Raw genomic sequence first — 70,664 nt, 5'->3', positions numbered from 1 at the left:
AGATAACAGCTCACTTCTACCCACATTGGGCCAAAGCATGTCACACCATACTCATAGCTTCAAAGAGGGTAGGGAGGTACCATTCTTTCATGTGCCCAGAAAACAAATATTTGTGAACAATGCTAATGATACCACATGACCCAGGAAGTCTGTGCCTGGTGAGGCAGAATATTGAACAAGCCCCTTTTATCTGGGAGGCAGGAGAGCAGTGAGCACAAGAGCATGGGTTCAGATAGAGTCTAGACTCCTGTATTAGTCAGCCAAAGAGGTGTTGATGCAAAGTACCAGAAATCTGTTGGCTTTTATAAAGAGTATTTATTTGGGGTAAAAGCTTACAGTTACAAGGCCCTAAAGAGTACAATTCAAGGCTGCTTTCTCACCAAAGTCTGCTGCCATGTGTTGAAGGAAGATGGCGGGTGATCCCTACCTGGTCTCTTGGGCCTTCTCAGCTACTCAGCTACTCTGTTCTCTTTGACTGCAAACTGTCAGACAAATGGCTCATCTCTCCTCCCAGGGCTTTAGCTGTTTAAGCCTTCTCCTTTCTGTCACATGGCAGGACCAAAATGACCATAGAGCTTCCATGTCTATGGAGCTCTCTTCCTTTCCGTGTCTTCTTCTGTGTGTCTTCTTGAGTGAGTGTCCATTTATAGTAGCCCACCAAGGGGGCAGGGACTTAACCTGAATTATGTCTTACTCAAGAGGTAGAATCAAAGCCCTAATCTTAAAATAATTTAATCAAAGACATCTCAGATGAATATAATACAATCAAAGGGTATCACACCCAGATGACTAGATTAGTTTACAAACATAATTTCTCCTTTGGATATTCATGAATAATCTCAAACAAGTCCCAAACCTGCCTTCCAACTAGCTGTGTAGCTTTGGGTCGATTCCTTAACCTCATTAGGCCTCAGCCTATTAATCAATGAAACATGCCTGATAATAGTACCTGCCTTAGAAGATAAATGAGTAAATGCATTTAAGAGCATACTACCTCATGCAATATTAAGTGTAATAAATTTAGCTATTATCACCTGGGCTTTTTCTTGAGGTCCCTGCTCTGGAGTTTAGCTGTGTCTTTCTTGTACTCCAGCAGCCCCTTCCTGACTCCCGAGTCTGTTAGTTGCCAGACAAAGAACGGTCAGAATCTGGAAAATGGACTCTGGGCTTTGGGCAAGGGGAGGAAGAGGATTGAGAGAGGTCAGTGTGAGCTGTGTGTCCACGAGTTCAGAGGTTGTAAGGAGGACAGGGTGAAGAACACTCAAGACAGAGATGCTCGGACTCTGAGCTGTGGCAGTGCCTCTGCTCCTTCTGTCTCTCCTACAGAAGTTTCTGTACAAGACAGTGGATGGACTTCCCCGATGGATTGGACTGACCAAAGAAGGGAGTGAAGGAGGCTGGTACTGGGTGGATGACACGCCATTCAACAAGGTCCAAAGTGCAAGGTAAGACCCCGCAGCCCTTCTTCCCAGTCTGACCTCCCCAGGCTGGGCCAGGGCACGGAGGGTGGGGTGATATTTTCCCATGAGTCCAGGGTTTGTGATTCTTCCCTGATGCAGAGTGGCAGAAGCATTGGAACCGAGATCTAGTTCACCTTTGCTACTGACTGGCTGTGAGCCCTGGGCCAAACCTGTGGCCTCTCTGTGCTGTACAGGGTTTGGCAGCCACCTCAGGGACCCTGTCCTATGTCTAGGTCTTTATGGTGTGGGTTTGTATGGGGATGTGGGAATGGTGGGCTGGTTTGGTCCTAATTTGGGGAATGATTGAAGGTTTAGAGATTGGAGGCTTGCTGATCCCCTTCCACTTAGGCTTTGGGTGCAGAAACTTGCTATGCTTTCACCTTGGGCTTTAGCTGGGCTTGAAACAACTCATTTCTTCATTGGAAATAATCATTTTCCCACTTTGTAACTATGTATTTTTGTCTTTCCACTTGAGAGGTTCTGGATTCCAGGTGAGCCCAACAACGTTGCGAGCAATGAACACTGCGTCAGTATAAGGCTAGTCTCCCTTCAGTCCTGGAATGACGACTCGTGTGACAACAAGTTTCTTTTCATCTGTAAGCGGCCCTACATCCCATCAGAACCGTGATGGCACTTCCCCCCAGCTCACCCTTTGGGCTTCAATGCTCCAAGGAAATGCCTCTTTCTCCTTTAAGCTCCAGGATGACTTTGCAACTTAATTTTTCTTGCTTCAGAGTTGTCCATCTGCCTTGGGTGGAGATTCTCTGACTCCGTAGGGACAGCTGGAATGGAAAGGAGAATGTGGGTTAAAATGGAAGGGAATGGTGGAGAGGCTTTTAAAGTTCAAACTGGCTTGGCAAGGCGGGTGATCCCAATCCATAATTTGGGCAGCCTCCTGGGGTTTCCCACTCCTTCAGAGAGGCTCACTGTCATCACATGAGAGTTGCTTTGGACAACCAACCAATTCTCCTGATACTGCTACCCAGGGTTTTTCCTGAACTCCCAGTTTCCTGCTTAACAGGCCTGGAGGCTGGCTAGTTTTCAATGGGAATAGCTCTGCAGGACCCTGTCCAAACCATGTCCCTATCACTCTCTACACCCTTGTCTTCTGATGTCTGGAGCCCTTCTCCCCTGAGATGGGCTGAAATGGTTCAGCCTGGGGCTGACGTGGCACCCAGCCCTCCTCGCCTCTCCCACCCACTCTGTCCTCTGCCCAACACCTACCCAGCCCTCTCCCTTCCCAGGCTGGGCGGTCCTTGCTCTTCTTCTTTCTTCTGCATTTCCTCTTTTCCATTGTCCCGTGCAGGGAACTGGCCTTCAGTACTTTAAAAACTGTGTTCAAAACTTTAGAATAAAAATTTGCCTGGGCAAAGGCCCCCTTCTGTGTATATATATTTATTTCTGGTTGTACAGGTGAATGTGTGCAAAAACAATCTACTTTGCTAGATGTGAAGCTCTGGGGGGCACCTTCAGGGAACTCCTGGAACTTTAATAAATAAGAAGGAGCAAGGACATCCCAGCCCTGGAATTGCTGCAAAGTTTGTATTGAAATCAGATGGAGAAAGGTCTGCAGTGTCAGGCTCTCCTTGGTGATCCTTGGTGATCTTTGTTCTTGGATCTTTATCCTTTTCCCTAGCTTTACACCCCCCCTTTTTTTTTTAGGAGGTACCAGGGAATGAACCTGGGACCTTGTACCTCAAACCACTGAGCCACACCTGCTCCCCCACTTTGGCTGAGGACAAGGGATTGGCAGTCAGGGATCACATCCCAATAGGGGTATTTGTTTGCAGGCCAGTCCCAGAGACGGTTGAAGTCTGACGCAGGGCGAGTGTGTCAGGACAGGGACCATGGACCTGGCAGACCAGGGCTGCTGAGGACACGAAAGACTTTTTTTTTTTTTTAAGATTTATTTATTTCTCTCCTCTCCCCCACCCCACCCCGGTTGTCTGTTCTCTGTGTCTATTTGCTGCATCTTGTTTCTTTGTCTGCTTCTGTTGTCATGGCACGGGAATCTGTGTCTCTTTTTGTTGTATCATCTTGTGCCAGCTCTCCGTATGTGCGGCTCCATTCCTGGGCAGGCTGTGCTTTCCTTCGCGCTGGGCTGCTCTCCTTACGGGGTGCACTCCTTGCGCGTGGGGCTCCCCTGCGTGGGGGACACCCCTGCGTGGCACGGCTCTCCTTGTGCGCATCAGCATTGCTCATGGGCCAGCTCCACACGGGTCAAGGAGGCCTGGGGTTTGAACCACGGACCTCCCATGTGGTAGGCGGATACCCTAACCACTGGGCCAAGTCCACTGCCCTCGAAAGAATTCTTGAAGATGTATTTTGTTGTTCCTTCTCCTTACAGATTTGAGGTTGCAAACTATGGCAGAATTTTATGTCTTCCCAGTGTCATCTATCTGGTCATCGCACAACCTGATGTAGAAATTCAATACACACTTTTTATGGCCTCCAGACCTGCCTCTCGGGGCACTATCTAATCCTATTTCGAAACACCACGCCCTTCTCCATTTTGTTTCCATACTTGGCAGGCTAGTCACGGCACCTGCCCTGTTCCTGCCATGTTGCGGAGCTCGGGACCTCATCTCACACTTGGCCTTTCTTTCTAGTCTCTGCCACGTGCCGCTACCCCCCAGCTTCCTGTCCTCTGAGCTTACCAGGAGGGCCAACCCTCTGGCTGGTCAGCACATCTGCTTGGTCCTGATGTGAAAAGATGAATGGGGACAATCACATTATTTCTCTGGGAAGGAACTTGAACCCAGAAGTACCGAGGGAATGAGGCAGTTATCAGAGGGAAGTCAAGCAGGAGGACCCGGAGGCAGAGAGAGGTAGGCAGGCCATCCTGGGGCACCTGTGGAAACTAGGAGTCAGCAGAAGCTGTGATGCAGAGAACAGGAGGATGCGGGACTTGGTCTGGCAGAGGAAGGAGAATGGTGCAGAGGAGCTAAGATGTGGGAGGGGAGGCTGACAGACAAAGGCCCGTGGCTGCTATAGCACTTGATTCCACAGGTCAGAGTACCAAGGTGGCGATTCTGCCGGCTGCTGAGCGTGTCTATTCCAGTTATGCATTTCAGAATTAGGCAAATGACCAGAGTAGGAGGAGCCACTGAGCTAAAACTCCATTGATCACCTGCCCTCCACAAGCCTCTACTCTGACTGGTGGACCTCAGTGATGTTTCCAGTCTCCTGGAATTATTGTTCAGAGCCAATGTCCAGTAATCCCTCCAAATGTCTGATTCCTTCTTCCCAATGCACAGTCATCCTGGTAAAAGGCCATAGGTCCCTTTTGGGGAAGGCTGAGAGGACGATAAAGAGTATGAAGCTTTGGCAGCATGGCAAGGTCCTTCCGCTTGAGGACCTGGCCTTCCCATCATTCAAGAGGCTCTTGGTCTGTAGATTGTATCAAGTCTGGGCATTGATCAAGGGATCGTGACTTTCTGTTTTGTGATTCAAATTAGACTTTTGTTCACTTGACCTAGAACTCTTCTGCTTGTACAGATCAAGTAAGAATTTAGTAGACTGCTCATCTATTTCACTTCCAGGTACCCCTTGATCAGCTAACCAATGTCTTGGGGCTCTGGAGTTAGACTCTTCTGATTACTGCTTTGAGCCTGCTGTCCATTCCAGCAGCATGCCCACCTTGTCTTTGGTGTTTAAGCGTCCCATTTGGCTCTTGCCAACCTAGGATCCAGGATCCAATTATCCCCATTGTTTTGAAGGATCCAAGTTCAGTGGCATCAGTTCCCACAGTAATGGAAACAAAGATTTCATTCAAAATATAACAGCAACAACAAAATACCTGCGAATAACTTTACTAATAATTGTGAAGAATACACATAAAAAAAAAAAGACTTTCTTGAAGACCTTCTACAATTCTGGATGGAAAGACCCACTAATATAAAGCTGTCAGGTCATTTCAATTATCGTTTAAATGTAATTCCCATAAGAATATCTATAAGATAGTCTAGAGACACTTGACAGGTGACAATAGCAGAGAATATTTAATTTTTTAAATTTTTAAAATTTGAGATACCGGGGTCAGGGATTGAACTTGGGACCTCATATGTGGGAAGCTGGGCTTCAACCACTGAACCACACTGGCTCCCAGCAGAGAATATTTTTCATATATATATATTTTTATACTTATTTATCCCCCCACCTTGTTGTTTGTGATTGTTGTCGGCTCTCTGTGTCCATTTGCTGTGTGTCCTTTCTGTGTCTGCTTCTTTTCTTCTCGTCTTTCTCTTTAAGAGGGAGCAGGAACCAATCCTGGGACCTTCTGGTGTAGGAGAGAGGCTCTCAACTGCTTGAGCCTCCTCAGCAACCTGGTCTGCTGCATCTCTCACTGTCTCCCCTCTGAGTCTCCCTTTGTTGTATCATCTTGCTGCGCCAGCTTTCTGCCATGTGTGTCTTCAGCAGAGAATATTTTTAAAGAAAAAAATGGAGAATTTATACTTTCTAATATCAAAATACATGATAAATCTAAGTAGTTAAAATAGGTAACTCTTATAAAACTACATAGTCAAGTCAAGGACTTGGATCAAAAACATCCAGAGGGGAGCCGATGTAGCTCAGTGGTTGAGCTACTGCTTCCCATGTATCAGGTCCTGGGTTCTCCAAAAAAATCCAGAAAGAGACCCAAATAGGAGTAGGAGATGATAAAGGTGGCATTTCAAATCAGTAGGAAAAAGATGGCATATACACAAATTGGTACTTAATAGATTATTTGGAAAAATGTGAACTTATATTTCCTTTCTCACACTACATACAAAACTAAATTCTAGATGGATTAAATAGTTTCATGTAAAAAAAAAACTTAATGGGAAAAATATAGATGGCTAGAAACTTTATTTTGGGCTGGGGACTCCCTTTCTGGCTAGAGTAACTGGGGCAGAAACCATAAAGTAAGTTATTAGATGGCACTACATAAAGAATTTTTGATTTTTGTAACTTCAAAAATCAACACAATTTGTATGACTTATAAAAGCTTAGTAGCCTTACTTTATAAATAGTCCTATCACACACACACACCTGCAGTAGAAATATTGGCTCAGGATATGAATAGGCAATTTACGCAAGGAGAAATACATGTGGCTAACAAACATGAAAAAAAGTTGGATTTATCAGTAATCAAAGAAATGCAAATTAAGACAGCAAGTCATCCTCTTTCACCTATCAAATTGACAAATATGAAAGAAAAAAGAAGTCATCCCCTGTGTTGAACAGGGAAATGGCACTTGTGGACATTTCTGGAAGGAATTTTTCAAAGATCCAGTAGTGATATGTGCTATCAACAGCTTTGGAAATCTGCATACTTCACTTCTAGAAGGTTTTTCCCTAAAGAAACAAGGAGGGACTCAGAGATCGATACAGATATGTGAATCGCACTGGGATTTATCATAGTGGCCACCCTAAATGTCCAACCATGGGGGATAAGTTTGATAACTTCTGAGCCCTTTGCCTGGCTGCCTGCCTCTGAGATTGTGTCAGCTCTTAGCTGCCCACGGCCCCTGCCTGCAGGCTACAGATCTTTCCTGCGTGTCAGAAACCCCTGGACATAACGTGGGGAGAAGTGGGAGGTGGGGAAGAGGGACAGATCGGAATCCCTTATATATTTTTATGTAACATTTTATGTAATCGAAATATCTTCTAAATATAAATAAAAATTATATTGAACAAAACAAAAGAATTACTGGAGGTGGGAAGCCGGTGTGGCTCAGTGGTTGAGCTCCGGCTTCCCACACATGAGGTCCCGGTCCCAGTACCAAACAAAAACAAACACAAAAAAACCCTACTGGAGCTGGAGCCAGCCACTCGCTGGAACACAATTAACCAATTCTGAGTCGTTAGGGCCTAATACGGATACCTGAAGCCTTCCAGGTGTCTGCAGCTTGGGGCCTCTGGTAGGTGAATTTGCAGATTTCTCGGAGCACTATGTACCTTCAGTAAAGGCAGGAAAAACAAATGTCTGAGAGATTCCACCTTTTGAGTGGCTCTGATTTTAATGTAAAAAAATGTGATTTGATTTTCTCTGACCAGAGAAGAGAGAAACCTCTCGGCAACGACACAGCCATCCCTAGCCTGCTTCTCCCTGACGGCAGATGGGAGAAACGGGAGCAGGGACCCTGGTGGGGGGTGGGGCAGGGATGGGTGACGGCAGGAGTTCTGCCCATCAGGCCTGTGGTGGGGGACAGTCTGAGCATGGCCTGGCACCTTTCCCTGGGACCCACAATATACCCTGTGCTCCGGACCAGATATGCGGCCCGGTGCTTAGGTCGGCGGTGGGCCGAGTCCATCCTGTCCTGGGAGAGACGGGAGATGAAACTGGGCCCCTGGCAGAGAGCGGCCCATGGGCACGTTCCTTCCCTCTTGGCCCCTGTTTGTATGTAAACATTCCCTGGAGATTGCTGGGCTAAAGAATGTACCCTTTTAAAAAATACATTGAAAACAATTTTTTTAAAAAAAGATACTGTAGATTACAAAAAGGCTACAGAAAAACCTAGGGGATTTTGTCATAACTTACAAAAGGGTGTGCCTTAAAAAAATTTTTTTTTGAGTGTGCCTTTTAGGGCACCTGATTCACCCCTGCTGCGGGACCTGTCCCGGCAGGGAGGGAGCAGGTTTTTCACCGTGGCACCCCGGGGGGTGTGAGCGGCCCCATGCCCTGCCTCGGCGGTAGAGGGAGACCCACTGGTCACGGGCACCCACGCCCGCTGTTAAAGCTGACCTTGCTCTTTATGGAAGTAAAATGCAAACTAAGTTCCTGCGGAAGCCGTGTCTCCGTTGGTGACCCTGACACGTGTGGAGGGGTTGTCACCTCTTTGCTGACCTCACACACGCGGACGTTGTTATGAACTGGGTGGACCACCACCGCTTCCCCTCCTGGTGGGACCCCTCCCCTGGGGCTGGCAGCAGGTGTCCGCCGCCTGACCACGCCTCTGAAGACCACCAGGTCTGGAGAAGCACGCCCCTCCCCGACCCAGCCCCTGCCCTTCCTGTGGGGGGTGGGATGGGGGGGCTCCCAAAGTTCCACTTTTGAGTGTCCCTCAGCGTCTGAGGTCTGAGGAGGAAACAGCGCCTGGGCGGGCCTGGCCTGGCCCACTTTCTGCATGCGGGGACATGGAAACTGGAAAAAGAAACCAGAAAAGCCCTTTCTTTTCTGCCACCAACCAGCAGCCCTCCTCCCACGTGGAGAAGAAGGGATTGGCGGAAGCCGCTGGGGTCTCAGGCAGAGCTGTGGACTTCCCTCTTCGTCCTCTCCTTTCAGGTCTTGCAACAGGCAAGAGTTAAAGGGTCAAAGGCTGGTGGCTCTGTGCTGGCCACATAGCACCCCTTCCTCGCGTAGCTTAACACAGCCACACACAACCACACACATACACAGGCAACCCCCTGCAAAAACATGCACACACACAAATACACACCGACCCACACACATACAAATACACACCCACACAAACACATGCACACACACAGAGCCACGCCAGCACACATGAATGTTCTTATGAACTGGGTAGCCAACTGCTCCTCCTCCCACTCGCAGATCAGGTGCCCCCTCCGCCCCCCACTCCCTGAATTGAGGAGGCACTCTGAGTCCGGCTTCTCTGCCTGGAGTGGGTCTGCAGGCTCTGGCAGGCCTACTCAGTGCTCAGAGGCCTACTGGACGCTGACCCTAGGAAAAATTTGCAGGAACAGGACTTCCAAGGGTGAGAGTGGGAAAAAGCCACACAGGATGGGGGGGGTGACGAGCCCACCGCAAGGTTGTAAGCTTTTCACTCTGCTCTAGGGCCTTTGGGGCAGAGGCTCCCAGCCGGGGGCTGTGCTGTCTGGGGCAGAGCTGGGTGGGGAGGGCTGAGGGGCAGGATAAGGGGCAGGTGCTAAAGAGGAAGAGGCCCAGGCAGACGGGCGCCTTGGAGCCCCTGAGAGGAGGGGCCTTGTCCTGGCTGGTCCTGCCAAGTCAGCAGAGGGAGGGATTCCGTTCTGTGGGTGCTCAGGACCTACGTCAGGACCGTATAAATCTGGGACTAGCTCAGCTTTGCCAGCCATTGCTGCTGGCCCCCGGGACAGCCCTCTGAGGGGCAGGCGGCAAGGAGAAGCCTTGGAGGATGGAGGAAACAGAGATGAGTAGTGACAGGGCTTATTTCGGCACAGACAGCCAGTGCATCTCCCTGCATCCCCGAGGTGAGTCCCAGTGAGGGACTGGGTGCTCGTCCCCCAGCCCACTGCCATTTCTCTGAGCCCCTCCCTGGCAGGCCAGAGCTCGGCTTGTTGCTCTTCTGGCCTGAAGAATAAACAGGGTCAGGCCGAGGACCCTGGAGCACACACCCCAGCCCCCAGACCCTTTCCTTTGGGGATGACACCCTGGTAAGAGGAAGGGGGTGAACTGTAAACTTGATGGGCCTGGTTTTATTTTATTTTTTAAGATTTATTTTATTTATTATTTCTCATCACCCGCCTGCCCACCCACCCCAGTTGTCTGTTCTCTGTGTCCGTTTGCCGCGTATTCTTTTGTCCGCTTCTGTTGTTGTCAGCGGCACGCGAATCTGTGTCTCTTTTTGTTCTGTCATCTTGCTGTATCAGCTCTCCATGTGTGTGGCGCCATTCTTGGGCAGGCTGCGCTTTCTTTCGCGCTGGGTAGCTCTCCTTACGGAGTGCACTCCTTGCGCATGGGGCTCCCCTACGCGGGGGACCCCCCTGCGTGGCAGGGCACTCCTTGCGTGCATCTGCACTGCACGTGGGCCAGCTCCACATGGGTCAAGGAGGCCCTGGGGGTTTGAACCGTGGACTTCCCATGTGGTAGGTGGATGCCCTAACCACTGGGCCAAGCCCGCTTCCCCGACCTGGTTTAAAATTGCAGCTGCTCACCTCAGGGTCCTGGGACTCGCTCACTCTCCACCCTTAGCAGGTTTCTCTGAACACACTTTATTCTGAAGCTAGAGCTGCAGGCCCGGCCCATCTCACAACCCAGGGGGCATTGTGACCTCCAGCAGGGAGGCTCTAGGACTGACACTGTGAGGCAGAGGCTCTTTCTCAGGATCCAGGGACCCCGTGCCGGGGTGTGGGGTGGTGGCAGCCCCACAGGTGTGAGCTTGCTGTGGGCAGGACCCGTGAAGCAGCTTTGCTCCTGTTTGTTCGTTTGCTCCATCCTTCCTTCTGACAGGCTTGCAGAACTCCTCTTCTGTGGGTCCCCCCGCCCCCGCCATCCTCCTCCATTTCTGGGTGCTGTGCTCCCAGCTGGACTACCTGGCTGTGTGATGCCACAATGCCCCAGGTGCCCCTCTCGTCTCAGGTGCTCCTTTTTCTTCTCCAGAATCCCTGTGTGATAAGCACGGCCGTTGTTCTCACCCACAGAACAGACAGGGAGACTGAGGGGGCAGGAGCATGGAGCACACGCTCGTCCTGGACACTGGCTTCTCCCCCAGGGACGGGCCCCGCGGCAGTGGTTTCTGTGGCCCCAAGATGAGGAGGCGAGTTGAGGCCACGCTGGTGTTGGCGGTGGTGGCCGTGCTCTCCCCCCTCGTGGCTCTCCTTGTTGTGGGTGAGCCCCTCGCGCATCTGAACCCCAATGGCTCTTCCTCCTCGTCCTGCATAAAGCCCTCTAGGGACCCCGAATGCACCCAGAGGGTCACTCCACCTCCAGCCCCAGGTCTGGGCCAGATGCTCCCTGGGACCAGACAGAGGCCACCATCCAAGGGGGGAGGCTCCTCTCCAGAACCAAAGCCCATGAGGGAAGACCCTGAGAGGGGCTTGGAGCCAACTCCCCCCTTCTGGAATCCAACCACTAGGGTGTGTGTGCACCCTGTCCCCAGGCCCCAGGTGAGAGGTGGTGGTGACCCAGGAGTGGGGTCTTTCAGTTCAACAACCTCGGGCAGATTCCTCATTCCAGGAGTTTCAGTCCCACCTGGGAGACACCACCTGGCCACCACCTGTGGAACCAGACAGTGAGTAGCCACAGTGGAGGGAGGGAGGGCGGGAAGGGAGCCGGTGTCGGGAGGCCCAGGACCCAGGACAAGCCTCTCCCCTGCCATCCCCAGGCCCCTCAGTGGGTCTGACCTCTTTAGAGGAGGGCGTAATTTTTTTTTTTCAATGTAGCTATATTAAGTGTAATGTGAGTCACAAAGTGCACATAAAGTGCACAATCTAATATGTTTTGATACGTGTACACCCATGAAACCATCACCACAGTCAAGATGCTGAACACATTCACCACCTGCCCTACCTGCACCATAGTTTGTAACCCTTTCTAATTCCTCTGCTCCGTTTTCCCTCCTCCCCAGGCAACTACTGCTCTACTTTCTGTCTCTGTGGATTAGTTTGTATTTTCTCATTATAGACATATGAGGGATCGACTGGACATACTCTTTTTTTCTCCTCTGGCTTCTTCCACTCAGCATAACTACCCTGAGTTTCACCCATGCTGTGGCATGCACAGTAGTTCATTCCTTTTTATTGCTGAGCAGTGTTCCATTTAATGGCTACGCCACGAGTTACCCAATTAGCTGTTGATGGGATTTGGGTTGTTTCCAGTTTTTGATTTCAAAGAAAGCCGCTGTGGACATTCATCTATACGTCCTTTTATGGAATTAGCTTTATTTTATCCTGGGTAAACACCTAGGAGTAGAATGGCTGGGTCATAGGGTATGTGCATGTTTAACTTTTTAAGAAACTGCCAAGTTGCAAAGTGGTTGTAGGATTTATAGTGCCACCCACGGAGATGAGAGTTCCTTCTCCTTCACATCCTTTTCAACACCTGGGATGATGAGTCTTTTTCATTTCAGCCAGGCTAATAAGTAGGTATGTAGTGATATCTCACAGTGGTTTTAGTTTGCATTTCTCTAATTACTAATGATTTTGAGCATTTTATTTCATGTAGTCAAATGAATCTTTTTTTGATGAAATATCTGTTAGGCCCTTGTCTAATTAAAAAATGGATTTGTCGTCTTGTTGAATATTGAATGTTCTTTATGTATTCTAGATACAAGTTCTTTATCAAATGTGTAATTTGCAAATATCTTCTCTCAGTCTGCTTACTTTACCCAAGGTCATAAAGACATTCTCCTATTTTCTTCCAGAAATTTTAAAGTTTAGGTCAATGATTCATTTTGAGTTAGTGTTTGTGTAAAGGTGTGAGGTGTGGATTGAAGTTCTTTTTTATTTGTTTGGATATTACTATTCAATTGTTCCAGGGCCATCTGTTGAAAGGATTACGCTTTCTCCACTGAATTGCCTTTGCTTCTTTGTTGAAGATCAACCTGGACTTCCTTTCTGTTCTTCTCACACCGCCAAAGGCCAGGTGGTCTCACACATCCCCTAGCCAGGGCTTGAGGAATAGGGCAGGGGTCCTGAGGGTGGATGGAACCAGGTGGTGACCATGGATGTGTGAAATTGAGTCCTTGCTCATGAGGAGAGCCAAGGGTGATGGCAAGACCAGGGGCCGTGGCAGGTGGGCTTGCTGGGAAAGACCCTGCAGAGGAAAGGGCTGCAGTTTCCTTGAACGGCCCTGGTGGCCAAGATCTCTCACTCAGGGCTCTCATATCCCCAAGTTGCTCTGAAGGGACTCTTGTCCTCTGTTTTCTGTAGGGGTGCCCAGCCCTTTCAGAGGCAATTTCAGCTCAGAGGCCCCGGGTGACCTGAAGGTGTGGCACACCTGCATCATAGCACTGTGGATTGAACAGGGGCCTTCTGCCAGGAGCACCTATTTTGTTCCTATGGTTTTTTCCCCCCTGGAATTCGTAATCAGAAAATATATGTCTGTGGTCTACATGGTTTTATGGAGTAACAATGACGAATCAAGAGGCTTAATGGTTGGTGTACAAATATAGCTCAGGACAAAACATGGGCCTTATTCACATCTTCTTTTTCTCAATGACTCTTCTGAGGATGAAATTTCTGTGGAATTAAACTTCCACAGGTCTAAATATTATAATGAGTTATTTTTAAGTTCAGTTACAATGGCAAAAGAATCCAAGTCTCACCTGCATGACTCTTGGTGTGTGTGTGGGGGTAGCTAGTTTACAGTAAGCAAGAATTTCAATCGTTCTGACCCGATAGTTCATGTGTGATGGCTAATTAGGTCTTTGGCTATTGTTTGGTCCAAGGTCAGGGGGCCACAGGCCACGGGGGGTGCTCTCAGGGCCATGGTGTAGGCATCTCCCCACGGAAATCTTCAGAACATGCTGGTTGATCTCTATGCTTCCCCATGAAATGGCCCTCTTTGGCCGACTTCTCCATTTCTTCCCCTGCAGATTCCGACCGTTTTGTCGGGGTGGCAGAGGTACACAGGAAGCTCTCCAGCTGTTTAAAGAGCATTCTAGCACCTGGGCTGTGGAGATGCAGATGCTGAAGTACAATGTGGACAATGTCAGTTCTCAGATCCAGATGCTCAGCGGCCACCTGGAAAACACAAGTGCTGACATCCGGATGGTCAAAGGAGTTCTAGAGGATGCTGGCACCTAGAATATCCAGACCCAGATGTTAAGGAATTCCTTGGAGGGGGCTGATGCTGAGATCCAGGGCCTAAGGAGAGCTCTGGAAAAGGCAAACATGTTGAATTCCCAGACCCATGATTTCTTACAAAGCAGTTCAGAAAACACCAGCACTGTACTCCACATGTTAAGTCGAGGCCTAGAAAATGCCAACACTGAAATTCAGACACTAAAGGCAGGTTTAGAAATGGCAAATGCCCAGGCCCACTTGGCAAACATGAGTTTACAGAATGCCAGTGTTCAGATTCACCTTTTGAAAGGCAAACTGGGGAGTGTCAATGTTTTAAGGACCCAGCACCAGGTTTTAAGCAACAGTTTGGAAGGGCACAATGCCGAGATCCAGAGGCTCTGGGGAGCTCTGCGAAATGCAAGTGCTTTCAATTCCCAGATCCAGACCTTTATAAAAGGCAGTGTACACAACAGCACTTTTGAGATCCAGTTATTAAGAGGTCAGTTGGACAGGGCTGATGAAGTGATTCAGTTGTTAAAAAGAGATTTGGAAACTGCCATTGCCCAGACCCAAATGGCAAAGGGCGGGATGGAGCAGACAAAAGCTGAGCTCCCAGGAGTAAGAGCAGAGTTGGAAAATGCCAGGGGAGAGCTAGAGACCCTCAAACAAGGAATGAAGGGTGCTGCCTTAAATACCCAGACCCAGATGTTAGAAAACAGACTGAAGGAAGCACAGGTCAAGATCCAGAGGCTACAAGTTAATGTGAGTAATACCAACTCACTGAGCGTGAAAATCCAGGAGCAGCAGAGCAGCCTGGAGACCCTCCGCGCAGCCTGTGCTTCACAGGAGCAGCTACAAAGGACCCAAAGTAAGCGGTAGGGAGGGTCCACCCTGGGGAGGTCAGAATTGTTGGGATGTTTCTGCCCCTTTAGCCTCAAGCATGTGTCCCCTCTGGGAAAGAGCAGGGGTGATGGAGAGAGGACAAATCCAATAAACGTGGCTCTTCTGTGCCCAGGCGGTAGCGCAGAGGACATGAGAAGCTATGTCCCTCTCTCAGTTGGCTTATAATCTCTCCACCAAATTTCTCCTTTGACAAAGCAGATCTTTGTGATGAAGGTGTGTGGTAATGGCATAGTGTGCTTGTGGGGCCAGACAACCTGTTTGTGACTTCCAGCTATCACAAACGGTGTGAACCTGAGCAAGTTGCTTACCTTCTCTGAGCTTCACCTGCACAATGGGGGCAATAGGATTTGCTTCACAGGGAGGATCAAGTGAATCAACATAGGTAACGCACCTAACCTTGTAGCCAGCATTCGAGCTTGTGTCTGAGAAACTTTCATGAACATCTACCATGTGTCAGGGAGTTAAAGATGAATAAGACATGATGCCTGCTTTTGAGAAGGTTACAAGATGCAAGATGGAGACAGACCTGTGAACAAAGTCAAATAGATTGGTGAAAGAGGTGTTAAGTTAGAAGCAAGTACTGGGAACTGAAGGGGGGAGTCAAATAGAAAGGGGAGAAGGGACCTTTTGTGGAAGGGGGGGAGGAAATCTACTTATCTGTCATCTATCTAATCATCTATGTAATCTATCTATGCAAGTTTAAAAAGCAAAATCTTAACTGCATGAACTCACTCAGACATTTTATATTCTATTCTTTAAAAAAGAGCACAGCTTTTCAAAGCTGATAAACCAAATTTATGACCCACTAATGGGTCAGTGATTGCAGTTTGAAAAACGCTGGGCAAGAGGGGTGGGCAGGGTTGGAGAGACACAAGCTAGATTGGAAGGCTTTGAGTGAGCTTGGCTTTCATCCTCCAGAAAATGAGGAGCCACTGAAGAGATTTAAGGAGAACCCTGAGTTTCTGACTTGGGTGGCCGAATGGAGGGGTCCCCAACTGAGGGAATAAAGGAGGAAGAAGAGCAGGAAGATTTGGACATGCTGGCTGTGGTGCTTTGGGGGACATCCAAGTGGACATCGCCTGCAGGCTGTCTGGAGTTGAGGAGAGAGGCCAGGGCTGCAGACATAGGCTCGGGTGCCCCGGGTATGTGGGTTCTGGTTGCAGCAGTGGGTGTGGGGGGTTTGCATGAGACAAAACGCAGAAGAGGGCTGAGGGTGGGGCCAGGAATCAACCTTCAGGAAGCAAGAAGGGAAAGTAAGGCGTGTGTCTCAACCAACTGAGGATAGGAGGAGAATTGGGAGATGTGCATGTGGGAAAGCCAAAAGAGGAGAGAATTTCAAGACAGGAGCGGTCAGTTCTGGCACATGCCAGAGAGGCCATGTAAAATAAGAACTGAAAAGTGTTCACTGAGGGTGGGCAATTGATAAGTCATTGGAATGAAGTTTCAGTGGAGAGTTCTGTGGCAGCCAGATTACTGTTGGTCATGAATCAATCAGGTGTATGAGTCTGTCAAGGAAAGTAGTTGAGAGGGAAGGAGAGATGGGGGAGGAGTAAAAAACAATGCACATCATCTATTTCCCTATTACAACATCTATTAATTATAGACAATGTGGCAAATATTGAAAAATTGCAAGATGAGAATACAAACATCTGTATTGCCATGAAAATTTGCCTGCTCTCCATCTGAAACCCTTGCTAATATTTAGGTGAACTTGAAAGAGTGTTTGTAGATTTGGATAGGCTTCACCTGAGGTTTTCAGAAAGGAAACAGCAAAGAGGTGGATGTTGAAGATAGGGGAGGAGAGAGGGAGGAGAGTGAAATGCATGATGAGTGACTGGCCTTGAAGAGGGTTGGGATGGTACTTGAATCTCTGAGGCTGGGAAGGGAGCAGGTGTGGAAGTTGGTGTCCACCCTACTGTGCAGATGTGGGAACACGAGACTGCGAGAGCTGCTGTTAACCACATCTGTTTCTGGATTGCATAGGAGGTCACTTGCTAAGGAGGAGGATGCCTGTAGGGAGCTGGGGGAGAGAAGGGATGGTTGGGAGAAGCTGCTGGAGAGATGGGGGCTGACAAATGAGGACTTGGCAGGCAGTGCCGAGCCCCTGCTCTTTCCCCTGTTTCCAGTTGAGTCTAAGGAATCACTGGCCATGCAGACCAGTGCCTGGAAGTCTTTCCTCCTTCCTGCCTCTCCTCGAGCCCCACTGCTGCCCTCCTGCTTTGTATGGACTGAGAGGTGCTCCATCCTGGCTGTGCATTGGAGTCATCCAAGTGCATGCCTGGGGCTCATGTACAAAATCTTATGGATTTTGGTCTGGGATTTAGCCTGAGCACCAGGAAGTTTTAAAACATAGGCAGTCAGGGTGCAGTATCATTACTTTAACTTTTCCTTAAAGGGCCAAATAGTAAAATTGAGACCTGTGGGCCACAGTCTCTGTAATGGCTCCTCAGTGCTGTCCTCTTGCACTGCTGAAGCAGCCAAAGAGAACGTGTAAATGAATCGGCGTGGCTGCTCCAGTGACACTATTTATAAAAAGAGGCTGGTGTTGGGCTGTAATTTAGCCTCCCCTGGTTTGGACGACTGGTTCTGAGGCTTCAGAGAGCATAAGAATCTCACGCAGCCTTGTTAAAATTCAGACCGTTCAGATACAATTTCTGAAAAAGCAGGGCTGCACTGGGCCTGAGAAGGGGCATTTCTGCCAAGTTCCCAGGAGGTACGATGCTGCTTGTCCAGGGAACACACTTTAGGAACGCCTGGTCCACGCTGCCTGTCTCTTCCTGAGATCTTTGCAGTTGGGTTCTGATGGATATTTCTGGCCCAAGCAGGGTGGTCTTTTTTTCCTGTTCTGCCTTCACATTGCACCATGTTGAAATATTTACAGTGCAAATCTGAGCCATCCGTAAAACCCTTCAGGGGCCTCCCATTGCTCAGAGGGGAAAATAGAAATTCCTTGTTATGGGCATAAGATGTAGTGCTGGAAGCCTCTCCAGGCTCCTCTCCCACCCCTTGCATGGGGGCCACACCCCAGGTTTTGCACATGTCAGCTCAAGCCATGCCGTTTCCTGCTTGCCTGCCTTTGCGCATGTCATTTCCCCATGTCTGGAAGGCTTTTCTTGGACCTGATCCCCTGGCAAAGTCTTCTTCAGTTTTTTTTTAAAGTGATTTTCTGATTAAAATTTAAAAAAAAAATGTTAGAGCAGTTGTAGTTTTACAGAAAAATCCTGCAGACGGTAGAGAGCTTTGCCCATAATTAATGTTTTCCCTTAGTGGGTACATTTGTTAAAATCGATGAACCAATATTATTATAATCATATGATTAACTAGAGTCCATAGTTTAGAGTAGGCTTCACACTTTGTATTGTACAGTTCTAGGTTTTCTTAAAAATTTTTTTTATTGTGGTAACACATATATAACATAAAATCTCCCATTTTAACTGTTTCAGTATATACATTCACAACATTGTGCTACCATCATCATCTTTTCTGGCTAGAAGTTTTCCTTGGCTCCAAACAGAAACTCTCTACCAATTAAGTATTAATTCCCCATTCCCCACCCCCTCAGTTTTTTTGTAAAGACTCATCTCAAGGAACATCTCATCCCAGATTCCCTTGCTAAGACCCCCCCCCCAGCCCAGGTGACAGAGATGACACCCTCTTTCATGCCTCTATTCTAATCTGCACGTGGCATTTAATGAGTGCATCTTCCATCCCCTTCTTACATCTGTCTCATTTCACAAGACTGTAAATTCCTCGAGGGCATGAATCGTGTCTTACTGGTCTTTTTATAACAGTCCCCGGCTCATAGAAGCTAAGGAATGTCGAACAATGAATGTATGAATGTTGAAGATATGAATGAAGAAATGAGTGTTGTGGCAGCATTTCAATAGCTGCGGTAGAGATGATACTAAAGAGCAGGATGTGGAGACAGGGAGGGAGGAAAGAGCTGAGACTTGGGGCTCCTGGTGACAGGATGAGCTCTTAGTGTGTGACACCTGTGAGGGCAGGTGAGCAGGTGATGAGGAAGTCCTGGGACAGTCCTGGGTGGGGGCAGCCAGAGTGGATGGAGATCAAGTCAAGGAAGTAAAGGAGTCTCTGGATGGATGAACAAATTCCTAGACAGATGGTGGGAATTGAGATGGAGAGGACTGTACGGTGGCAGTAATTAGATGGGAAATAATGTGACATGGTGAGAAAGCACGTGTCTCAGCAGAGAGTCTTTCTTGGTAGTAGAGCTGAGTGTCCCAGGAGTATTGAGCCAGGCACCTTGAGCTGCTATTCCCTGGCGAACTGGGTAATGGGACAGGGGCGTGATCCCACCAGCACTTGCCCTTGGGGAACCGAGCCTCAGTGGCCAGCTGCTGGCAGGTTCAGGAAGGCCAGCTCTGGGACATCCACCATCAGCCCCCGGTTCCCTCTCCTCCCACCTCTGTTCCAGCTCAGCTTCTCCAGCTGCTCCTGCAAGGCTGGAAGTTCTTCAGTGGGAACTTTTATTACTTTTCTGATGTCAAGAAAACTTGGAACCAGGCTGAGCAGTTCTGTGTGTCCCAAGGAGCTCACCTGGCATCGGTGACCTCTGAGGAAGAGCAGGTCAGAGCTGGGGGCTTGGGGTGGTTCTGACAGGGTTGGTGAGTGACAAGGGCCTTTGGTGCTTTGACCTTCTTCTTCTAGGGGAGGGCACAGCCCATAACCTTCATGTCTCCTGTCAGGCAGGGAACAATATTGAATTCCTCTGAGCATCTTGCGCTGGAGGCGGAAACCTGGACAGCAAACCCCACTGTCCTCAATGAGTGGGAAGATTCCTGGAGGTGGACAGATGCCAGCAGCAGGGCAGACAGAGGCGGGTGGCGGGGTGGCACCCTGAGAGCGAGAGGGGGCATGCTTTTCCCTCAGCTCCTCAGGTCCCTTTGGGCTTCCTCTCCAGTCATCAGGCTTGATTTTTTTAATCCCTCCCTCCCTTGAGGCTTGCTTGCTGTCTGCTCTGTTTCTATTCGCTGTGCATTCTTCTGTGTCTCTGTGTTCATTTTTGAATTTATCCCACCCCATCCTTAAGGCTTGCTTGTTGTCTGCTCTCTGTGTCCATTTGCTGCGTGCTTTTCTGTGTTTTTACTTGCCTCCCTTTTTGCTGTGTCACCTCGCTGAGTCGGCTCTCCGTAGTGCTTGCAGGCCAGTGGCTCTCGCTGATGTGTGGGTGAGCCTGCTTTCACAAGGAGGCCCTGGGACATGAACCCAGGGCCTCCCATATGGTAGATGGAAGCTCAACTTATTGAGCCACAGCCGCTTCCCCAGTCTTGACTTTTCTGCCGAGTCTGGCGTTCCAGCACTTTCTGCTGTCATCTGTTCATGCCTCCCTGGGAATTTCTGCACTGAGAGCAGAGTGGGCTGGTGCGCAGCATCCAAGTGGCATCAGCGCCCTCCCCCCCACATCCTCTGGTCCACAGGGTGCAGATCAGTCTCGATTTTAATGTCAGTCAATCCCATGGCCGTGGAGGGCGTGTGAGCAGGAGACCTAGGCTTCCTGGGAAGGACAGGTACTCACATTTGATTTGAGGAGCACCAAGGCCATCGAGGCCCAGGGTGGCCATCTGGTGGGGGTTGGCCTCAGGCCGTGTCAAGGTTATTAACAAAAGACCTCACTAGCTCTGGTCATTTCAGTTGACATGACCGCCCAGCCCACAGGGCTCTCCTGTGACTGTTCTGTGGGTGTGAAAAAGGCCATGCTGCTTTGTAAAGTGTCCTGAGAAGCTCTGGCCAGATGTTGTCCCAGGACAGCACACCTTGTATCCAGGGCTGGGACTAGGTCGGGACAGTCACGAGATGGGAAGCTGGGACTCCCCGAAGGTCCCTGGTTGCTCCTTAGACCCTGGACACACCAGGGAAGGAGCAGGGAGAGGGGTCCAGCTCTGCAGGGACGTGGGTCTCATGGCCCTGCAACTGGGAGGGGACGGCCTGGACGCCTCTCCATACATCTTGGAGAAGCTGCTCCTCACATCCAGAGTCAGACAACCAACTGCCTCCTCTCTACAGATGTTTCTGACCAAGTTCACGAGTGCCTCTCACCACTGGATTGGCCTCACTGACAGGGGCAGCGAGGGCTCCTGGCGCTGGGTGGACGGGACGCCTTTCAATGCTGCCTGGAGCATAAGGTGAGTCCATCCGCTGGACACACACCTCAGGCCTGGCTGGAGTTGCATGTGTGTCCTTGCCCAGTATGTGTTAGTGCTGTGTGTGTCACAGAGGCATGGAGCCTTGTCTGGGCCCCTCCAGAGGACATCAGGACAGGACAGGGCCTGGGGCTGCAGAGGGTCCTCCTGTTCTCTCCTTTAACCGCCCCCCTTCCTACACCTGCTCAGGCCTTGTTGCAAGGGGCCTTATCTGAAAGGGATCTGAGTGCGAGTTCTGGGGTGGAAGTTGAAAGGCCCTTCCCTCTCCTCTCCCCAACTTGCCGCCTCACAGACACCCTCCCCATCCTTGGATCATCAGTGACTCAGGATGTCCTCAGCAGACCCAGGCCCGCAGGCATCGCAGCTCTATCCATTTTCTGGGGCTGCAAGGGGACTGGGGAGCCGCGTCACTTTAGCTCCATGTGCCACAGCAGGGACAAGGGCCATTGCCTGTGTCTAGCTGAATAACGTCCCTCTGTTTCCAGGTTTTGGAGCAAGTTTCAGCCGGACAACTGGCAGCACTGGAACGGGCACATGGAGGACTGTGTCCATACTCAGCAGACGTGGAATGACATGTACTGTGATGCCACCTACCAGAGGGTCTGCAAGAAATCCGTGGGCCACGACGTGGCCTGAGGGCAGAGCAGAGCCGAGGGGTCCCTCCCGGCGGCCAGCGCTGGGCCTCCTCTGTGCTGCCTGCGAGCCTCTGGCCTCTGCTTGCTCTCTGGGGCTTCTACTTGGCCTCCTGGGTGTCCTGCCTTGAACTGTTGTTTAACCCTTTGGAGGCAGGATAGATAGGGACCTAAGGAGGAAGGGGCAGAAAAACCTAACAAGCCTGGCAAGAGAAACTGAGGCACTGGCCTGCTGGCTAGCATGAATGTGCTGAGCACACGGGCAAATTAGGAAGGGGCAGCTAACAAGCACACACCCTGCAGCTTACAGCACACAGCACACACCCAGCGGCTCTGTGATCAGGAGGCAGCCTCATTACATGGCGGAAAGAGGGACAGGGCGAGGGGGGCAGCACCCCCACCCCCACCCACTTTCAGGTTACCTCTTGCTTCATTGACAGTGACCAGAGGCCGATCACCGGCGGTCAGCACAGCCTGCAGAGCTCGTGGACAGCAGCCAGAAGCCACTGACCAGCATCCCCTAACTCAGCTCCTAACCCGCTAAGGGAATCAGATCACCCAGTAGAGTTCCCCTGCTGTGTCTCAAGTATGCCAATCAGGGCACACACTGGAGTTCTAAACCCCTGTATATCAGGGGGGCCCCAGGGCAGAACTTTGCATTTTCCCCCTTGCCTGCATCCCTGCAGGTGCACTTTCCTTCTCTTGCTTCAGCCCCAATAAATTCTTTGCTTGCCTGATTAATTTGTGGCTTGTCCTTGAATTCTTTCTTGAGAAGAAGCTGAGAACCTAGATAATGGCTCTGATCATACTTCAAGACGTTGACCCCACGTAAGCAGGGGGACCAATGGTGTGCCCTGGTGTGCTCCTCAGTGTCCACCTCCACAACCAGCACAGGCTGTCACACAGCAGGTCCTCAGTAAACACTTGATGAGTGAATGAAAGCCCTTTGGTGTTTCTCTCTTATAGCCACCCCCCCAGACACACTCTCCTGCCCTCAGTGTGTGTCTGTCCTGCAATAAGCACACTTTTATTTTTCATTTCAGGGTTTGCAGCTAGTTAGTGCATTGAAAAACAGTAGAGGTTTTTCAATAGGGACTTTGTAGGGGTTCCAAATCCCCAGGAAGTCCTAGGCATCCCTCTGGTTCCCTGAATTTCCTTTGTGTGCAAAGGGGGCTGGGGCTGGATTTTACTAGCTCTTTTGCCAACTCCAAAGACCTTTTTTTGTATTCTTTGGACTTGCCTCATCTCTATCAGAGCCTTATATTTGGCTTCAGCCTCTTCCCCCTTCTAGGGACTCTGCTGTGTGCCAGCTCAGCAAGACATACTACATAGCCTGTGCATAAATTCAAACTTATTTATATTCAAATGTGTCTAGAAAGCCAGTTGAGAAGTGTGAACCCTGTAGGCTTTGGATACTCAGGGAGGATGCCAGCCAAATGTGTCAAGCTCACCTGGAATGTGGGGGATATTTGTTAACTCAAGCTGACCTGGAGGAAATAATCCAATACTCAGATAAGACACTTAAAGAAACTAAGAAAGAGTCCTGTTGCATACAAGCACCGTTTAACTCCCACTCTTATAGCCTTGGCATAAAAGGGACCCAAAAATTCTGTTCGGGGCTCTGTTTTTATCAGGACAAGAGTCTGCCAAGTCTGGCCAGTCAAAACAAAGCATCTTCCTTCTCAGAATTCTCATGTCCTGGCCATGGATACCGCCTACACCCACCTGCTCTCTGCTGCTACAATACAATGAGGATTTCTAGAACATTCTTTGCTGGGTCTGAGGTCTACCATTCTGTGCATGCACAGGGAACCCTATGCAGATTTCTGGAGCTCTGCCTCTGCAAAGTTCCTCCTCTGTATTCTCTGGCCCCAACTTCCACTGCTCTCGGTCTCCTGAAGCTTCCATCCCACTTGGCCCTTGCCTCAGCTCAGTGAGACTGTCATGCCCCATTTGGAAACCCCCTTCTCACAGGACCTCATCTGGAAGGAGCCTCCAGGAAGAAACCCAGGGTGCTGTAGGGCTTCCTGGTCACAGTTTTACTTTCCCTGTTCAATGTGGGCTGTGGGTGGGAGGCTGTTCATCTCTTTGTAGATAGCCTAAGCTATGTGTGTCCTGACCTGTGGGTGTGGGACAGTGAGAAGCTGCAGCCTTGCCCTTGGTAACCATGGCAACGACTCCAGTTGGGGAGGTAATTTACCAATGCAAACTCTATATACATACCAGTCAGTCCAGGGAGACTCTGATGGTGGTGATGCTGAAGCTTAAGGGCACTTGGACTTGGCCTCGAATGGGAAATATAACATAGCCTCTGCATAAATTCAAAATTATATAATTCTGTATCCAGTGTGCCTAGTCTCTAGAAATCCAGTTAAGTGATATAGACCCTATAGGCTGTGAATGTTCAGAAAGGATGTAAGACTAAATGTGTTTTCACATCCAGAGGGAATGTAGGATAGATGCTAATTCAAGCTCATCTGAAATGTGGGAGATATGTTAATTCAAAATCTATCTGGTACTCAGGCAAACACTTAACTAACAAAGAAGGTCGTTTTCTTTCATAAAAGCATGATTTGACTCCCACCCTGTATAAAAGGAACTTGAAAATCTTGTTCAGGGCTCTGATTTGAAACAGAAATTTCCAGAGTCCGGTTGGTGGTCAACAAATCATTTTTCCTTCTCAGAATCACTCCTGAGTCCTGGCCTTTCTCTACGCAAATAATTGAAATTCTCTTGACTTCAACAACAGGGGAAGAAGGGAAGCCAGAGAATGAGGAAGCTGGGGGTGGGGGTGATGTCCCAGGAATACATGCAGGCAGAGCAGGGGAGACTGATCAGCTGGATCAAAGTCAAGGTTTTTGGGGGATTTGGAGGGTAGAAAGGAGGAAGAAGAAAGCTTTTGAAGAGTTTTTTTTGGTGTAAAAGAAGAACAGGATACAAAGATGAGAGAAGGCCTGAGTGTAAGGAATCTTTCATGTCTGCCACTGGTCTGGATAAAGTTTTGGAGAACTTGGGAATTAAAAGTCAGTTGATTTTTATTGTCCAATTGGTATTTTTGTAGAAGTCGAGAGTGTCAAGTATTTGCATATAGAAAGACCAGGGCTCAGGAATAATTTTTGAAGGAAAAATGACTTATTTACAACTGCCCCGGCTTGGAGCTTCTCATTCCAAAATACTAGCCGGGAAAAGATTTTTGAGTTCCTTTTATACAGAGGAAGGGCCAAATTGTTCTTTGTTTCAGTGCTCAAAAGGCTTGAATTAGCATATATCTTTCACATCCTAGGTAAGCTTTTAGCATTGACTTTACATAAATAGATAAGCTTTTAGCACTTTTGGCCTGCATTTCCCCTGAATATTTAAAGTTTATAGAGTTAGCATTGCTAAACTGTTTCTCTGGGACTGGAGTTGTTGTCATAGTTACCAAGGGCAGGGCTGCAGTTCTTACTGTCCCAAATGCTCAGCTCAGAAAACATACCGCTCAGGTGATCTACGAAAATATGAACAGCCCCCACCCAGAGCCTACATCAGTATTGCAGCCACACAGAGGTCGAGTAGAAAATGAGTTTTTTAGGTCTGATGTCTCCTTTCGGGTACAGAGTTTTACATTTATGAAGGAGACAGCCCAGAGGTGTGGTTTTGGGGAGCTGAACTTGAATTCCCCATTTTAGGTGGCCTGGGTGAGACTAGGGATCTCTAAAATGGGGGAGATTCTGAGTGAGACAGGCATCCCCGAGAATCAGTCAGATATCTACAAGGAAATGGGAAATGGCTCTTGCAGTCAGACATCCCTGGAGCCAAGGGGTTTCTTCCCACAAGGACGCAGGCATACCGCCTGGCATGGCCCTTGGGGAATGGTGAGGATCCTGACTCACGCTAGGTTTTCCCAGTGGGTTGTTCTGGACAGGGAGAAAGGAGAGAGAGAGAGACAGCAGGATCATCTGGTGGAGAAATCCGTAACTCACCCAGCCGAGATCCGATGTCCGGTGTTCGATGGGCATTCAGCCGTGGAGGAGGGGAGACCCCTCACCAGTCAATCAGTTTCAACAGGACCCCAGTCCCGGGCTTTCGGCACCATATGCTGGAGAAAAATGGTGTTCACTGGGACACGGAGACTGACTGAGCATAAGCAAAGAATTTATTGAGACGCTCTCCCAACAGAGGGGGTCTGAAGAACAGACTTCAGTCCCCCCACCAGCATGGTGGGGTCTGAAGAGAGACCTCAGCCCCCTCGTGGAAGGTGCAGATGTGAATTTATACAGAACATCAGTAGGCAGGGAAATGTTAGTTCAGGGGGAGGGGGTTAGGGTCCGAGTACAGCCTTGGGTCAATGAAGGGCTGTAAGAGTGTGTCCTTGTGTATGGCTTGGCGTGGTGGGCTAGGAAGTAGGGTTTTCTTGGAATGCAGGAGAGTTTGGTGGCCTGGAAGGGAGGAAGGTCCTTTTCTGCTCCATTCTCACAGTGATATGGCTCATTCTTGGGGGGAGAGACGCTGTCTTCCACACGTAGGCAGCTTGCTCAGTCAGTCGGAACGGAGCCACAGCCTTATGACCTGGTAATCATGGCAAATGTCTAACACCATGATTGTTCTTTTCTGGAATTTACACCTTTTACTTTATTGTTGTTGTTGTATTGGTAAAGCTTCCAGAACAATGTTTCCTGGAAGCAGTGATGGCAGACATCCTTGCCTTGTTCCTTACAGTAATGTGACTATTTCTAGTTTTGCACTATTGCTTATTGCATGTCGATTTTGGATAATTACTCTTTATAAAGTAAAGGAAATTCCCTTCAGTTCCAAATCAACAAGAGATATTTTTAAAATTACAATTGAATGTTGAATTTTACCAAATGGTTTTTCAATGTCTATCAAAATAATAATAATAATCTTTATCCTTTACTCTGTTAACATAGCAAATCATACTAAAAATTTACTCCTGATGAATTATCTTTTCACTTCTTGAATAGCAACCTATTTGTTTATGGTATATTATTTTCTTAGCATGTTGCTGAATTTGACTTCCTGATAGTTTATTCATTGTTTTCTTATTTTTTTTCATTTATACCTGTAAGTGAGATGTGTTTATTGATTTCTTGGCCTGTATTTCTTTTCTTTGTTTTAGGGTTTTCTTGCTTTGCGTCATTAGAAGCCAGTATTCAATAACATGTCCTACATTTTTGTTATTTACTGAGATTTTCTTTGTGGTTAGTGCATGTTCATTTTCTAAAATTCCTACATAGGCTAAATATTTATTAGATTATGACTGTAATTTTTATTTTTCAAATAGTCTACAATAAAACTTATGTTTTGTCTACTCAACCTGTCGATTTCTCTGATTTTTTTTAACTCTCCTAGTATGATGATCATTTTGCCACTTTCTCCTTCTATTTCTAATAGCTTTTGCTGTATATATTTCAGTGTTACTATTTAATATGCAGAGATTTATAACCACTAAATCTAAAGACTTCTTCATTTTTGTTAGGAGGTACCAGGGATTGAACCCAGGACCTCGTACCTGGGAAGCATGGGCTCAACCACTGAGCTACATCTGCACTCATGAATTCTACTTTTTAAGCAATATGCATTCATTCAAGGAATATTTATTATACCCCTACTCTATAGCAAACACTCTTCTAGGTTTTAGGGATTCATCAGTGAAGCAAACAGATAAAAAGCCCCACCCCCAATGAAGCCCGTGTTTCATGAGGAGGCGAGGTAGTGAGCAGCTCAAGTCCCTCCTCAGAGCCGCAGGAAGGAGTCCTGTGGAGCTGGAAATCTGGGGGTGTGACAGTCTGGAGGAGCAGGCAGCTGTGCATCATTAATCCAGCCCACCTTAGCCAGGGGCTCTCCAAAGATACAGGGAGAGGTGGTGGACAGAGGCAGGCTGGCCTGAGGGGATGCCAACCCCACCCCCAACCTGCTAACACCCAGGGCCACTTCTCAGGCCTGGACTGGCCCCTTCTCTCCTTCTGAAGAACGCTGAAAATTCCCCAAAAGAATGTCAGAAAGGCATAATTAAGTTCTCTGTAGCCTGACTGGAGCCTTCTGAGGAGACAGTGACTGCTCAGCTGACCTGGAGGGAAGTTGTCCGTTTGTCCTGTGGAATGCCTGCTGTGCTCTGCCTCCCTTGTGGGAAGCCTGCACAGCTGTCACCGTTCATGACTATGGATTGCTGGATGGATAGGCCACCACCCTGGTGTCCACAGCCTCTTCTCCCAGACCTATGCTTTTCAGTCTTTCTGGGAGTGATGACCCAGCCTGCAGGTTGGGGTCCTACACATTGTGATTTGGGGAGAGCCCGACACTCACGTGGGGGAAGGAAGGCATAGACTTTATAGCTGGCAAGAAATGGCCTCTCGGGCCTGGTTTTCTAGGCCTGGGAATCAATTTGTAAGGAAAGAAAGTAAACATGCTCTAGAGAAAGATATAACAGCATTTTGAGGATGAGGAAAATCATTATCTTAGAGGAAAATCTGCACATGCTTATAGTCAGCAACTTTGAGTATCTTCTACCAACTAATGCCCCAGCTCTCCAGTGCTCTAAAATTCTTACAACACTTATACCCACCCCTGGACCTGAGTGAATTCCAGGCAGCCAAGGAAAAGTGGCACACCTATCCTTTTTGTAGGTCTTTGTATTGCTCTCACTTACAACAGCCAAGTGGCTCTGTCTCTACTGCCAGCAATTCTTGCTGCAGTTCAAAGCCAAGCAACCGCAGAGAACCTACTCCATGGCAAGTCCCAGGCCCTGGTGAGAATCACAGAAGCCTGAGGAGGCCTGGGATACTCTTGAGGCATGAGGGCCCATGTGATTTAGGACAGAGGAGGGTCCTGCCAGCTGGGTCTCACATGAGGCCATGCCAGCCTCCTTCTGCAGGACAAGGCCCCAAGCAGCAGTGTGTCCACAGCAAGGCTCTGTCTCTCAGTTCCCCCATCTTCCCCAAAGCAACCTGTACCCCACTAACTCGAAGCTGCCCCGATAGCCCTGTTTTTGTTGCAATCTTGCCATTTTTAGATCTGACAAGCATTTCCCAGTCCCAAGAGTGTAGGTTCTGGGGCTGGGATGCCAGGCCCTTTTCAAGGTGGCTCTATTTCTTCTGTGGGGGCTATTGGAACTGAGCCCTGCACCTCAGTGTTCCCTTATCCAGCTCTGATGTCCTCTAGGATTTCTCAGTACAATAATTGAGTTTCTGGACTTTCTACGTGGCTGATTAGCCATCATTACCATTGTGCCGTCACTTACAATATGGCGGGAGTTCTGTGAGCAGGGGAGGTGGACGGTCATGGACCCAGGCTCCGTGGTTGGTCTGTTTGTGCCCAGTCCTAGCTTTGTCTCTTACTGGCTGGGAAAGCCAGTTATTCGACCTGTTCACCTCAGTTTTCTCTTCTGGGAAATGGGGATAATCCTAGTTCCTCCCCCATGGGGCTGTTGCAAAGATTAAGAAAGTTAATTTATATGATGAGTTTGTAACAGAGCCTGGCACATGCATCTCCTGAATAAGTGTTAGCTGTTTTCATTCCAAGGCTTAATTGACTCTGCTACGACTCTCTGAGGAAAGTTCTATTAGAACCCCATTTTACAGATGGGAAGCTGAGGCCAAGAATTTGGATGACTTGCTCAAAGGGCATACTAACCCCTGTGCTGCAAATGCACTTTCCCCTCTGACCTCAAAGGGGTCTGCCCTCTGCCTGTAGCCCCCAGACCCTGCTTGAGTCTGCTCTTCTGCTAGGCCATGCAGGCACCAGGCTGTAAGTGGCCCCTGCCCCTTCCCGGGGTGGCCAGGTAGCTTTCTGCATCCTGGCAGGGCTCGAGGCCTCCTGGCTGCTGCAGCAACAGGAAGGTCTTGACCTGAGGGTCTCTGTGGGGACTGAGCTTTTCTCGGTTTTCTGGGACGATGGCCTATGGGAACGCCTGCAAGTCTGCTGTTCTTCTCTGGTCTTTGCCGAGAGGCACGTTTGACCTCAGGTTGACTCTGCTGGTGCCACCAAGATAATAACCCTGGCTCATCCCATGGGGGCGGGGTGGGAGGGGCCCAGAGGGAGGTGAAATATGGAGCCTGGCAAGCAGGACGGCCTGCAGGGCTGGGTGGACCAGGAATGTGTGGCTTGGGGAAGTGGTCTTGGGCGGAGGCCCCTTACACCTCCTGGGAAAAGAACCACAGGGAGGCACAGACCTGAGTTCTAGACCTAGATCGGTATTCTGGACAATGTGTTTTTTTTTTTAATTTATAAAAATATTGTTGCCCCATCATTTTTTGGTATGTCACTTTGCTGCACAGGTGCCTGTGCCTCTCTGCAGAGGTCTGGGAAGGCTTTACGTTTTTTAACCGGGAAGTCCTGGGATCGAAGCCCAGTCCTCCCTATGGTAAACGGGAGCTCTACTGCTTGAGCCACAGCTGCTCCCCTCGATCCTTTCTTTACATCACTCTTTGCCTTCTCTTACTAGGTCTGCTTTGTGGAAACTCTTTCAAGCCTTCCCTGATAAGAGGAGAAAACCAGACCTGTGTCTGAGCCAAACCTGATCAGTGGGAGGGGGTGGCAGAACCCTGAGGGGATTGGTCCTCTCAGCTGGGCCGCAGGGCAACGGATGGAGGAAAGACACAAGAGGTGGATCTGCTGAGGCATGCGCCGGAGAGAGGGCAATACCGCTGAGTCTCCAAGAGGAGGAGGATGTGGCTTGGGCTCCTTAGTCCCCTCCAGGGTGTCTTTCTCCACTGCAGAGGCAGGAAGACCCAGCTTCATTTCCCAGAATCCTTTGGATTCTGGACACCAGTCAAAATGATTTAAGTAGAAGCAGTTGTGTGAGACTGAGGAGGGGGTGAAAGTCAGGCAGGACTCATCTTCCTGCCTTTTTGTCTATTTTCTGTGGACCAGCATGGTGGTGGAGATGTGAAGTGCCCCGTATCCACTCACCAGCTTTGTGGGTGTCAGGTGGCAGCTGCAGTGGCAGAAGCTTCCTGAACCTGGAGCCCAGCGTTGGTGGTATGTCCTTGAGCTCAGAGCTCCAGTGACAGCCTCACAGACAGGTGCTCCAGGGCAGGTCAGTTGGCTGGTGTTGTGGGGATCAGAGAGCCGGGTCTTGCAGGAGCCAGCGCCTCCACCCTCCCCACGAGTGAGCACCAAAAGCCCTTGGAAAGCTCTTGGAATCTGCTTGGAATAGCCAGACTAGGTTCTGATCCTGCATCGACCCTCAGCTGGGATGAGTGGCTGAAGCCTTTGCTGTTGCATGGCAGGAGACCCTCTAGGGGGACAGCTCCAGGTTTAGAAATGGCCCCCAATCACCTCATGGTCATCTCAACCCCTTCTCCAAGTGCTGGGGAGGTGGGGACACCTGGGGTAGGGGCTCCAGGTGGGAAGAAGGTGGGGCCTGTTAAGGAGGCTCTGCCTGAAAGAAAACAAAACCCTGGGATAATCTCCCTCTGCTCAACATGGCCACCCCCTTCCTGGGCTTCGGGATAGAGTCCATTGTCCCTTATGTACAAATAAAATAGCCTATAATTTAAAAAATTTATTTTTATGTAACTGTGACAAATTACTCAGTTTACACACGATAGCTGCAATAACAGTACATCTGGTTTAATCAACATTTCCCCCTTTACCCCTTTTTCTTCATTACTCAGTCATTTTTTTAAATTAATTTTTTTGAAAAAGATTAATTTTTATTTCTCCCCTCAACCCCCACCTGTCCCCCCCCCCCAGTTGTCTACTCTGTGTGTCCATTTGCTGTATGTTTTCTGTGTCTGCTTGTATTCCCATTAGGTGGCCTTGGGACCTTCTGGAGTGGGAGAGAGGCGATTACTCTCTTGTGCCACCTCATCTCACTATTCTGCTTCATGTTATTTTCTCTCCTCTCTGTCTCTTGTTGCATCATCTTGCTGCATCAGCTCTCCATGTTAGCTGGCACTCCTGCGTGGGGCCACAATCCCTCATGGGGTCACATTCCCGTGTGGGCAGGCACTCCACAGGGCCAGTTTTCCTTCACCAGGGGGCCCTGGGCATTGAACCCAGGATCTCCTATATGGTAGATGGGAGCCCAATTGGTTGAGCATTGCTCAGTCTTGACGGATTTGGCATGATGTCCACTCTGACTGATTATAGGCCACAGTTATTGGAAGCTGAAGAGAAACAGAAATACAAAACCAAATCACCAAAATCCAATTTCTCCAAATCCAGGTGTTCAGTTCCCCAATTGTTCAAAGCTTCTGCATTTCTCACCTGATGGAAACCTATACCCAGAGCATGAGTCCTCTTTCCAGGGCAGTGCCTAGGGAGGCATGAGAAATGCTGGTTATTTGTTCCTGAGTAAGGAGAGCAGCCCTGACCTTCCTTTAGATGTCCTCAGTCCCATCTGGGAAGAGCAATATTGGTGATGACGACAACATTTTTTAGTGCTTACCATGTGCCAAGTCCCAGCGCATCTCACCCCTGGAGAGGCAGGGGTTACTTCTTGCTGCCTGCCTAACTCTCCCTTTCTTAGCTTTAAATGGAAAAAATAAATGTATCATGGAAAGTGCCTACTAGGGGCACTCTGTTTGAAATGGCACCTGTTTCGAGGTCTTCTCATTTCCCTCTCAAGTAGCTAGGAAGACAGAGGTAAAGACCAAGCTGGCAGCAGCAGTGGAAACTCAGACAGGAGTGACTCTATTGCTCGAGAAGTTGTACCCCTACCTACCATACCCCAAGAGCAGGCCTGAGAAGCATGATATGGAAAAAGTGGACACCCTGCTTTTTAAAACAGAGCAACTCTGTCCAATCAGAAACAGGCAAAATTTTGGCCTCAACTTCCCATCCCTCTCCCCTTTGCTCAGAGACCTGGCACCTGCACCATCAGGCAACTAGGCAGCCCTTCCTTCTCTGCAGTGGGTGTACACTGTGTGCTCCCATCCTTATCCCAAGGACTGACTCTAGCAAGCTGGCATTTAAAAGGACAGCAAGGAATTTAGGACTCAGGGACCAAAATGGCAGTACTTGAGGATGGCATTAGTTTGGACCCAAAAGAAAGGGCTGGAGGCAGGAGCAAACCCAGTGAAAGCAATGTATTCTGAGGTGCAGAGGTGCTCAGATACGTCAGGCAGTCTGGAAAGCAGAAAATCCTTGCTAGGCCATTAGATCAGTGCGAGATGAGTGCAACTGTCATAGGAGCTGTGTACCTCAACCAATGATATCATCAGCCTGGAAGACGATACTTATCCCCCAGTATTCCATAGGAATGTCTAATTCACTCATCTACCTAATCATTCATTCATTCATTCGCTCAACAAATACCTATTATGGGGGCAGGGTAGTTGTGGCAAAAAAGTGAAAGATTTTACCTGAACAAGCACGTTCTTGTTTCCACATGTTTCACTGCAAGCATCATATGTGCGTTTGCTTTCTCGTTCATTGTCCCACAAATCTCTGTGGAGTAGGTTTTATTTTTCAGAAGAGGAAGCTGAGGCTCATTGAGAGTATGTGACTTGCCCAAGGTCACATGGCTAGTGTCAGACTCCTGTGTCTGAGTTCTTACACACCACAGATTTTGAATGATACTTTTTTATTCAGAAAGGATATCAGGCCCTTCTTTCCTTGTTCATGTCACTAGAAGCTTGCATCATATCAGAGGGTTATTATTGGTTAGAGAGTGGGCTCTCTCAGATCTCAAACCCTTCACGAGTAAGTTAAGAGTCCTTTGTGTCCCAGGTGCTAACACAATGTCTGTCATATGAGTTATTGATTAATATATTTGAGTGAATGAATATATTAGGAGTAACTATACTTCTTCTGCCTTTAACACAGGGTTATGAGGAACCAATGAGATTTACACAGATGAAAATTTGTGTCAACTAAATGCTATGTGGTGTCGGGGTATCAACACCAATCACTCTCAGGTTTAACATGTTAGCTCACATGAGTTTATGATTGCTTTCCTTCAGAACAGATGGCTAACACACAAGAGGCCAGACAGAGCTGAGGTTGCTTCAGGAGGAAGAAGGAATAAAGGGAAGGATGTGGCTCATGTGACTGGGCTCCTGTCTACCATATAGGAGGTCCAGGGAACCATTCCTGGGGTCTCTTGCTGAAGGCAAGCTGGTTTGTGAGGTGAGCTGGCATGAGCGGAGTGCCAGCCCAAGTAGGAGAGCAGGCCTACAAGGAGAGCTGATGCCAGAAAAAGAGACACAGAGGAGAGACAGTAAAAGATGCAGCAGAACAGGGAGCTGAGGTGGTACAAGAGATTGAGCCACCCTCTCCCATTCTGGACGTTCCCAGGATTGGTTCCAGTGCTGCCTAAAGAGAAGATAAGCAGACACAGAAGAACACACACCCAATGGACATGAAAGCAGATAGTGAATGCAAACACAACAGGGGAGGGGAGAAATAAATACATAAATCTTAAAAAAAGAAGGAGTAAAGTCTGGGGTTCTCACACTGGACTCCTGATGCACACCAGCTTGCCCACTCAAGGGTTTGGCAATAAAGTAGAATAATGATTTTTTTGCTGTTCTCAAGGAAAAGTAAGTGAATAGGTGAACTATCTCCATTCTAAGCTTCATTCCTACATAAATGGTTCTTGCTGCCTTCTATCTGCCTACCAGAAGATAACATCAAATGTACCTACGCCAAACAAACTTGTTTTTCTTAAAAAAAAAAAACCTTTTTTTTTTTTTTCACAAAAGTGGCTGATGTTCACTGTGAAAAATTGGCTGCACAGGGCAAATAAATCAATATATTGAGGATAATGGGGGTCAGGATTCTCACTGTTGGAGAAGGAAATTAAAAATAAGGAAAGGGGGAAGACTAGAGAGAAATCTGAGGTGTTGGGTTGGAACTGAAATTATTAATGTGCACTCATGGCTTTAAAAATAAACACATGCATGAGATATGCACACACATCGATGTAGATAAGGTATATATGTGTAGGCACACAAGCCTTCTATAGGCTGAATCTGCCCAGTGTTTCCTCATGTTGAGACTTAGGTCAGGCCTTCTTGGCAGGGATCCCATAGAAACGGAGCTCGGCTTTTCTCCGAGCATCTCATCAGGAGTTGCATGATGTTACCTGTGCCCCCACTGCTGATGCTAACCTTGATCACCTGGTCAAAGGGGTGCCTGCCAGGTGGTTTCACCCTAAACTGACTAGTTTTCCTTTTGTCATTGAGAACTATTTCGTGAGGAGCAACTCCTTGATGTGCACTGTTCACTCCCTGATGGTGGCCAAATTGGTGGCATCTATTGTGAGAGAGCACTTTCCCTTCTCCAATTCGTATCAGGATGGGCCCAGGAATTTCTGGAATCAGCATAGCCCAGACACAATGAGGATTTCTTCTTCCTCTTCCTTCCTCCCTCCCTGTTGGAACATCATTTCTGCCACTTAAATAGTCCAGAAGAAGAATAATGAAAGTGGGACTATTCATAGAAAAGGGTGATGGAGCAAATGCGATTAAATAGTAGAGAGAAGTGGAGGCAGGAGCTCTTTGTTATTATTCTTTCACCTTTTCTACAACATTTATTTGAAAATGGATTTTCAGAAAGTTGCATGTACAGTCAATTTGTGTCTAGGCATATGTGCACACGTATGTGAATTTATGCATATGTACAGGTGTCTTTTTGAATACACATGTAGAAATAGGGCTGGAATCGTCTGCTATTGCTTCCCCCCCCCCCGTCCCCCGCCCCCCTCCAGGTGCCGTCAAGTTCGGGAACCAGTGCTGTTAGTCAAGGCTCGTGGTAATCACACTTAGAGCTAGGTAAAAAGGGGCTCCTGCCTTTAACCCTGGCGGCCCAATTTTCCCTGAGCGCGGCCTCTCCTCTGCCCAGCAGGGCAGGGGCTGCGGGGGGCGGGCCCGGCCTCGCGCTCAGCCATGGACGCTGCGCCTGAGCCGTCAGGGCCCAGCCCGGCGCCGCCGCCTTCCTGGACGCCCCGGAGGCCGAGGTGCTGCAGGACGTGCTGCGGGAGCAGTTCGGGCCGCTCCCCAGCTGGCTGCCATCTGCCGGCTCAGGCGTCTGCCCTCGGGCGACTACTCGGCGACCCAGGACGTGCAGTTGGCGCTGGAGCGGCGGCGCGGGGCCAAGGCCAAGGAGCGCGGGCGTCCAGGGCCGTCGCTGCTCCACCGCCTCCGACCCCTTCCCGCGGGCGGGCGGGCCCTGCCCTCTCAGCCTCCCCGGGCGGCCTCGCTCGCCGCGGCTGCAGACATCCTGAGGTCCCCCTCCTGCGCCTGGTTGACGGTGGAGTGACGGTGGCTTTGGTGACCTTACCATAGCCGGCTGCTTTTTGTGCGCCCCGCGTGTGGCCTCCTCACCGCCTGGGCTTTCGCGGGAACTGGGTCCCAGAGGGGGACAGCTGAGGCTAGCGACAGCTGTAAAAATGTCTCCTTCCGACAGGTGCTTTTAAAGAGCTCATTAGTGCACGTACTTTGAGCCTCAGTTTCCCGACCGTGTGTGTTGGTCCAGTGCTCAGGTCTTAAAGGACGCCCCCGTCCACCTTTTCCTCCACATATCTGTCTCAAAGCAAATCCTGGCTGGTGTCCAGGGTGAGCCAGTTCTTCTAGGGCCTGTGCCCTCCAGGGGCAAGGTCATCAGAGTTCGAGGACTTTAGAGCTGGGAAAGAGGGTGGTGACGTGTCACACTCCAGAGAAATGAGGTGCTGGTAGCCCAGGGCCTCTGGCCTGTCTGACAAAAAAATGAGGCACCTCACGCTCCATTTCAAGTGTCATCAACTACAGATTCTTTGGCCTCTATAACATTAGCTCAGCTAGAAAATTTGAAGGGTTGGTGGCACAGTGCCTGAGTAGACAAGTGTGTGTCCATTTTAGTCATCAGTACCATTTACCGATGACTTTCTAAGTGTGCAATGCTTGGTGAGGTATTTTTACGTGTCCATTACATTGTTCACCACAAAAAACTGCAGGGTTGGTGTCCGCCACTTTGCAGTTAAACAACCTGAGGCTGAGTGATTTAAAACCCTACAGGCTTTATAAGGTAGTGAATGGGGGAGGGGGTTTTCTGTCTGGGTGTAGCTGACTTGGAGTTTTTAACAAAGACTTCCTAGTGCTTCTCTACCGCAGTGCAGCGGGTGCCCTCTCCAGTGGGTGGGGGACGGTCAAGGGATGATGTAGACGTACCCCCTGGCTCAGCCACAGTGCTGAGTTTTGCTGCTCCTTTTGCCCTGAAAGTCTCTGCCAGTGGAACTACTGCTCTTCAGAATATGCCTGCTTAGATTCGCCAGCCAGATAAAAGGGCTGTAGAAATGAGCTTCACAAGCCCTTTCCGTTGTTTGGGGAGGTATATGTACAAATTCGCTTCTCTGTGTCACTGTACCTTTTTGTTTTCTAGATAAAAATCTCAGTCGTGTTTTCATCAAACTGAAGGCACTTGTGCCATTCCTTCCGCAAAGCAGGAAGCCTAGCAAAGTTGATGTCCTTAAAGGGGCAACTGAATACATACAAATTCTCAGTGATGTGTTGGAAGGAGCCAAAGATGCTGAGGTAAAGGCTTAAGAATTCAGAATATCACTAGCTATCATCTAATAGCCTTTTCTGTGTGCCTGGTACTTGATGTATACTTCCAGTTCATGTCTGACAATTTTGTCAGCTAGTTCCAATCCCCGTTTTATAGAAGGAGCAACTAAAATTAAGACCACAGAGCTAAGAAATGTCAAGGCTGGGATTTGGATCCAGGTTTACATGAGCCTTGGTCACATTCCGAACCATCTGTATACTTAGCTCTTGTCACTGTCCAGGGTACCTGAATCCTAACTGCTAAATATTTAACTGAACCTTGGCATGTAGAGAGCCTGCTTTGCAAAATGAAACCCCGGGTATCACTGCCGTTATCAGGGTGGCATAGCTCAGAAGTGTCCAATAGGCATTGGAAGGTTGGGCTGGTTTTATGGGCTTGTTCCACAGAAGGTGTGAAAATGAATCAATAAAAGAAGAGAGACCTTAGAAGTGAGCCCCAGGGAACACCTGTTGGCTAGAGGAAGGAGGAGCCATCAGAAAGAAGGTGGAGGAGCCAAGGTGGGGTAAAAGATCAAGGAGGAGAGAGTTTTGGCCACCATGGGAAGCTGTGAGAAGCTACAGGGGTGCTGAGATAGCAACCAGATTCAGCATTTGTTAGTAGAGGAGTGGGCTGGGAGTCAACTTGTAGGGAGAGGGTTGAGGGAATATAATTGGTAAAGATTTGGAATCAAACAGAGAGCAGTGGCAGAGTTCAAGTTCCAGTCAACCTGCAAGTCTGTTAGAAGAGGGATCAAAAGAATGGAAGCAAGAGAAAAGCCGTTAGATCAAGTGAAGGTCATATGTTTGTATTTAAAGACAGATGAGGAGAGAGAAAAGAGAAGAGAAATATTTTGTCAAGTTAGGGCAGAAACAGCCAGGTGTACAATGTATTGCTGAATTGGTTCTTTCCTTCTGCTTGTCCCCCAGTACTGGTCAGGTGGTGCTGGGAGGACACGTCCTGCGATGGGAATGGATTGTCTACTGGCCAAAGCGAATGGTTGGGTTGTGGTGTGGTCACAGTGTTTAGACTTGTGCAGGTGGCTGCCTTAGGTTTTCCTTGTGTTTTGTGCAACAGAAATGATTTTTTTTTTCTGCTTAAAGGCAGAGCAGTTATGATTTTCCTATGCCGTAATATTGAGTTGCCCAGTACAGATCCTAAGGTTATAGAATAACAAAATTAGTTGACTGGGTAATACTTTTTTCTCCATACCTTCAACATTGCCCTTACTGCTTAAATGAAACTTGGTCAGTTAAACCTCTGGAATATAATGATTTAAATAGCCAAACTCTGCCATATTATACTGTTTGATACCAAATATGGTTTCTAGAAACAAGACCCAGATGATCTGAACTATAGCAAAAATATTTCTGCACCCCATAAATCCGTGGTTAGAGAATCATCCAGAATCATCACCCTGCCTGCCAGCTGTACAGGGGCTCTGGGCAGAGGGTGGCAGTGGCGACTCAGCATACACTTGTCACCAGAGCATGCTGTCTACAACTGGAGTTATCTCTCCCATCAGGAGACTGGTAAAGTGTTCCTTCTTAAAGTCATCTAGGTGTCAACGTCTATAACTTGAAGTGTGGCTATTTCCATGCTAAAACATTACAACAATTTTGTGAAAACTTACCATGCTATTCACACCTCGCATTGGTGTGATCCATTTAAAATAGATGAACGCATACTTAAATAATTGTTCTACCTGCTGTAGTCCATGATTTAACTTGGGGTTCACTGTGTTCCTTGGATTTTAAAAAATTCTTATTCTAGTAACATGCATACAACCTAAAATGTCTCCTTTTAAAAATTTTTATTCTTTAATTTTTAAATTTCCTTTTAATTACATTCGAGTATGTAGTTATGTCCACAATGTTGTGCTCTAATCACTACAATCACCACCATTCATTACCAAAACTTCTCATCATCCCAACGAGAAAATGAGTACATCTTGAGCATTAACTCCTAGTATTACCTACCCCCACCCCATCCCCTGGTAAATGATATTCTAGATTGACTGAGTTTTTATTCTAATTATTTCATATCCATGAGATCATACAATATTCTTTTGTCTCTGGCTTATTCACTCAAAATGATGTCTTCAGGGGCCATCCGTGTTGTGGCATGTATCACAATTTCCTTTTTATGGATGAATAATCCATTGTTTATATACCACATTTTTCTTCATCTGTGGATGGATACTTGGGTTGCTATCATCTCTGGGCAAGTGTAAATAATGCCACTATGAACACGGGTATGAAAATATCTGAGTCCCTGCTTTCATTTCTTTTGGTTATGGAACCAGGAGTGAGGTTGCTGGGTCATATGGTAGCTCTGTAATTTGAGGAACTGCAATTTGCCTTCCACAGTGGCTGTACCGTTTTACATTTCCACCAGCAATGAATTAATTTGTTTCTATTTCCACTCAATAAATATCGTTTAGATTTCCTTTTTTCTAATAGTAGCTATTCTAATGTGTATGAAATGGTATATCATTATGCTTTTGATTTGCATTTTCCTAATGGCTGATGTTAAATATCATGTGCTTTTTTTTTTTTAAGTTTTTCTTTTTTTTTTTAAGACTTATTTACTTCTCTTCCTTCCCCCCCCACCCCCCCGACCCCGGTTGTCTGTTCTCTGTGTCTGTTCTCTGTGTGTTTGCTGTGTCTTCATTGTCTGCTTCTGTTGTTGTCAGCGGCACAGGAATCTGTGTTTCTTTTTGTTGTGTCATCTTGTTGTGTCAGCTCTCCGTGTGTGCGGCACCATTCGTGGGCAGGCTGTGCTTTCTTTCACACTGGGAGGCTCTCCTTACAGGGCGCACTCCTTGCACGTGGGTCTCCCCTTCGCAGGGGACACCCCTGAGTGGCAGGGCACTCCTTGTGCGCGTCAGCACTGTGCATGGGCCAGCTCCACACGGGTCAAGGAGGCCTGGGGTTTGAACTGCGGACCACTGGGCCAATTCCGCCGCCCCTCATGTGCTTTTTTATCACTTGTATATTTTCTTGTAGAAATGTCTATTCAAGTATTTTGCCAATTTTAAAAACTGTCTCTTTTTGAGTTGTAGGATTTCTTTATATATTCTAGATATTAAATACTTGTTGAATATGTGGCTTCTAAATATTTTATCCCCTTGATTAGTTTATGTTTTTACTTTTATGATAAAGTCCTTTGTACAAAAACTAATTTTGATGAAGTCCCATTTATCTTTTATTACTTGTACTTTGGGTGTAAAGTCTAAGAAACCTTTGTCTGACACAAAGTCCTGAAGATGCTTCCTTATGTTTCCTTCTAGGGGTTCTGTAGTTCTGGCTCTTATATTAGGTCTATGGTCCATTTTGAGTTTTTTTGTATATGGTATGAGGTATTGGGGTGAACTTTCATTCTCTTACACATGGACATCCTGGTTTCCTAGAATCATTTGTTGAAGAGGCTCTTCTTTCCTCATTGACAGGACTTGACAACCTTGTCAAATTAGTTGATCAAGGATGTGAGGGTTAATTTCTGAACTGGGTTAGATTCCATAGTCTTTATTCTTGTAAATACCATGCTGCTTTGATGACTGTAGCTTTGTAATAAGTTTTAAAATTGGGAACTGTGAGTCCTCCAACTTGGTGGTTCTTCAAGATGGTTTTGGCTATTCAGGGGCCTTTACCCTTGTATATAAACTTGGCAATTGGCTTTTCCATGTCTACAAAGAAGTCTGTTGAAATTGACTGGGGTTGCCTTGAATCTGTAAATTTCTTTGTGTAAAATTGACATATTAATGACATTTAGTCTTCTAATGCATGAACACAGAATGCCCTTCCATTGGCCATCTTGGATTTTTTAGCAATGTCTTATAGTTTTCTGTAGAAGTCCTTTAAATCCTTGGTTAGATGTTTTTTTCCCTTTCCCATAGATTTTGATTCTTGTGGCTGCTATTGAATGATTGTTCATTACTAGTGTATATCATCACTACTGCCTTTTGCATATTGATCTTGCACCCTACTACTTTGCTGAATTCATTCATTATTAGTTCCAGTAGCTCTATGGTTCTTCCCTCCCGTGCTCCCTCCATTTTTTTTTTAATATAAGATAATGCAGTCTAGAAATCAGGAAAGTTAATTTTTCCTTCTCAACTTAGATGGCTTTTCTTTCTAAGGCCTAATTGCTAGCTAAAATTTCCAGTACAATGTTGAATTAACAGGGGGGAAAGTGGACGTCCTTGTCAGGTTCCTGATCTTAGAGGGGAAAAGCTTTCAGTCTTTCACCATTAATTATATTAGCTGTGAGTTTTTCATAGATGCCTCCTTTCATGTCGAAGTTTCCTTCTGTTCCTAATTTTGAGTGTGCTTATGAAGTAGGAGTGCTGGATTTTACCAAATGCCTTTTCTGCATCAATTAAGATGATCACTGAGCTTTCCCCCCTTCATTCTGTTAATGTGGTATATTCAATTAATTTTCTTACGTTGATCCACCTTTCATACCTGGTAGGAATCCCACTTGGTCATGGTGTATAATTGTTTTAATATGCTGTTGGATTCAGCTTGCTAGTATTTTGAGGATTTCTGCATCAGTATTAATAAGGGATATTGGTCTATAGTTTTCTCTTGCAGTATCTTTATCTGGCTTTGGTATGAGGATGATACTGGCTTCCTATGTGTTAGGGAGTGTTCCTTCCTCTTCAGTTTTTTTTTGGGGGGTGGGAAGAGTTTGAGCAGGTTTGGTGTTCATTGTTCTGGAACACTGGTAAAATTCCCCTGAAGCCACCTGCTCCTAAGCTCTTCTTTGTGAGACGCTTACTGATCTGATTTCTTTACTAGTTATTGGTTCACTGCTATCTATTTCTTCTTGAGTCAGTATAGGTAGTTTGTGTTTCTAGGACTTTGTTCACTTCATCTAGGTTTTCCTATTCATTCCCGTGGGCTAGTGGTATTCTTTTTTCATTTCAGATTTTCTTCCTCTCTTTCCCTCTTTCCACCCCTTTCTGCCCCCTTACCCTCCTCCTTCTAGATAAATGGTTTTTTTTTTCCCCAGAGTACCAGCTTCTGGATGATTTCTATTTAATTCTCATTTACTCCACTATAATGTCTATTTCCTTCCTTCTGCTTGTTTTGAGATTAGTTGTTTTTCTAGATCCTCGAGTTTGAGGTAAGGTCTCTGATTTAAGACCTTTCTTCATATTTAAGCATTTAGAGCTAAACATTACCCTCAGCCCTGACTTTGCATCCCTTAATTTTTTTTTTTAAATTTATTTTTTATTTATTTCTCTCCCCTTGCCCCCTCCCCGCCGTTGTCTGTTCTCTGTGTCTATCGCCTGTGTGTTCTTCTTTGTCCACCTCTGTTGTTGTCAGCGTCACGGGAATCTGTGTTTCTTTTTGTTGCGTCATCTTGTTGTGTCAGCTCTCCATGTGTGTGGCACCATTCCTGGGCAGGCTGTACTTTCTTCCGCGCTGGGTGGCTCTTCTTTCGGGGTGCACTCCTTGCGCATGGGGCTCCCCTACGTGGGGGATACCCCTGTGTGGCGTGGCACTCCTTGCGCCCTTCAGCACTGCGCATGGGCCAGCTCCACACAGGTCAAGGAGGCCCAGGGTTTGAACCGCGGACCTCCCATGTGGTAGATGGATGCCCTAACCACTGGGCCAAGTCCGTTTCCCGACTTTTAGTTTTGATTGTGTTTTTGTTTGTTTTAAGAGGTAGTGGGTACTGAACCTGGGGCCTCCCATGTGGGAAGCAGGTGGTCAACCACTTGAACCAAGTACATTTCCCTCCCTCCCTCTTTTTTTATATTACTACTTGCATGGCATATTTTTTTCCTCTGTCACTTTACTTTCAACCTACTTATGACTTTTGAATTTAAGATGAGTCTTTTGTAGACAGCATATAATTAGGTAATACTTTATCCACTTCTGCCAATCTCTGCCTTTTGACTGGGGAGTTTAATCTACTTACATTTAAAGTAACTGCTGATAATGCAGTACTTTCTTTTGCCATTTTCCTATTTTGAATTTGCAAGTTATATGTATATATATATATTTGACCCTCAATTCTTTTAATGCCTACTCTCATATTTGGCTTTTGGTACTACGCCATTTTGAAAAACATTTCTTTGAAGATATTTTTCATGTGTTTACTTGGTGATTACCCTGTGGAGCTGAAATTTAACATCTTAACCCTAACAGTCATTTAATTTGGTACCTACTTCAATAGCATCCACATATACCGTTCCTGTATCTATCTTCTAGATCTCTGTCCTTTTTTTTCTTTAAAGATGTTTTATTTATTTATTTCTGTCCCCTTCCCCCTCACCTCCCACCCTGGCTGTCTGTTCTCTGTGTCTATTTGCGGCGTCATCTTCTTTGTCCGCTTCTGTTGTCAGTGGCACGGGAATCTGTGTTTTTGTTGACTCATCTTGTTGTATCAGCTCTTTGTGTGGGCAGCTCCATTCTGAGGCAGGGTGCATTTTCTTTCCTAATGGGCATCTCTTCTTATGGGGTGCACGCCTTGCGCCTCCGGTTCCCCTATGCAGGGGACAACCCTGCTTGGCACGGCACTCCCTGCGCGCATTAGCACTGCTCATGGGCTAGCTCCACATGGGTCAAGTAGGCCCGGGGTTTGAACCGTGGTCCTCGCATGTGGTAGGCGGATGCCCTAACTACTGGGCCAGATCTGCTTCCCACTCTGTCTTTATTAGTTTGCATTTTAGCTGCCGCGGTAAGAATTAGAGTTGCGTACCATAAAATACGACAGCACTGGAGTAACTGCCCCTATGGTTACCTCTACCAGGAGTCTCTGTTTCTCTGTGTGTTTGAACCACTGTCTACTGTCCTTCCCTTTTACTCTAAATAGCTCCCTTTAGCATCGCCTGTAGGGCAGGCCTAGTGGGGGTGAATTCCCTCAGCTTTTGTTTATCTGGAAATGTCTTATTTTCTCCCTCATTGTTAAAAGGAAGTCTCACTGGATATAAAATTCTTGGTTCGCATTTGTCGTTTTGCAGCAAGCTAAGTATTTCAACATACTGCCTCCTTGCCCTCACCGTTTCTAGTGAGCTCCACACTTAATCTAATTGGGACTCCATTGCACATAACATTGCTTTCCTCAGGCAGCTTCAGAACATTCTCCTTGTCCTTTGCTTTCCCCAGTTTGATCAGGATGTGACAGGGTGTATTTCTTCCACTTTATCCTGCTTGGTGTTCTCTGAGCTTTTTGGATGTTCATATTAATGTCTCTTGCTGAGTTTAGGAAGTTGTTGTTTCTTTGAACATTCCTTGTCCCCTCTTCTTCTGGGACCCCCAGAATGCAAATATTGGTGTGCCTGATGGTATCCCAGAGGTCTCTTGGACTATTTTTCCTTTTTTGAATTCTTCTCCACCTGACTCACTTGTCCTGTGTTTAGGTTCAGTGATTCATTCTTCAGCCAGCTCTGATCTGCTGTTGAAAGCCTCCTGAGAATTTTTCATATTCATTATTGTGGTCTTCAGCAGTTCTGTTTGGTTCCTTTTTAAAACTTCTAGCTCTTTGAGACTCCCACATTCGTTTTTTGTTTTTTTTTTTAAATCCCCGAAAGCGTTTCATTCCTGCCCCCCCCCCCCCCCCAACTTCATCTCCTTGAGCAAATTGAAGATCACTTTAAGTCTGTCTAGTACATCCACAGTCAGGTCATCTTCATTGTCCTCTAGATTTGTATCTCTTTTCTTTGAATGGACCATTGTTTCCAGTTTCTTTGATTTCTCATAGCATACTATACATACTCATATATCAATGTTAGCTCAGACTTATTCCTTGACCTGTTTCTTGAGTTTGTACCCAGCTCATGATATGACAGGTTTTCTTGTGTGTCAGGAGATAAGAAAACCAAATAAACCTTAGCAGAAACCCCTTCAGCACTTTGCAGATTGGATATGCATTGGCTGGACCCTCTGCAGGGGTGAGCCTTCTTATCAGGGAGGTCAGCCCGTGGTGAATGCAAAGTGCAGGGGCCTCCCTGTCTCTTCTGGCCTGTGTCTTATCCTGGGCCTGTGCTTGCTAGTGGTGTTAGGAGTTCCCTGTTTATGGAGTTTGAAAGCTCCCTGCCCTCTACTTCTCAGGCCACAGACATCCTCCCTCTCCCTGGTGTTCCCCTGCAGGGGGTAAAGCAGGCCAGCCTTGGCAGCCTTTGCCCCAGCCACTGGCCTCCATGGTTTCTCTCACTGCCTTTGTAGTCTCCAGTTGCTTTTCCCTGGGGGGCAGATTCTGGGAAGAGGCAGGGGTGCACCAGAGAGGAATTTCCTAATTTGGTCTTTCCCAGTTGGAGCAAGGCATGGGCCCCTCAAAGGGAGCACTGGCTGACTCCAAACTGCTCTGAGATGGCTGCCAGGCTGGGTGCCTAGAGCTGCTTCTATGGCTCCCCAAAGCTGTGCTTTCTTGACTTGGCATTTGCCTACCAAATGCGTCCTCTCCATTGTCCTCCCGCAGCTCTGAAGAAGTATGTCATCTTTTAAGTCTCTTCTACTGCTTCTGTCCAGCGTGGGTTAGAACATTGGCAACTCTCAGCGCTGGGTGCCTAGTGGTTTGAAGTAGCTAATCCAAAGGAGCATTTGGACCATTCTCTCCCTCCCACCCCCTGGATCTTGGAACTAGATTTTGTCCCCTTCTAGCATCAGCAAATTATACCAAGGGCTGGACCCCTCTGCTGCCTGCCATGAGATTGGGGGTTGGGTGGTTGTAACAGCTGTGCGACATGTGTGATTCACTGGCATTTATTGCCATGTACCAGAATTTTCTCCCCATTGTTCCTTGAATGCTGCACGGTATTCTACTGGACTCCAGAGTTGTGAAATAGTTGATTCAGACAGTTACTGTCTAATAGTTCCCGGAGCTTCCTGCTTTGCCATCTTCCCTCAATTCTCTGGCTGGCCTTTATTTGAGTAAAGGTTCCTGGCTCTAGTGAGAGTTCTGTCCAGCTTATCCAAAGGGGGTGGCTATGTAAGATTTTCAGGATCCTGGTCAGTTACCCTAACTGGAGACCCAGTGCCAGCTGATATGACACATTGGACTGAATGCTGGTGTGCAGAAGGGCCTAAGATTTGGGAGGCAGTTTGCAGAGTAGATTATCTGGGAAGTAGAATCCTGGTGCTGGCAAAGATGGGCATTTATTGTGGAAGGCTGGGGGTAAAAACAGATAGTACAAAATCAACGTCCCTGGAAGGCAAAGTCCTTAAAGTATATAAGAATTTGCTGATGGCAGGGATGGAGATTGACTTGTGTGGCCAGAGCAGGTTCACTTGGGGACTGAATTGGCAAGGATATGTGCTGACAGAGGGACTAGAGCTGTGTGTAGCCACAGCATGTGGTTTTGCTAGAGATGGGGATTAAAAAAGTCCAGGAGAGGCTCATGTAGAACTGGTGGAGTTTCAGGATGGAGGCTTTTGCCATGTAGGGGTTGGGTATTGCTGAGTGATAAAGGTGTTTGCTGCTTCACTCTGTTTATTCTTTGTCACTCATGGCTATGACATGGGTATTTCTTGTCATTCAAGAGTGTGAATTTTGTTCAGAATTGTCTGTGATGTTGTTGAGGCTGTGTTTCTGGAAAAGGGCCACTCGGGAAGTGGATGTGGTCCAGGCGACTGAGCTCCCGCCTACCACATGGGAGGTCTGTAGTTCACCATAGAAGACAACGAAATGGTGTGATGGATAGGCAGGGCAGGCTGACACAACAAGATGATGCAACAAGAGATACAAGAAGAAGAAAACATACTAAGAGACAAAACAAAATCTTAGAGCAGAGGTTCTCAGTGCCTCCTAAAGAAAATGAGTAAGATAACAAGATGACGTGACTGGCAGGCACAGCAAGCTGATGCAATGAGATGATGCAACAAGATACACAAGAAGAAAAAACATTAAGAGAGACAAAGCAGGGAATGGAGGTGGCTCAAGTGAGTAGGCACCGCCTTCCCATACCGGAGGTCCCAGGTCCAGTTCCTGTGTGCCTCCTAAAGACACAGCACACAGCAAGTGCAAACAGTGTGGGAGTGGGGAGAAATGAATCTCAAAATAAATAAATAAATAAAACCTATCAGTTTTGGAGTGAGATGCCATGAGAGCTGGGGGGGCATATGGATGAAGACCCTGTGTGGGGCCTGGATAAGGCAGAATCAAAGATTCAAGTGTTGGCATGTCACAGGAGCTTCCTTGGAAAGCTGCTGAGAGAAGGCTGCTCTGGGGGTGCTGGAGTCCCACTAACCCCTTCCTCAGGTTGTGATCATCGGTGCATAAAACTGATCACTGGGAAACTTCCTTTAACAGTTTAAGCTCTGAAATGAGATGGCCTAGATAGTTGGGATAAACTTATTAGCACCCTGGAAACACCCCGAAACCTCCTTGTCTCTCATTTTCCCCAGGTAGGAGCTACTTGGGACAGGAAAATTTCCCCACTGAAGCTGCCCTAGGCTTCTGCTTGGGGAGCGTCTCATCTGCTCCAGCGTTCCCTCAGGGCAGAGCTTCTTAACAAGGGGCCCGAGAACTTGAAACTCAAACCTTCCTGTGGGGATGTGTCAGTGTGGGTGTGATATATTTATTAAATAGTATACAGTATAGTGTGGACTTCGTAAGGGGTCTGTGGTATTCACCTGACTAGCAAAGGGGTCCATGGAACAGGAAAAGTTAGGAATCTCTGACCATGGGAGGCTCACAGGGTATATTCTGAGGAGTCTGGCTGGAAGAGTATTCCAAACTGAATTTTGTTTTGATGGAGATGTTCTCTGGCTTGTCAGAGTCCCCACCCACTCCTTATTGTATCTCACTAGCCGATTCTACTTGTTCAGATGTCTGACTTTGTAGCCCTGGACTAAGGACGTTAGGGCTCAGAGGGAAGGCTATTCCAGTGGTTCATTGGGCTCGAGACTTGACTGTTTCTCAATCCTTGGGGGTGATTTAAGGGCTGGTGCTGGGGTGGTATGTGCTCTGGAAGTTGTCTGGCAGTTTGAAAAGGTGAGGAATACAGAGCAGGTAGTTGGGATGGAAGTAACCTTGGAGTGATGCCCCTTCCAGTGGTGGATCTCCAGGCTGGGGCCACTGAGCAAGCGATGAAACCAGACACCCAAGGGAGACTCTTAAGGCTGAATCTGACTGAGATAAGAAAATGTCAGAGAGAACACAGGCTTCTATCTCTTGAACATAAGAGGGAGATTCCCTTTGTTGGAACTCATTTTTCTATGGGGAAAAATTGAAATAATTGTGGAGTCTGGCATGTTGGACGAGAACTCTCACTGGTGTGTGCTGCCCAAGCTTGTCAGTGAGCTGAGCATAATTCAAAAGAGCCAAAAATTCTCTTTCTGACATCCCGGGCCTGGTGGTTAATTTGACTGAAGTTAGTCCTCATCCATCCTAGTGGCTTCTAGAGGAAATGTTTCTAGGAGACGCTAGGAGAGGCTTTATAAAAGGCAAGTAAGGGGGAAATGGAAAGGAGAAATGAGTTTATATGGCTACGAGTTTCTAAAAAAGAGTCTGGAGGCTGGCAGAAGGATTGCCCTCATGCACAACTGAGCAGAGTCAGAGAGACAGATAAAGCAGATACAACCCCCAGATATTGGTTCCTTTGAAGGCTAAAGAGACCCATGAGAGTTATGGTCATGGCCGATGGGGTTAACTACCAGGGCAGATGGCCCCTCTTTGGAAATGGTGTTTATGTGTGATGAATCTGGACTCAGATGGGATCTCCCTTCATAAGACTTTCATGCCAATGTGCTGGAGGTGCAGTTAATGTTGGGGTTTAAGATATATTTAGGGGATTTGAATCTCTGGACTGACAATGTGATAGCCAGGTCCTGAGCCTCAACAGACTCCAGCACCTACAATCTGATTTATTGGACTTACCACACTCAGCTAAGATGGAGTTGAAGAAGGACAATCACCACACCATGGAGCCTAGAGTGATTACAACTGAAAATGGGAGGATTGCATCCAGCATCCATGTGGAATCTGAGCCTCCTCTTGACATAGAGGTGCAATGGACACAACCAATCCAATGTCCACATAGAAGAGGTGGCATTGGATTGAGAAAAGTGGACATGGTGGATGATGGGTATGGGGAAAGGCAGGAAGAGATGAGAGGTGGAGGCATCTTTGGGACATGGAGCTGCCCTGGATGGTGCCTCAGAGGTAATCACCGGACATTGTAAATCCTCACAGGGCCCACTGGATGGAATGGAGGAGAGTATGGGCCATGATGTGGACCATTGTCTATGAGGTGCAGAGGTGCCCAAAGATGTACTTACCAAATCCAATGGATGTGTCATGATGATGGGAACGAGTGTTGTTGGGGGGGGGAGAGGGGGGTGGGGGGGTGGGGTTGAATGGGACCTCACATATATATATATTTTTAATGTAATATTATTACAAAGTCAATAAAAAAAAATTAATGATAAAAAAAAAAAAAGGCATGTCTCGTTTGGTATAGCTGTGGAGTCCAGAGCAGATCAGGGACAAAATGGCTCCAAGGACCATGTTAATGGCAGATCTTTTAAAGGGAGGAGAAGGGGTTTATAAAAAGTAGATTATTTTAGGGACTCTTTTGGTCCTCTTTGTATCACTTCCTTTCTCTTTGGAAAGATTTTTCCCTGTTTTTATTTAATAAAATGTTTATTTATTTTATTTCTCTCCCCCTACCCTGTCATCTGCTCTCTGTATCCATTCGCTATGTGTTCTTCTGTGTCCACTTGTGTTCTTGTCAGCGGCACCGGGAACCTCTGTCTCTCTTTGTTGTGTCATCTTGCTGCGTCAGCTCTCCATGTCTGCAGCACCACACCTGGGCAGGCTGCGCTTTCTTTGCATAGGGTAGCTCTCTTTATGGGGTGCACTCCTTGTGGGCACCAGCACTGCACATGGGGCAGCTCACCACAAGGTCAGGAGGCCCTGGATTTGAACCTGGGACCACCTATGTGGTAGGTGGACACGCTATCCTTTGAGCCAAATATTCTTCCCACTTTTCCCTTTTGGAATGTGTCCTTCAGGCAAATCAGGTGTGGAAGACAGGCCTGGGGCACCTGCTTTGTTGGGGAGACTTGGGGGGAGAGGAACAAAGTGGCAGAGTCCCCCAGCATTGTGAGATCTGGACCGGGACCTCAGGAAGAGACTAAGGCTCTATCAGTCTTGGTGGCCAAACCTCTACTTGTTATGGGGGGTTTGGGGAAGGATCATTTGCGTGAATTTCCCTCTGGATGTGCGAAGGCCTGGCTGTGGCCACAATGCCTGGTTCTGGTCTCTGGTTCCTGCTGGACTTTCATGCACCCAAAGCAGGATTGTCAGTTATGAACATGACTTAGATGGGAAGAAAAGTAACTTTACTTTCTGTACCATCCTCAGCTTGTCAATGAGTTCCCTAATAAACCCTCATAATTCAGATGATAGGAACCTCTATCTTGCCCCTTTAAGGCCCATCATCTTTGAGTAAATAAAGTCAATTAGCTTTTGACTGTAATCAGTGAGTTTCTTCATGGTTTCTAATATCTGAACTGCCTGATTATGATTGGAGTGACTATCTTTTTAAATGTGGATTCACTTTTCAAGTTGAAATTTCAGAAAATTGAGAAGACTCAGTGATCTTACCACCCTGGTAGAACCAATGATGGAAATACTCTACATGTTGGTTTTTCCCCAATAGAACAGATTTAAATTTTCTTAGGGTACATAACATTGTGTCCTGTTTTCTTTTATCATTGGCATGTCCAGAAGCTATTTATGTAATCTCGCTAACAAATTTTAGTAGTCCACCAAATAGTTCACTGCTATTTAAATTGTCTTGTTTTCTTCTCAAACATGGCAAATAACTTGACATGGTTAGCCCTTTCTCCGTGTGTACTTTCGTTTTTCAGGATAGATCCTGAGAAGTGGAACTCCTGAGTCACGGGGTGTAGGTCCATCCTATGACTTGATGTATGATACCACCTTCTAATACCAAAAGGCTCCTGACCTCCTCACATCCTAGCCAGCAGCGGGATATATTAAAGTGATGGGACTTTAATGGGTACAAAATGGTAACTTTAAAGTGAAGGATCTATTAGTGAAGCTAAATGTTCTACATTTTGGTTAGTTACATTTCTTCTGTCTGCTTTTATCCTTTAGCCATTTACAATAGGTTTTCTTCTGTTTCAGCCTTCTCCAAGTATGAAAGTAAAAAGGCCCAGAGCTACTGTCTAGAGAAAAATAAGTGCAGTCTTGAAAGTTTTGGAGACTGAAATTTTTCGTGATAACTCATTTAACAACTACCCTTTAAATGACCTTGCCTGTGACAAACTTACTAAACTCTATTTTTATCTTAACTTTCTAACTTGAAGAAATAAGCTTCAGGGCCTATAGCCCTTGCAGTGTCCCCCAGCTCCCCTCCCACTCTTTGGGGTTCTCTATCTTCTCCAGGACTTACATCTATTATCTTATTCTATTTTCATCATTTAGGAATAAGGGACTGTAACCTGTCTGGGAAACTAGCCTTTAACAAGAATAAAAACATAAGCTATAGTGTGTGGAGTGGTATACTTTGACCAATGGGAGTGAGAATTTAGGGCTCTCTAAATAAATACGCAGCAGGGCTATATGGCACAATTGTGCAAGTTAGACACCCAAGGGCCTTCACCATGAAGACAGTCTTCACTTTTTACAATAACTAACAATGATGCAGGACTTAATGTCCGCTGGGTTTTGTTCACCATGCTTTGTATGTGCTAATTTGTTCTCACAACAATCCTATGAAGGAGGTACCACTATCCCTGTCTTACACAGGAAGAAACTGGAACAGAAATCCTGAAAGACTTGCACAAGGTCACATAGAAAGTGGCAATTCCTTTGATAACAGCTACCCCCTGTTTAAAATTCCAAATGCATCATCTGTGGCAGTACCTACAGTTGCCTTAAATTTAATATCCCTCCAGCCTTACCTCTAAAGCGGGATTTTTGGTTTTCTATCTATTGGATTTGGGGCCTTTGTCTTCATTGCGGTCAGTGAATAGAAACAGAAAAGAATGGAAGAAGGATTGGGGAGAGCCAACTTTCTTCATTAGAGAAGAAACGGTGCTGCCCACGGAAGAAAGGAAGGCAGGAGGAAGTCTAGGGGTTCCTGATGGTATAAGACTAAGTTGGATGAAGACTTGCAAAACTTCTCAAGGTGTTGGAAGTGGGAGTTCTTTTGACCATGGGACTGTGTGTCACTGCGTCTCAGGGCAAGGACAAGGAGGCCCCTACTGACGTCATACGCCCTAAGTGAGATCTGTGGAATGAGACCAGTCTGCTGGTTCTAGGCTACTGAGGAGCACTGGGGAACTAAGAGAACCAGATTCCTGGGAACAAAATGCTCTGGTCTTTTGTTAGGAGGCATTAGCCCTAAGGCTCAACACTGACTCCAAGAGTAACAACTCTGGAATATAGTAAGTCCTGCCGGGCAAGTCATCACTGGAAAAGGTTCTGAAACCTTCCTGTACCTTCCACGGGACTGGGAGGGAGGAACTAATAATGACTTAGCCTGGATCCCACTCCCATGCCATGAGAGACTTTTGTATCATGAAGGCTGAATACAGTTCTAGCTATAGCCCTTGACATTTAGAGCTTCCGTGAGGGTGACAATTGGAATCTGGGGGTCCTTACTCCCGCTCCCCTGTCCCTGAGCCTGTTGGTTTTTCTCCGATATGGCTAGAGTTATAGTTGCTCATTGTCTCACTTTAATTAGTAATTAAACCATAAGAACTTGGTGTACCAGTTGATTGGCATGACAATGCTGGGGAGTAGGATAGGAGGAGGGCAGGCACTGTTACCCCTTTCTCCTTATGCCATAAAGTCACTGGGACTGAGTCTGGGGCTCCAGGTTCTGGACTTTCTGATCTTTCCACAGGCCTCACCACAGAGTTGGTTGAATGTTCATATATCAGGAGGGTGGCGTCTCTAGGACATCTAGACTTAGAATTAGCCACTGTCTGGTTTGAAAGCACTGTCTTGCCTCTTATTAGAGAAGTTGTAGGCTTACATCCTGCTGAAGAGTTCCCATATACTACCCCCCATTAACACTTCTAGCCTTCTTAACCTTCAATTGAGTTCCCTCAAATGCAGACTCTGAGACAGAGCTTTAAGCAGTAGTTATTACGTAAAGTGCCAACAGGGCAGAGGGAGGAAAAGCCCGTCAAAGATGTATACCTGAGCAGGCTACTGCTGTGGGCAACTCTAGGAGACACTGTGGAACGTGCCCCAGCGTTGTCCCCTCAGCACTCAGGGATGAGGAAGCCAGGAATATACTAAGCCTGACCATCATTGAACTTGGTCAGATCCAAGGGGATGTGGCTTCCTCCAGCACTTCCGGCCTGCCCTGGGGCAAGGCCAGCCAGAGTAGTGCCTTGTCACCCTCAGATCTAGGCAAGATTAGCTACTACTGTGAAACCAATCTCAATCTTAGCAACTTAAAACAATGTGCTTTATCTCAGCTGCTGTGGGTTAGGAGTCAGTTTGAGCAGTCTAGCTACATCCTCTGTTCTGAGGTCTGTCACAAGGCAAAATTCAAGGTGTCAGTCATAGCTGGGGTCTCATCTAAAGGCTTGACTGGAGTTGTAAATGGGAAAACTCAATTCCTCTGGGACTCTTTGGATGAGGGCCTCTGTTTGCAGCTGGCTGATGGCTGGAAATCGCCCTCTGTTCCTTGCCACATCGGCCTTTCCAATATGACCACTGGACTAACCAAAGCATACAAGCCAACGAGGCTCTAGAGTGTGACAGGATGATGAATTTTATGTAACCTACACAGAAGTGACATCCCGTTCACTCTGCTATGTTCTATGGGTTAGGAGCAAGTCACAGGTCCTGCTGGCATCTCGGGAGGGATTCTGTAAGGATGTGAAGACCAGGAGGTGGGGGCTACTGAGCCACCTTAGAAACCATCTAGTTTTCATGCTGCTGGAGTTTCCCATAGTTCCACCTACTCTCCACAAGTGACTGCTGGCTAGAAACACTTATCAAAAAGACTTGGAGGTTGAAAATCTTGCAAATCAGTCAACTGTAACACTAAAATCCTGACCTGGCCCTTGGTGGCTAGCCAAATGTGAGTTTTTGGAGTCTGACATTGAGTCTCCTGTGCTTTGCTGTCCCTAGTTGAAGGCCAGGCATCTCAGGCTTTCTGCTGTAGGAGCTGTGAATCTTCATGGTCTCACAGGGATAGACTGTGGGGCCAAATAGTTAATGGTTCTCATTGAATTTTAAGGAGAGTTTGGATTTGCATTTGGGTAGGTGGATTCCATCAGGAAGAATTTCTGATGGGTTATTCATGTGGAACTAGCATAAAGAAGAAAGAAGTCTCATTTCTTGTCTGACACTTGAAAAATCCTAAGGACACAGACTTGTGCCACTTTCTCAGCACCTGTAATCAGGTGGTGTCTGGGAGGAGCTGGACACTTTAAAACTTTGTGCCATTTCATATAACACTTCCCATCTGAACCACTTCTGCGTATATAACTCGCAGGTAGTAACTACAGAGTGTGCTGCTGCCACCACCATCCATTGCCAGAACTTCCCTCCCCCTAACCAGCAGCTGTGTGCTAGGGATTAGCAGCCCATTCCCCACTCCCGCCTCTGGTAGCCTGTCATTGTTCCATGTGAATGTGTAGTCTAGTTATTTTGGGAGTGACTGTACAGTATGTCCTCTAGTGTCTGGCTTGTTTTACTCAACATGTCTTTGGTGTTCACACATTTTATGGTATGTATCAGCTTCATATGGATGCAGTTTTTTTTAAAGATTTTTCCCCACCCCTCCCTGATGTTTCTGCTGTCTGTTTCCACTCGCTGTGTGATTTTCTGTATCTATTTCTCTTTGTTTTCTTCTCATCTTTCTCTAGGATTCAGAAGGATTCAATCCTGGGGACCTGTGCTGTGGAGAGTGGTTCCCTGTCAATTGTGCCACCTCAGTACCTGGTCTCTGCTGCGCTTTACTTTGACACTCCCTTTGATCTTTTTCTTGTTGCATCATCTTGCTGTGAGACCCAGTGGCAGGTGCACATGGCTGACCGCAGGCACGCTTTCTCTTTTCACCAGGAGGTCCCAGGGAGTGAACCTGGGTCCTCCCCTATGGTAGGCAGGGGTCTTATCACTTGAGCCACATTGGCCTCACTGGATGCACTTTTTTTTAGACCCGGTTCTGTTAGAGGACAGGCACTCACTCCCCCCCCTCCCCATCCCTTTTTTTCCCTTATTTTCCTTTTCAGAAAAGTACGATGTGGTCACTGTGTTATATTAGTTGCTTTTTTTAAAAAACATAACATTTAATAAAATTTTAGGGTAGCAACATTAAATCTGAAGCACAACAGCATGTAGAAGTGGGATAACCTAGAGCAGCTTTGCTCTTGTCTCTGGGAGGCCATGCTATGGAAGCCTTTGGAACCAGGGCCCCTGAGTGGAATCCTGGCTGGGCCACCCACTAGTGTGACCTTGGGTGAGTTACCAAACCTCTGTCCACGGATTCTTCACCTGAAAAATGGGAATAATAGTACCACCCTCAGAGCTCTTGTGTGGGTTAAACGAGTAGAAATGCAGGGAAAGCCTCAGAAAAACACCAGGAGCCACCAGCCGCTTGTGACTTGAGCCCTGCATGCACCAGGGAGGGCATCTGAAGGCGTGTGGCCATGCAGTCTCAGACCTGGTATTTTGGGACTAAATGAAAACTCATTTAGGGGCTCATTTATTTTTTTTTGGTTTTCACTTACCAGTGATGCCAGGGCCCTGCCTTCCCTGTGCTGTTGCTCGCTGGCACTAACAGTACCACAGGCCCCTGAAGTGTCTCAGACACGTCACCTCATAGCTTTGCACAGACGGGCTCCTCTGGGGGGGAGCTGAGTTTGTCCTGACTCTTCTAGCAGGTTTTGACAGCAGAATGGGCAAGGGCTTGTGGACTCGGTGCTTCTGGAGAAGGAATGGGAATGAGTGGGAAGCCCTGGGTGGGGGGAGAAGGTGCAGGAGTGGACGTGAGGACGCTAGAGCAGGAAGGAGCTTTCCCTGGCACTGGCCAGGGACCGCCTGCTGGTGGTTCTGGGGCCCTTGTGGTGGGTTCTCTTGGTCAGTGTGCAAAAGGGTCACGTGGGCTGCTTGTTTCCAAACTTCAGTTCCTGGGCTCACCTGCAGAGACTGAGCTCGGGCAGGCCCCATGGTGGGGTCTGAGGGCTGTGGTGGTTCAGATCCTTGGGGGGCGACGATCTGGGGGCCGTGTCGGGGGCTTGCCCTGCAGACACAGCCTTCCAGCCACTTAGAGGGAATGCTGACTGAGGGGAATATGAGGAGCTGGTAGAGATCCTGGGGGTCTAACATCCAAGGTACCCACTGATGTCCTGCTCCTCGAGGGCACTCTTGAGAAACACTGCCAGCAAGTATTAGACACCGAAGCTGCCTTTTTAGGTACACTGTCATTTTCTGGGTGAAGATGAGACCCAGAGAGGTCCTGACTTTATCAAGGTCACACAGCGAATTAATTGCAGGACTCAGACTGCAACCAGGTGTCCTGGCTCCGCATCCAGTTTCCTCCTCACTACACACCTTTTCCTGAGGAGTGGGAGGTCACCGAGGATGAAGGGGTGAGGGGAGTTAATAACTAGAATTTAGTGAGCTGGACAAGTCCCATAACCCCAGAGGGCTCAGCAAGGCAAAGAGTTTTGTCCTAGTTGAAAATGGAATCAGAATTAGTATAGGGGTAATCTTGGCTTTGAACTTAAATTGTCCAATAGTTCCTATAAAAATCACTAACAGCGTTACTTCTAAGCCCAGGATGTACCTACTTCCTGGACAAAAACCTTCTAAGTGAGGCTTCATTTTTACCCCAGGGAGGATTCAGATTTCCCCCTGGTAAGTTACTGCTATTAGCTCTCGGCTGCTGTGAGGGGCTCCCTAGTGGGTGAAGGTGGGCGTGAGAGCAGGGGAGCTGCCCGCGGGGGCCCGGGACTGCGGCAGCGCGGGGCGGGCACTGCAGCCCCCGCCCTCCCGGCGCCCGCCCCGCGGCCGCTAGAGGGGGCTGTGCGGGCGCCGGGGCGCGGGCTGTCTTCAGCGCGCACGGGGAGGAGCGCGTTTCCTCGCAGCCAGGGGTGGGAGGTGGATTTAGTTCTGATGGCAGCGCTGTAAGGGAGGCGCTGGAAGGAAAACTTTGTCAAGGAGCAGCAGCCTCTGTTGTCTGTGATCCCCACTGACCCGAAGAAGCAGCGAATGGCTGGGGGTTTTCAGGCAGATGTGGGTAGAGAAACCCTTTCGGCCGCTCTGACCAGCGCGGGACTGCAGGAGGGGTAGGAAATATCGTCCTGCAGGTTAGCTGGGTGGATTTATTCAGCTGACTTAGAGGAGAGTCCTACAGGGAAGACCAGAGATGGATGCGATGCCGCGCAGGAGGTAAGACCCTTAGGCTTGCCTTGGTTTTGTTAATTTTCATGGAATTCCCGAGCGTTCCGGCATCCCTCCCCTTCCCAGAGCTGCTGGGTCCAGATAGAGGAGTGCCCTCTCTGATTTTGTTCGCATCCGCGTTGCAGCCCTTCCCAGCGAATAGGTATGCATTTCACACCTACTGATTTCTGCTCACGTAACATTGGAGTCTTTTCAGAAATCGGGGCTGCCAGGCGCTGGTCTGCGCATGGGGGGCTGTGGGCCGGTTCGTCTGGAGAACGACGTCTGCCTGGTGGGGATTTCCTCTGGGTTCCCTGCCTTCCTGCTTGGCCTCTGCCTGGGGCACCGGCAGTGGGGTTGCAGCTGCAGGTGAGCAGGTGCCAGGCCTGCAGTCACCAGCATTTTGATAAAGGGAGGGGGCAGGTGACCGGTCCCCGGTGGATTTGGATTTTTGTGCAACTCAACTATTTTGGAGGGAAACAAAAAACCCCACGGTCCCTGAGGAGGTCTTGGCAGTCTGTTCATCTCAGCTTCCGTCTCCTTTCCTCGCTTTCCCTGCCTCCCTCCCCTCCTCCATCCAGGGAGGCAGCGGGGAGTCCGGGTCCACGTCTGCTGGTTTTCATATCCAGACCGCAGAGTACCTGGTGTTGGGGCTGCGGGTAGGAGTGGGATGGGAAGGGCAGGCAGCTTTAGGGTGCTGAGCAGGCACTCTGGTCTGGCCTACTGTCTTGCCTTTTTTCTTCTCGCCCCTAATCTCCATCCCCTAAAAAGGAAAAAACTCCAGCCCACATCCTATCCAATTCTTCCAAAAACTGTCATTTATCTACAACATATGACTGTTGGTCATGTGTTTCTTTACACCCACTCCTCCCTCCTCTTGCAGTTTGTTGTCTAAGATTTAACTGACTCAAATGAGCGTAATAAATAATAGAAACCAAATTTCAGTTTCATAAATGGACATCCTGTGTCTCCTGACTAACCCCTAAGGAGCGCTGGTCTGGCGCCCGACAGAAGCAAATGCAGTGGGGGTGCACTCAGCTCTTCTCAGGTTGGAGGATATGAAATGTTTAACTTGTGCAGTGTGAGGTGTTCTCATTATCGGATTTTGAAATTTAAGGGAAAGTACTTGGTCAAGATATGAAGTGATATGGCTAAAGAAATAATTGTGGAATTTCAGACTTGAAAATATCTCCTCCCACTAGCAGGTAAATAATTTATAGTAGAGATTTTAAAAAGGAGTTTAAGTTATTTGTTAATAGTTTTACTTTATGATGTCCTGCCTTCGTTTTTGTAATGTGAGCAGACTCTTCTCAATGCCAGACCAGGATCTTGCCCAGCCCGCCTCACTGCCCCCAGTCTCCATTCCCCCTCCAAATAGGGCACAAGTGAAAGCAAACTGTCTATTAGGATGTCCATATATTTGGAAAACCTCTAAAGAGAGATGGTTTTTGATCCAAAATCCATAACTCTGTTGGTTCTTAGATACTAGGTTGTCTAGATCTCCTAGAAAAGGGCTTGTCACATACACAATGCACACATATGACTGAAATGACACACCACATGTAGTTTCTAGGCTTGGAGCAAATTTGCTCTAAGAATTAGCATAGTGCTGGACCTAGTAAACCTGAAGTATTTTTTTTTTTTAAAGATTTTATTTTTCATTTCTTCCCCCCCCCGCCCCCAGTTTTCTGCTCTGTGTCAATTCCGTGTGTGTTCTTCTGTGACCGCTTCCATCCTTAGCAGCAGCGCCGGGAATCTACATTTCTTTTTGTTGCGTCATCTTGTGTCAGCTCTCTGTGTGTGTGGCGCCATTCTTCTTTACTATATCTGTTTCTGGGTGGCATAGGAGGTCACTTGCTAAGGAGGAGGATGCCTGTAGGGAGCTGGGGGAGAGAAGGGATGGTTGGGAGAAGCTGCTGGAGAGATGGGGGCTGACAAATGAGGACTTGGCAGGCAGTGCCGAGCCCCTGCTCTTTCCCCTGTTTCCAGTCGAGTCTAAGGAATCACTGGCCATGCGGACCAGTGCCTGGAAGTCTTTCCTCCTTCCTGCCTCTCCTCGAGCCCCACTGCTGCCCTCCTGCTTTAGTATGGACTGAGAGGTGCTCCATCCTGACTGTTCATTGGGGTCACCCAAGCACATGCCTGGGACTCATGTACAGAAATCTGATTTCTTTGGTCTGGGATGCAGCCTCAGCACCACGAAGTTTTAAAACATGGGCAGTCAGGGCAGAGTTTCATTACTTTAACTTTTACTTAAAGGGCCAAATAGTAAAATTAAGACATGTGGGCCACAGTCTCTGTCATAGCTCCTCAGTGCTGTCATCTTGCACTGCTGAAGCAGCCAAAGAGAACGTGTAAATGAATGGGTGTGGCTGCTCCAGTGACACTATTTATAAAAAGAGGCTGCTGGTGGGCTATAATTTAGCCACCCCAGGTTTAGATGACTGATTCTGAGGCTTCAGAGAGCATAAGAATCACACGCGGCCTTGTTAAAACTCAGAAGGTTCACATAGAATTTCTGAAAAAGCAGGGCTGCACTGGGCCTGAGAAGGGGCTTTTCTACCAAGTTCCCAGTTGGCGCGATGCTGCTGTTCCAGGGAACGCACTTTGAGAACGCCTGGTCCACACGGCAGGTCTCTTCCTGAGATCTTTGCAGTTGGGTTCTGATGGATGATTCTGGCCCAAGCAGGGTGGTCTTTTTTCTTGTTGCACCTGCACATTGCACCACGTTAAAATATTTACAGTGCAAACCTGAGCCATTGGGTAAAACCCTTCAGGGCCTCCCATTGCTCACAGGGAAAAATCCAAATTCCTTCTCATGGGCATAAGATGTAGTGCTGGAAGCCTCTCCAGGCTCTTCCCCCACCCCTTGCATGCTGCCCACACCCCAGGTTTTGCACAGATCAGCTTGTGCCATGCTGTTTCATGCCTGCCTGCCTTTGCTTCTGCCATTTCTCCTGTCTGGAAGACTTTTCTTGGACCTGATCTCATGGCAAACTCTTCTTCAGTTTTTTTTTTTTTGTTTTTTTTTTTAGTGTTTTTTCTGATTAAAAAAAAAAAATGTTCGAGCAGTTATAGGTTTACAGAAAAATCCTGCAGAAGGTAGAGAGCTTTGCCCATGGTTAATGTTCTCCCTTAGTGGGTACATTTGTTACAATCGATGAACCAACATTATTATAATCATATGAATAACTATAGTCCATAGTTTAGAGTAGGCTTCAGTCTTTGTATTGTACAGTTCTGTTTCCTTAAAAATTTTTTTATTGTGGTAACATATACATAGCGTAAAAGCTCCCATTTTAACTGTTTCAGTATATACATTCACAATATTGTGCTACCATCATCATCTTTTCTGCCTAGACGTTTTCCTTGACCCCAAATGGAAACTCTCTATCAATTAAGTTTTAATTCCCCATTCCCTACCCCCTCAGTTTTTTTAAGACTCATCTCAAGGAACATCTCATCCCGGATGCCCTTGCTAAGCCCCCCCCCCCAGCCCAGGTGACAGAGACGACACCCTTTTTCATGCCTCTATTCTAATCTGCACGTGGCATTTAATTAGTGCATCTTCCATCCCCTTCTTACATCTGTCTCACTTCACAAGACTGTAAATTCCTTGAGGGCATGAATCGTGTCTTATTGGTCTTTTAATAACAGTCTCCAGCTTATAGAAGCTGAGGAATGTCGAACAATGAATGTATGAATGTTGAAGATATGAATGAAGAAATGAGTGTTGTGGCTCCATTTCAATAGCTGCGGTAGAGATGATACTAAAGAGCAGGATGTGGTGACAAGGAGGGAGGAAAGAGCTGAGACTTGGGGCTCCTGGTGACAGGATGAGCTCTTAGTGTGTGACACCTGTGAGGGCAGGTGAGCAGGTGATGAGGAAGTCCTGGGACAGTCCTGGGTGGGGGCAGCCAGAGTGGATGGAGATCAAGTCAAGGAAGTAAGGGAGACTCTGGATGGATGGACAACTTCCTCAAGAGATGGCGGGAATTGAGGTGGAGACTGCATGGTGGCAGCAGTGAGATGGGAAATAAAGTGACATGGTGAGAAAGCACGTGTCTCAGCAGAGAGTCTTTCTTGGTAGTAGAGCTGAGTGTCCCAGGAGTATTGAGCCAGGCACCTTGAGCTGCTATTCCCTGGCGAACTGGGTAGTGGGACAGGGGCGTGGTCCCACCAGCACTTGCCCTTGGGGAACCGAGCCTCAGTGGCCAGCTGCTGGCGGGTTCAGGAAGGCCAGCTCTGGGACATCCGCCATCAGTCCCCGGTTCCCTCTCTTCCCACCTCTGCTCCAGCTCAGCTTCTCTGGCTGCTCCTGCAAGGCTGGAAGTTCTTCAGGGGGAGCTTGCATTACTTTTCTGATGTCAAGAAGTCTTGGAGGAGGCTGAGCAGTTCTGTGTGTCCCAAGGAGCTCACCTGGCATCGGTGACCTCTGAGGAAGAGCAGGTCAGAGCTGGGGGCTTGGGGTGGTTCTGACAGGGTTGGTGAGTGACAAGGGACTTTGGTGCTTTGACCTTCCTCCTCTAGGGGAGGGCACAGCCCATAACCTTCATGTCTCCTGTCAGGCAGGGAACAATATTGAATTCCTCTGAGCACCTTGCACTGGAGGCGGAAACCTGGACAACAAACCCCACTCTCCTCAATGAGTGGGGAGATTCCCGGAGGTGGACAGATGCCAGCAGCAGGGCAGGGAGAGGCGGGTGGTGGGGCGGCACCCTGAGAGCACGAGGGAGCATGCTTTTCCCTCAGCCCCTCGGGTCCCTTTGGGCTTCCTCTCCAGTCATCAGTCTTGATTTTTTTTATCCCTCCCCCCCTTGAGGCTTGCTTGCCATCTGCTCTCTGTGTCCATTTGCTGCGTGCTTTTCTGTGTTTCTATTTTCCTTCCTTTTTGCTGTGTCACCTCGCTGAGTCAGCTCTCCGTAGCACTTGCAGGCCAGCAGCTCTCTGTGATGTGCGGGCGAGCCTGCCTTCACAAGGAAGCCCCAGGACACGAACCCAGGGCCTCCCATATGGTAGATGGAAGCTCAACTGATTGAGCCACAGCCACTTCCCCAATCTTGACTTTTTTAAATGAAGAAGTTGAATGTTTTAGTAGTAGGATAATAAGCAATAGTTACAATATTATATAAGGTTTATGATAATGTTACCCTTGAATTACATAATTTTTAGAAGTAGTTTTTATTTTCAGCTCATTTTGTGAATTCTGAATGTAATAACTAGATTGTAGCTTGTGTCACAGAGTGCTGTGAAAAAAAAGAAACACCCTGTATTATGTTTATCTGCAATCATTTGAAAGTTTATTTCAGTAGTATAGTTGCAACATGTAGCTTTTCCATTGATATTACTACAAGTTGCCCATTTTAAACCTCTATCCACCACAATTTAAAATAAGTATTCTGGATTAAGTTGCTTCAGATTAGTTTATTTTCATTCCTAAATAGATGTTACATATTTCTCAAATGCTTCTCCACTCCTTCATTGAACAAGTTCTGAAGGTTTACCCAGTATCTTCTCTTTTTCTAAAGATTTATTTTTTATTTCTTTCTACCCCCCCCCCCCCGCCGGTTGTCTGTTCTCTGTGTCCATTTGCTGCATGTTCTTGTTTTTGTTTTTTTTTGTCCACTCCTGTTGTCAGCGGCATGGGAATCTGTGTTTCTTTTTGTTGTGTCATCTTGCTGCATCAACCATCTGTGTGTGCAGCACCATTTCTGGGCAGGCTGCACTTTCGTGCTGGGTGGTTCTCTTTACGGGGTGCACTCCTTGCTCATGGGGCTCCCCTCGTGGGGGCACCCCTGTGAGCCACGGCACTCCTTGCGCACATCAGCACTGTGCGTAGACCAGCTCCACACGGGTCAAGGAGGCCTAGTGTTTGAACCACTGACCTCCCATGGGGTAGGCAGATGTGCTATCCACTGGGCAAGTCTGCTTCCCCCGTGTCTTCTTGTTACCAACTGGGTAACAAGATTTGTTGACAAGTCCTGGATTTTCTGCAACAACTTCATAAATTTCTTTTGCTTCTCCTGATAGAGGAGAATAGAGTTCGCTAGTAGCTTTTGCACTTTCTGAAGCACCCAGCTCATCTCGTTTGTTCAGTTTTGTCCCAACTTTGAGAAGACTAGAGTAAACAACATGTGCCAAAGCTCCTGTGCAAAACTGCCGAGTCCCGCGTTCCAGCACTGTTTTCTGCTGTTATCTGTTCGTGGTTGCCTGGGAATTTCTGCACTGAGAGCAGAGTGGTCTAGTGCGCAGCGTCTGGGTGGCACCGATGTCCCCCCACACCCCATGGTCCACAGGGTGCAGATCAATCTCGATTTTCATGTCAGTCAATTCCATGGCCGTGGAGGGCCCCGGAGCAGGGGATCCTGGCTTCCTGGGAAGGCCAAGCACTCATTCAATTTGAGGACCACCAAGGCAATCGAGGCCCAGGGTGGCCATCTGGTGGGGGTCGGCATCAGGATGTGTCAAGGTTATTAACAAAAGACCTCACTAGCTCTGGTCATTTCAGTTGATGTGACTGCCCAGCCCACAGGGCTCTCCTGAGATGTTCTGTGGGTGTGAAAAAGGCTGCTTTGTAAAGTGTCCTGAGAAGCTCTGGCTGGAAGTCATTATGTAATATAAGAAATGAAGATTAGTTTAGTTTTCACATAAAGGAAGAAAATTTTTTTTATTGTAACCTTCCTCAGTCTCCCACTCCCTTGTTAAGCAGGAAGAAAAGGAAACCAGCTTAAGCCAGTCCTATAGGCAGTCAAAAAGATGCCTAAGAAAGAGCTAAGTCAATACCAATTCAGCACTAAATTCCTTTCCTTATTTGGCAAAGGGGAGCAGGTAAAAACTAAAATGGTTGGAATGTGATGGTGGAAGCAGTGAATCACAAACTTTTGCACAGGAAAGTTAGATCTTCTCGGATAGGCTGTCACTTCTGAAGTATCCAATCTGAACAAACAGAGGAAGGGCTTCCGTGCTAGGCTTAGGGGTATAAATTGTGTCATTTTTCTTTGCTTGGTGCGCCAGCCACATTTTCTGGTTGTGCGCCCCTTCTTGCAAGATTGAGAATAAATTCTTTTCTTCTCCACAATCAGGTGAGCCTTATTTTCTTCTAGAAGAAGATTTCTCTCCAACAGGTTTGGGGGCTTCTCCGGGATTCTGAGGCTTCAGAGAGCAGACACCTGGGGTGGACGACGAGGAGGTGCGCCCCGCTGTTTAAGCGGTCTTGGACTCCATCAGAGGGGGCCTCACCTCTGGCAGCCAAGAGGCCCAGGAACAGATGCTTAGATCTGCTGATTGTGGACAAGAAAAAGGGAAGGGAAAATCTGCCTCTTGTTGACCAGGTGACTCCATGCATGGACCAAGGTAAGAAGAAAGGCTATTAAGTTTTACCTTGGTGGTTGGGAATTCTGATGAGTTTGAGGTTCACTGTGTGTGCCTGAGACGTGTGACATATGGTGGGAAGTGAGTGCAGAGTCCTGATTTGCATTTCCCTTCTGCTGTGAGGGAAAGAGGGCCAGAGACGGACAAAGCAAAAGATTCAAAAAAAGAGACCCAGACAAGATTCAGAATGGGAAATAGAGGAAGTTGGTCAACTGGGAAAAAGCAGAAGGGGGTATGTGTAGGATCCCCCAGAGACATTCCTCCAGATACTCCACTAGGGAGGATGTTAAGGCATTGGACCGATAGTGATTGCAAGGGAAAAGACAAGAAGAAAATGATTCAGTACTGCTGTTGTATCTGGACCAAGGAAAGTATTTTACTGCCTGGTGTATTCTGGCCAAAATATGGGTCAGATGAGGATTGGCTTTGTGCTGACCTTGTACTGTATGTTAATGGAAAAACACCCTTCTCCAAAGAAGAGTCTGACTATGCCATGTGCTGGTTAAAGGGAAAGGGGGCCACTTTCTATCTTGTGAAAGCTAAAAATCCAGGCTCCAAGACTAAGCTTGCAGAAACTAAGGCTGCAGAAACTAAGGCTGCAGAAACAAAAGCTATAGAAACTAAAGCCTGGGACCCCCTGTCTAATCTCCCTCCTCCTCATGTTCCCCCTCCCCTCCCAGGAGAAGGGTCATTAGACATGGAGGGCCCAATAGAACCCATTCTAAACCCTTGGGAACTGGAGAATCAAGCGGGGTCAACAACCCCACCGGTTACAACCCACCAACACCTGAGGAAAGAACTGGAAGAGTGTAAGAAAGATATACACAGTTTTCCATTCGCCAGAGCATCTGAGGAGAAGAGAGTAAAAGAACAAAACTCCATTCAGCCGTTGTATCTGTTGAGAGAAGTACCAATGGGGCCAGGGGAGATTGGCTATGTCAATGCCCCAGTGACAAGTACTGAAGTAAGGAACTTCAAGGAGGAGATGAAATCTCTAATGGAAGATCCAGTGGGGCTGGCTGATCAAGTAGATCAATTCCTAGGTCCTAGATTATACACCTGGCCTGAACTTATGTCCATACTGAATATCCTCTTTACAGGAGAAGAAAGAGGAATGGTGTGGAGGGCAGCTATGAAGGAGTGGGACAGGCAACATCCACCTGGACAGGGGGTGATGGCAGCAGAACAGAAGTTCCCAAACACGGACCCTAATTGGGATCATAATGACCTGGGCGACAGAACACAAATGAAAAATTTTAGAGACCTCATTATACAGGGGATCAAATTGGCCGTACCCAAATCTCAAAACTTGAAGAAGGCCTTTGAAGTAGCCCAGGAGAAGGATGAAATGCCCTCTGCTTACCTGCAACGATTGAGGGACCAAGTGAGGAAATATTCAGGGATGGACCCTGATGATCCTGTGGCTCAGGGAATGTTAAAAGTCAACTATGTAAAAGGGTCTTGGCCTGACATTCAGAAGAAGATTCAGAAAAAAGAAGGATGGATGGATAAGCCATTGGAAGAGTTATTGAGAGAGTCCCAGAAAGTGTTTGTAAGGAGAGAGAAGGAAAAGTAGAAACAGAAAGCAAAGGTTGTGATTAGCAAAGTCGATCAAATGGTAAGAAAAAGACTGGAGATGGGTCAGGGAGGGAATAGGCAGAGGCAAGATAAAGATGCCACATGGGCTTATTTAGATAAGGGGACGAGGCGAATGCAAGGCTCTGCAGGGTGCTCTGACTGGGAGGATGGGTCATTTCAAAAGGGAATGCCGGAGTTTAATGAAAGAGAGTCCGGTAATTCCCCTCATGAATTTTGAGGATTCGGGGGGTCTGAGGCTCCTCACTTCTAAAGTCACTGAGAGCCTTTAGTAAATCTAAGGGTGGGCCCACATCATGAAGAGATTACATTTCTAGTGGACACTGGCACAGCCTGATCCTCTGTGATTTATCTCCCTAGAGGAACCAAATTCTCTGGAAGTTCCCTTACATTCTCAGGGTTAAAATGAGAAGGATTTGAAGTCCCCATTCTTTCTCCCACTAATATTTGTTAGGCAGACAATCAAATTGTAAGCCCTTTCTTGTACATCCCAACCAGTAGAAACATGGAGAGACCCATCATTCCCTATATTTTTTAATGAAACTCATGTGTTTCCTAGGCCTATAGATGACAGACTACCCTTACAACCTGATGAAGAAGGGAGGAAATATATAATCTTATACTTCCTTTTGATCATACACCATTATATATTGGAAAAAGTCCTCCTTGCATGCAAACAAAAAATTGGACTATGGTTACCATGACAAATAATGGTACAAAATTATTCATACCTTTGTTTCCCTCATATAATTCTTCAGTAAATGAAAAGCAAAATTATAATTGTCCACCCGAAAAACCTGAAAAGAGGGATGGCAGGAATGCCATATAGGAAGAGGATCTGTCATTTTTAATGATTCCTATTGAATAGTGTGGGAATGTGCTTCTATGGAGACCCCCAAAGAATATAATGGCAGATTTATATGGTGTGGACTTAACAACAAGGGTCAACAAATTAGTAATATGCAATATCCTTTTTCAGAATCTCTATTCTTGGGTGAACAAGTGGTATATACTAACAATTTCACTGTTTGGAAATGTAAAGGAAAATGGTTACCAACCCCTTGAATTAATGACACCTATAGTCTTAATATACATAAAAACTTGTGGAAAGTATTTCTTGGAATTGCCCCTACTTATGAGTGGATTGATAATTACAGTTAAACAGGTTAATATCTGCAATTAAATCAAATCTATCCATTGAAAGCATGTGTCAGGGATCCTTTCATATTCATTACTGGAAAAATAACTATAAAAGATAATGCCTTGTTTAATAAAAATGGTGCCTTGTATACATGTCTGTCAGAAAGTGTGTTGCAGGATTGAGACACTGTCACAATAGCCAGAAGACGACAAAGTATATGGATTCCCATGCAAATGAACCGAACATGGCAGTCATCACCTGAAAGTCAGCTATTGCTACACATGGCACAAGAAATCATGAAATGGACAAAAAGGTTTATTGGACTCCTAATAATTAGTATAATGGGACTAATTGGAATCATCAGAGCTGCTGCAACTGCTGATGTCGCTTTACATGAGACTGTTCAGACTCACAATACGTGCATAATTGGCATAAAAATGCTAGTGATTTGTGGCATAGCCAAGAGCACATTGATGAACAGTTAAATAATTGGGTTAATGATTTAGAAATAGCTGTTTTGCATATTGGAGATGAATTGTATAATTTAAACTTGTTAAGGGGATTGAAATGTGATAGGAATGAAAGCCACTTTTGTATTACTCCTCTTGCCTGTAATTCATCTGATATAGAAAAAAAATTAAGAATCATTTGCTAGGCCAGAAAAGTAATATCTCTTTTGAAATAATTGAATTACAAAGAAAAATATTAGAAATGTCTCAAAATCAAATTCATGTAGCCAATATCAAGGATATTTTCTCAGATGATTCACATATTACAAAATTTAACCCAGTTACTTGGTGGAAATCACAGCATTTCCTGTCAGCTTTAGGAATAGGGTTAATCATATTTGTTCTGTTGCTCATGATTCTTGCCTGTGCCGGACAGTGCTTTCGAAGAACATTGCAAAGCATAATAGCCAAGGGACATGCGAATAATCTGGTGCTAGCAAAAGCACTTCAATCACATCCCCTAGTCGAAGAGCTTGTCTGGTAGTCAATGACAGGTAAGACTCTCAGAGGAGGGCAACCTAAGACAGGCACAGTCACCTCGACTAAAACAAAAAGGGGGAGATGTTGGAAACTGAGGCAAAGTGGCCTCACAAGCAGAGACGTGCTGTCTCCATGCTAGTGCTGTCTCCATGGCTATGCTTGCACCCTAAGGAATGTAGTAATTAAGAGTTCCCAGCAAATGAGATGAAGCAGTTAAAGGCTGAAAGAAAAGATGAGCACATACGTTTTGTAGTGAATAGAAAACGTAGACTTTGTACCTTCAGATGAGATTTTAAAAAATTCCTTACACTATGGGTAATGCTGACAGTTAACTGCATGTTGCTGTTTGTTGTCACGTAGGCTATGTGTTCCTCCTTGTTGTCACATAGGCTACATGTTCCTGCTTGTTGTCATGTAGACTGGGGTACATAGAGAGATCCTTGTAAACAATAAAGTTGTCTGATGAGTTTCTACTCACAGACCCCCTAATTGCAGCTCTCTCGTTCTTTGTTTTTCTTTCTTGCTTTCTCTTTCTTTCAGTCTCCTTTTTCTCTTTCTTTCATTCCTGATACAGTTCAGGTCCAAATCTCCAACAATCCCCAAGAAATTGGAATCTCTCTATTCTCTGAAAATGAAGTAAAAGAACTAGAACAACTGGGGCAACTTTAGATAGCCAAGAGAAGTGGCTCCTCCCAGACAACCAGCAGATGTTGAATAAGCAAATGATGAGGGAATTACTAGCAGTTTTACACCAAGGTAGTCACTGGGGAGTAGAGGGCATGTATGACCTCATCCTCAAGCATTTTGGGTGTATGGGCCTTTCTACTATAGCCACACAAATAAGTGAACAGTGCCTAATCTGTCAGAAAGTTAATCAGAAAGTTTTAAGGAAGCAAGTGCCAGGGGGTAGAGAGCCTGGCCTCAGACCATTCCAGAGCATTCAGGTTGATTATACTGAATTGGCCTGTGTAGGTAGACTAAAGTATGTTCTGGTAATTTTGGATCACCTGACAGTGTGAGTAGAAGCATACCCTCTTGCTTCAGCTGCAGCATTAGGGACTTCAAAAATTATCCTTGAAGAAATCATTCCTGGATATGGGTTAGTAGAAAACATAGATTCAGACAATGGTAGTCACTTTACATCCAGGGTGTTGCAAAATACTATGCAGGGTCTAGGTGTCACATGGAATTTCCATACACCCTGGCACCCACCATCCTAAGGGAAAGTGGAAAGAATGAACCAACCATTAAGAAAACATCTCTCTAAGTTGGTCTTAGAAACCAAATTACCATGGGTTAAATGTTTACCAGTAGGTCTGTTAAGAATCCAAACTGCCCCTAGGAGGGAACTGGGAATTTCTCCTTATGAAATGCTTTCTGGTCTGCCCTTCCCTAGGAAGCCTGAAGAACTCCCCTCCTTTGAATTGAAGGATCTCTTTCTTCAAAATTATATACTGGCCTTGTCTTCTACTTTGTCATCCCTCAGACATCAGGGTTTGCTGGCTCAGACTGCCTCTTGAATTTGCAGTCCACCAACACCAACCTGGCAGCTGGGTCCTAATCAAGTCATGGAGAGTCCAAACTCCAACTGACCTGGGAAGGACCTTATCAAGTCTTGCTGACACCTGAAACAGGAGTCCTAATGACAGAAAAAGGCTGGACTCATTACACTCGAGTAAAGGGACCAGTACCTCAACTGGACAATAAGTTCCCAACAACTTCGTCTGAGTCTTGGAAAATAATTTCTGCCCCAGATCCCTTAAAGATCACACTGAAAACACAATAACTGAGGGGCGGTGGGAATGGAATTGAGGTGTGTATTGTCCTAGTCAACAATGGCCCCCGTCCTATCAGGCTACCAAAGGAGAAACTCAGACCTTAATTTACAGGTGAAAATAATCTTACTAGCCGTGATGTTTGAAACCCGAGAACTAATTAGCCCCATCAAATTAGTTAAAAATGTGACTGAAGGTCTGGAGTCCCAGATAGTGCAGTTTGGTGCCTGCCAAATAATAGACTGTGGGAATTTAGAGCACCAGCGATGGCTGAGTGGGAAAAATAAATACCTGTGCCCAGAGCCAGTGGGGAATGGCTAGTCAAGCCCCTTCTTACCCCTCCTGGGATGATATATGGTGGACTACCCAGTATAAGGGATGGACCATGAATATGGGATGGGT

At 47.1% G+C, this 70,664-nt stretch overlaps 3 protein-coding genes and 1 pseudogene across 12 annotated transcripts in view; all 4 read left to right on the top strand.

Moving 5' to 3' along the window:
• CD207 (CD207 molecule) overlaps positions 1 to 2,832 on the top strand; it is a 6,231-nt gene extending 3,399 nt beyond the window's left edge. Inside the window, exons 5-6 of the mRNA XM_004458577.5 lie at positions 1,327 to 1,445; positions 1,938 to 2,832. Coding sequence (XP_004458634.2) covers positions 1,327 to 1,445; positions 1,938 to 2,088 — 270 coding nt within the window. The 3' untranslated portion in view covers positions 2,089 to 2,832. The remainder of the gene's footprint in view (positions 1 to 1,326; positions 1,446 to 1,937) is intronic.
• Positions 2,833 to 10,838: 8,006 nt separating this feature from the next.
• Positions 10,839 to 22,329, top strand: LOC101417698 (C-type lectin domain family 4 member F-like). The gene is given in 7 exon segments (XM_058277964.1): positions 10,839 to 11,103; positions 11,267 to 11,273; positions 13,703 to 14,760; positions 19,231 to 19,382; positions 20,820 to 20,938; positions 21,442 to 21,531; positions 22,029 to 22,329. Coding segments are annotated over 7 exon segments (1,761 nt in total). The 3' UTR covers positions 22,099 to 22,329.
• Positions 22,330 to 29,477: 7,148 nt separating this feature from the next.
• Positions 29,478 to 57,025, top strand: LOC101418138 (factor in the germline alpha-like; annotated as a pseudogene).
• Positions 57,026 to 57,044: 19 nt separating this feature from the next.
• LOC111764151 (uncharacterized) lies at positions 57,045 to 68,976 on the top strand. 10 transcript variants are annotated; one of them, XR_011646183.1, is made up of 4 exons: positions 57,045 to 57,399; positions 61,689 to 61,839; positions 64,473 to 64,743; positions 67,661 to 68,976. XR_011646183.1 is itself a non-coding variant. In XM_071208899.1 (3 exons), exons 2-3 carry the CDS (start codon positions 64,734 to 64,736, stop codon positions 66,335 to 66,337), a joined length of 906 nt encoding a protein of 301 aa, XP_071065000.1. In that variant the 5' UTR covers positions 57,304 to 57,399; positions 64,515 to 64,733; the 3' UTR covers positions 66,338 to 66,436. The 10 variants fall into 10 exon arrangements, 2 of the variants coding, with proteins under 2 accessions (XP_071065000.1, XP_071065001.1); XR_011646186.1 differs by having other exon boundaries at positions 57,072 to 57,399; positions 64,515 to 64,743; XR_011646187.1 differs by having other exon boundaries at positions 57,080 to 57,399; positions 67,665 to 68,976.
• The last annotated feature ends 1,688 nt before the right edge of the window (positions 68,977 to 70,664 follow it).

Source organism: Dasypus novemcinctus, chromosome 17 (genome assembly GCF_030445035.2).
Source record: "Dasypus novemcinctus isolate mDasNov1 chromosome 17, mDasNov1.1.hap2, whole genome shotgun sequence".
Taxonomy (NCBI): Eukaryota; Metazoa; Chordata; class Mammalia; order Cingulata; family Dasypodidae; genus Dasypus; species Dasypus novemcinctus.
The sequence above is the reverse complement of the archived record's forward strand: the minus strand, read 5'-3'. Positions and strand labels throughout refer to the sequence as shown.